This window comes from Mytilus galloprovincialis, chromosome 9 (genome assembly GCF_965363235.1).
Source record: "Mytilus galloprovincialis chromosome 9, xbMytGall1.hap1.1, whole genome shotgun sequence".
Lineage (NCBI taxonomy): Eukaryota > Metazoa > Mollusca > Bivalvia > Mytilida > Mytilidae > Mytilus > Mytilus galloprovincialis.
Window position 1 is genome coordinate 85466947 of NC_134846.1, and position 69272 is coordinate 85536218.

A 69272-nucleotide genomic window follows, 5' to 3' on the forward strand; every position below is an offset into this window, starting at 1 on the left:
TCCAAAACTAACTCAAAGTTTAACTTAAACAGTAACCCGAACTTTAATTTGAACACTAATTAGATGGATGACCAAACGCTTCAAAGGCACATACAACATGGAAATCTATCTAAAAATAGAACAGGTTTTCCGAAATTGGTCACGTGGTTTTACCTCATCAAGTAATGGGATAAGGGACGGTGCAATATTTGTCAAGCAGGAGGGACCGGTGCAAATCGCAAAACCTGTTTGGAAAAAAGTATTGTCCCATGCTGATGTGATAGGAAAAAAAGTTATGTCCCATGACCTCCATTCATTAAAAAAGTATGTGTCCCATGAATATCATGAATATATTGAGTGAATAAAAACACAATCTGTACCTTAAATAATGTAAAGCAACAATATTTATTGTGATATAAATGTTTTTGACAATCATTTTAAAATTCTCGACTAGTCTTGACCTTCAAATTTAGTTTTGACTGGTGTAAATCAGCCCATCTAACTAAATTAAATATTGATCTTACAAAATTCAAGCTTATAAGTTAGTTTGATTTATTGCTTTGTAATGAAAGATTTTAATTTTACAATAGGTAAAAATAAAAATTATTATAATAAATTCAGATAGGCATCTTTAATTTTTTTATAACTTTTTCAAATCAACTTGGATTTTCATCAAACTATGCAGCTATCTTAGAGATATATTAAGCTTACTGAATCTTAGGTCATTTTGTTTTTTGTTGTATTGCTGTCGAATTTAAGAATTAGATAAATCTAGGTCAAAAAAGCTAGAATTTGCAGTTCGAACAAAATAGAGATAGTACACTTTACAATTTAATTGTTAAATTTGACAGCAATACAACAAAAAACAAAAATGACCTGGGATTCCGTAAGCTTAATATATATATATATATCAAAGATAGCTGCATAGTTTGATGAAAATCCAAGTTGATTTGAAAAAGTTATTAAAATAATTAAAGTGTACTATCTCTATTTTGTTTGAAATGCAAATTTTTTTACCTAGATTTATTTAATTCTTGAATTTGACAGCAATACAACAAAAAACAAAATGACCTGGGATTCAGTAAGCTTAATATATATCTAAGATAGCTGCTTAGTTTGATGATAATCCAAGTTGATTTGAAAAAGTTATTAAAAAAATTAAAGTGCATTCTCTATTTTGTTCGAACTGCAAATTCTACCTTTTTTTACCTAGATTAATTTAATTGTTAAATTTGACAGCAATACAACAAACAACAAAATGGCCTGGGATTCAGTAAGCTTAATATATATCTAAGATAGCTGCATAGTTTGATGAAAATCCAAGTTGTTTTGAAAAAGTTATTAAAAAAATTAAAGTATACTATCTCTATTTTGTCTGAATTGCAAATCCTAGCTTTTTTTACCAAGATTACTGTAATTCTTAAATTTTACAGCAATACAACAAAAAACTAAATGACATTGGATTCAGTAAGCTTAGTATATATCTAAGATAGCTGCATAGTTTGATGAAAATCCAAGTTGATTTGAAAAAGTTATTAAAAAAATTAAAGTATACTATCTCTATTTTGTCTGAATTGCAAATCCTAGTTTTTTTTACCAAGATTACTGTAATTCTTAAATTTTACAGCAATACAACAAAAAACTAAATGACATTGGATTCAGTAAGCTTAGTATATATCTAAGATAGCTGCATAGTTTGATGAAAATCCAAGTTGATTTGAAAAAGTTATTAAAATAATTAAAGTGCAAATTCTAGCTTTTTTTACCTAGATTAATTTAATTCTTGAATTTGACAGCAATACAACAAAAAACAAAATGACCTGGGATTCAGTAAGCTTAATATATATCTAAGATAGTTGCATAGTTTGATGAAAATCCAAGTTGATTTGAAAAAGTTATAAAAAAAATTAAAGATGCCTATCTGAATTTATATAATAATTTTTATTTTTACCTATTGTAAAATTAAATTCTTTCATTTCACAGCAATAAATCAAACTACCTAATAAGCTTGAATTTTGTAAGATCAATATTTAATTTAGTTAGATGGGCTGATTTACACCAGTCAAAACTAAAATTGTTTATCATATTCTGTTTCTGTTTGAATGTTTCTTGTGTGTATTTTTGGGCTAATTAAAATAAAATGTTTACTACTTAAGCATTTGAAAAAAGTGAATGTCCCATGCATTAAGATAATGAAAAATCATCAGGTCCCACTACTTTGCACGTTGAAAAAAGTACATGTCCCCTTACCATTTGCACCGGTCCCCCCTGCTTGATAAATAATGCACCGTCCCTAACCACATCAAAGAATGACAGGACCACATCAAAGAATGACAGGACCACATCAAAGAATGACAAGACCACATCAAATAATGAAACAAACACATCAAGTAGTGTAAAATTGTCAAATTTTGAAACATAATTACGTAATGTTAAAACCATATAAAGAATGGCAAATCATCATTACGAAATAACAAAATCACATCATGTAATGGAACAATTACATTACGTTAAGTCACATACACATCAAGTAATGTTAAAACCACATTGACTAATGACACAACCATATTAAATAATGGTGAAACCACATCGAGTATTGACAAAACCATATTGAGTAATAACAAAACTATATCAAGTCAATACGAAACCATATCGTGTAATATCGAAATATCATAAAGTAATGACTATTCCATATTGAGTTATATTAAAACATCATTACGTAATGTCAAAACCATATCAAATAAAGACAAACTATTATTAAGTAATGATAAAACAACATAAAGTAATATCAGAGTTCCACATAAGACAGCTGTGGCGTTCCATACAAATGCGACCATTTTTCATTTTCACTATTTCGGATTTTTTATATTTCCGTAAGCTTAAACACGAAATGATTTTTGTTTCCGTGTTCATGTTTTATCGTTCAGGATTTCTCAATTTAACGTTTTTGTTCTTTTTTTCTCTCGTTATGGTCTATGAATTACCACATCTACAAGAAACAGTTTATGAAACCGACCACGATAATACTGTGTTACGGTTATTTGTATATCCACTGTATACATTAAAAAAGCCACTGGTATAGATGGTATCTCACCTAAATAACTGCATTTGTTAAACCTGCTATTGTAAAACCTCTTACAGATATGGTTAATTTATCATTATCATCATCGAACTTCCCTGACCGTCTTAAGGAAGCTCAAGTTGCACCTATTCACAAAACGAATAGTGTATTAGAAAAGGGAAATTATATACCGGTGAAGGTATTACCGGCTATTTCTAAAAAATTTGAAAATGCCATAGAAGTACAATTAGTACAGCACTTTGATAAAATATTCAGTCCTTTTTTGGTAGCTTTTAGATCTGGTTTTGGATGTCAGTCAACTTTATTAAGAGTGATTGAAAATTGGATATTAGCCTTAGGCCACACCAATTTAATTTCTTGTTCTTCGGATTTTTGAACTCCAAAATTTGGGACGAGCGAGCGATTTGAAAATTTTAATAAAAAAATATTTAATTTGCAAATTTTTTAGGCGAAGCTTGAAAAGTAAAAGCGAGCGATTATAATTTTTTTTTGTAAACATAAAATAGTAGGTTTTGACAATATTAAAACTTGATTTATCACTTGTAATTTGACATTTCTTTAATCTCTGAAGTATTTTTTCCCTGTTCACCAAGAAATAATTAAATCTGGCCTATGTATGTGTGACTGACAATGAGACAATTCTCCATCCAAGTCATAATCAGTTTTGGGGCAACCCCTTAATGTTATAAATATCCCTTTTTCATGTTTTATGAGGGATCAATATAAGTTATAATATATTTGTTTGTTCAAAAGGGCTCATATTCTCTCAAAGAACTATATATCTATCTGGTATTAAATGGTCAAAACATGTTCAAGAATTTTGAAATATTTCTGGACTTTAACCAATGGCATGTTAAATTAACACATTTACTTTAAAAGTTTAATATTATTCAAAATAAGTGGACCCCTCTTTTAGAAAAAGTTGTTTAAAAGATGATGTAAATCTCCTCTTTTTGAGTACAAAATTCTAAGTTTTCAAAGGTTTTGTATAGAAGAACTATACAAATCCTTGATTTTCTATTTTTATTTCTACATCAGTAAAATGACCCCTTGTCTGAGGGAGGGTTGTTCTCAAACTGATAATGACTAACACAGCCTTTTACACAGGGCTTTGATACAGACCAAACAGCAAGCTATAAAGGACCCCAAAATTATTATCGTACACAATTCGAACAGGAAAACCAACGATCTAATTTATATATCCAAACGGGAAAATACCAATGAACAACATCAACAAACGATAACTGCTGAACGACAGACCCCTGAATCAATCAGGACAGGTGCATAAACATGCAGCGGCTATGGATAATTTTATTTCGCCAGCATACAATATAATTGCAGTTGAAGGCAAATCCTCCAGACGTTCTTTGTACTTTATTCTAACAACGAACATTTTTTGATAGGGAATATACGTAAGGGGGAAAGAAACCATTTTTTTGTTCTTTACAGGTATTTCCGCTGTTATAAATTTATATCACTTTGGATAAATAGGTTTCATGCTGAAACAGATATTCTCACAGATATTTACACAGTGTGGTGGGGTGCTTTTATGTTTAAAATCGTTATATACAGGTTAGACTATGATCTTCAAGTGATTTGCTGATTCTCTCGTTTCAATGCACATAGAGGCGCTTGCCACATGAACTTTGACTCCGGAGGCTCACAAATCAAATACATTTGCTTTCATTATATTGCATGATTTTTCATTTTTATTTGGTAGTATCTGTATGATGCTGCATGATATTTTTATGTGATAGTCGATTAAAGAGCTCACCAGACCTCATGTTTTGTCTGTTATTATGTATATATATGCCGACTCTAAATAAAATTTACTTACTTACTTACTATACATCTAATCCCTTACATATTATTCGTTGAAAGTACAGTTTTATTTCAAATGTTTATAAGGGTGTCATTAACCAAGTTGATTTGTACTTCATTTATCAAATTAATGTTTGAAGAAGGAAAATCGTTTGAAATTAAGATATGTATCTCCCTGGTGTATAGCTTTGGTTTAAAATGTGCATCTGTTGCAGCAAAATTGATGCAATCTAATTATAACTCATTTCAAAAAATGAGATTCTAAAACGATACAAAACATTTGCTCAAAGGTATTCCTATCATACTAGTCAATTATTTTTAAATTATGCATTTGGTAAAAGTGCTCTGTACGTAAATTTGTTGAAACTTTAATGTTAATCAGACATTATTGGGATTTTAACACCTTGTTGGTTTCGATAACTTGCTCATTAAAGTTTAACCACATTATTGAAATACTTGTTTGTTTTATCTCCAATAGGTAATTCATATCGGGGGTCGCTTTCTATTGATAAATCTACACAACTACTTAAATTAACGTGTTCAAGGCATCTGTGAGGAGAATCCCTTTTATCGGAATATCGACTACATAAGACCTGAATGATCTCAGGTGGTTCGGTGTGAAAACTATGGTTGTAGCCTTTAGTGAGCTATGGATGGCAAATGTACATCTTTGCAGATGTTGAACATTGTTTGATCATTGTATCTGCTACTAGGCACTGTTTCTTAAATACTTTTCATTCTGTTCATTTTTTACAGGTTTTTTTTAAATCCTGTTTCATTTTTGAAGAGGATAGAAGACACTAATAGTGACAATAAGATATCATAAGTCAAGTCGAAGATAAAAAAAAAAACATATAATGAACAAAACAATGATCGCAATCATCAACAAAACACAATACACTAACCAAAGACTGACTAAAAAGAACCCATATGTGAACATTTAAGAAATAACATTAGATTCTGGTTCAAAATATATTCATGAAAAAAGGACAAGACATTAACTAAATAATCAAACTGTCTTGACATTATTTCTAAGGTTTTCGGTTTCAAATATTTATGTCGGTTGAAAACAAAACTCTACGACAAAAGAGATAATTTCAGCTTTCCAATTGTGAACTTTCCATTTCTAAGTAGCAACATTCCAGCAGCACCTGCATACGGGGTATACATGTATATCTCCCAATTGATACAATATTCCCGTGCTTGTATTTCCTATCATGATTTTCTTGATAGAGGATTGCTGCTCACAAGGAAGCTTTTTAACCAAGAGTTCCAAATGGTGAAGTTGAAATCATCCCTTCGTAAATTTTACGGACGCCATCACGAGTTAGCTGCCCGTTATGGAATAACCGTTTCACAAATGATATCGGATATGTTCCTTACGTCGTAACTACAATCCCCTTCCTTTCATGAATGTGACCTATCGTATTAGACTACTTACCGGATTTGTTATAACATGAGCAACACGACGGGTGCAACATGTGAAGCAGGATCTGCTTATCCTTTCGGAGCACCTGATATCACCCCCAGTTTTTGGTGGTGTTCTTGTTGCTTATTCTTTAGTTTTATATGTTTTGTCATGTGTACTACTGTTTGTCTGTTTGTCTTTTTCATTTTTAGCCATTCGTTGTCAGTTTATTTTCTATTTATGAGTTTGACTGTCCCTCTGGTATCTTTCACCATCTTTTAATTATATGAAAAAAGTTAATTATATCATTCATGTATTGTCGATAGTATTATAGCAAGACCAATTTTAAAATAATATAATGTTCGGTACCTGAAAAGTTTAGGTTATTTTATTGTTGGTGCTCAACACTATTTTCAACTCCTTTTGCTATCATTGCGGCCATTTTGTGTTGTTGGAGGAAACCGAAGTACAAAGAGAGAACCACTGACCCTCGATAAACCGAACTAAAACATGTAGATGCACTACATAAACCACTCGGCCACGTATACTTTACTTCAGTAATACATGATACCTTTAAATGTGAACAGGGTTTTTTTTCTCAATGTTATTATAATTGCTATCCTTGACCTGTAAAATTGTGCCATGTGTCTAAAATGATCATCATTTTCTTTGATTCATTGAAAAATTACTATATTAAGTGGATATGATACGCACCTGCATTTTAATTGTTAATTTTCATCAGATATATATAGATTCTACCACTGCATCGAGTGTAATACGATATTTATCCACTCGAGACAGTTAAATTTTCAAATTTAAAACGCGAGGCTTGCCCGAGCGTTTTAAATATTTAAAATTTAACTGTCGAGATTGAATTAATATCGTATTACACGAGATTTGGTGGTGGAATCTGTTTCTCTAATGATTTTCTAACAGTATGCAGGCAAACATATTCCTTCTTTACGAATGATCTGCAAAAAGATGTGTTTTTTCTATGTGACGTCATCGGGCATGGTCGCCTTTTTTCATGCCGTCACAATAGGAAATTCAGAGGAAAGCAAGAAAATTTGACGTCATAATCGGATTTTAACCAATGAAGTACTGATATCAAACGAACCACACGTTGATTAAATTTTTTTTATAATGGGTGCAGAAAGGGATAAATTGACGAAGAATTAGAGAAAGTAAAATATAAAGTTGGAGAAGCAAAAAAAAACTTCTATTAAATGTACATCCAATAAAGGCATCTCGTTTTATTCCAATATTGTAGCTTCAGACCATTAATATTAAAACAAAATTTTAGGCCATATTAAAAATTGAGTTTGTTGGAGTAATCGTAATTACATTTGGAGGTCAACAACATATATAACTGTCGTCCTTGTACCCGCTTTTCATCATAAAACCCTGGTAATAAAACACTAGGGGATCATTTATATTAGCGTGTTAATAACAACTATTACAGGTTAATAAAGAAATACTAGTGACGGTAGGGATCTATACTCCTAATCAGTTTATCTTGACCATTTCAGAGGGTTCATAACATAAAGTATTGCCTTCTTATCTCAAACAGATAACATCGATTTACCATAAATATTACCATTAAGAATCTAATGACATCCTGTTTTTTTTTAAATCTATGTTGGACAACTTAATAAAACCAACTTTTCAGAAGGATTTACTATATCCTAGTTTTGCTGACTGTTATGAGTTACATATAAAGGACATTATTTTCTACAATATAGGTCTATTTAATTTACTGATACGTGACTCCAAATCACTGTGGAAGAGGACAAACGATTAACATCGCATAGAAGTATGAATACAGATAACACAATAAACAAGAGATAAGCTTTAGGAACGCGTAGTAGAGGTCGAGATGAAACAATATTTTACGTTTTTTTTTTATTAGTTTAGACAAGGAAGTTAATTCATAGCAGGCACCTTCACATGATCAGAAAAGATCTAACGTTGTGATTAGACTATGGTATAGTATTATACTCATAGACTTTCTATGGAGTGCACGAACCTGAGTGTAGAATTATTTATATATAAAAAGAGAAGATGTGGTATGATTGCCAATGAGACAACTTTTCACAAGAGCCGACAATGACACAGAAATTAACAACTATAGGTCACCGTACGGCCTTCAACAATGAGAAAAGCCCATACCGCATAGTCAGCTATAAAAGACCCCGAAATGACAATGTGAAACAATTCAAACGAGAAAACTAACAGCCTTATTTATGAACAAAATATTAACGAAAAACAAATATGTAACGCATAAACAAACGTCAAATACTGAATTACAGGCTCCTGACTCGGGACATGCACATACAAACAGAATGTGGCGGGTTTAACATGTTAGCGGGAGTCCAACCCTCCCCCTCACCTGGTATAGTGGTGTAACAGTTCAACATAAGAACGAACTATAAAAATCAGTTCATTCTTAAGAGTTACAATGTAGTATTAAAATGATAGCACCGTCCCTTTGTTTACTGCTTCGTCAACATATCCAAACACAAACCGTTTTTGCGGATACATGTATTTATTTCTTATTCTCTATCTAGCATCTAGGGAACCATTTCATTAATATGAATGGTATATAAGAATGTTAAAATACACAATAGTTAATCCATAAGAATCAAGAAATGTGTGTCTGATTTCTCCCATGAACATACATATGCACAATAGGCCGAATAATTTGGTTCGCTAGACACAGAGAATACGATATGTCCATGATGCCTAAACATGATGTGTTCAAGGAACAACAATTTGTAACTGCGTAGTTGATAAAAATGATTAACATATTTATGGCACGCCTGAACCATTTTTATAGATAATCCTAGATCCTAGATCTCAGATAAACTAGGATTTTCTTAGATAAACTAGGATTACCTCACTATTTTACATTAAGCTCAGATAAACCGGGATTATCTCGATTTTTTTCAGATAATCCCGGTTCATTTGAGAATATACAGAAAAAAACGGGATTTTCTTCAGATGATGTATTTTCTATATTTTCTAAGATAAACAAGAATTTTCTCACATTTGAATTAAGCTGAGATAACCCTAGTTTATCTGAGATAAACCGGGATTATCTGAAAATTCTGAGAAAATTGATTCAAGATTCAAGATTCAGGATATAAAGTTTTATTTAGAGTCGATATTCAATAAACTACATAAAACACAAGCTCTAGTGAGCTTTTCAAATCGACTTAACAACAAAATACAATACACACATACAAAAGTCATAAAAACAACACAATTTTAAACATATAATGCATAGTAAGATACCATAAATGACACATATAAGTTAAAAGCATTTAGTACACTTAAAACATAGCACAAGTTGATAATAAGATTGCAGAAATCATAAAGTCACACAAAAAAAATAAAAGAAAAATAAAACAGGCATACAAACTATATGCATGCACTGCACTGGCATGAGCTGTTACTTGGATCCCATGTTTGTATCATTTTTTTTAATTGGTTAAAAGATGTTTCCATTCGACAATGATTCGGTAGCTCATTCCACATTTGTGCAGCATTATAGCGAAACGATTTTAAGCCACACTTAGTAGTTCGAACTCTTGGGAGTACTGCTGTTTCCTGTGATCTTAAATCATACTTGTTAATTTTTATATCAATCAAATCATGAAGGTAGCTCGGACTTTTTTGCGAATGATCTTAAATGTTTCTATTGCAATTGTTTTTGTTCTTCTTATTTTTAAAGATGGTAATTTAGATTTTTCTAGCAGTTTTTCGTAAGGACTATCATAATCTTCATAAATGAATCTTCGATCTCTTTCTTGAATTTTTTCCATTTTAAAAGAATTTTTTCGCTACAGTAGTGCCAAATTACTTGACAATAGTTAAAATTCGAAAGAATGAATGAGTAGTATGCCGTTAACCTACCTAGCCTGTTTGGGAGAGATCCGTTTGCGCCAATAATACGTCCTTTTGCGCCACAACTTTTTTCTCCAATGCTACGTTTGCTTAATAAAATTACTTGGTATTATTTGCGCCAAAAATAAAACATACGATTGCGCCAATTAGAAGAAATATGACTTCCCTACTCCTTTATTCGGACTTGGAACCGGCAGTTTAAACGGCAAATGTTTCCTTTTCTGAAACATATCTTCTTCTTACTTCTGCTGCATGGTAACTCCCCAATTTAATGTATGACGTAGCATATGATACTTTATAAGCCATAAATAAGATAACATATATATTAATGATAATCATAAAGATTTAGGATAGACCATTTTTCATCTATGAAATGAAATTAAATAAACCTAGAATAATCCAACAGCACGAGTTTGCTTTATCTATTTATATCTATATTTATGTTTACATCGCTTAAGCCAGGCGATGGGCAAAGCGCTAGAAGGAAGACGTAGACACTCTTTCCGAATGGACTAAGGCAGTGAGGTCGTTGATACAAATCAGAATTAAAAAACTAAATGAGTCAATCAATGCCCATGCTAAGTCAATCTTTAAAAACCAAAATGTTGCAAAACACTTATCATACCTAAATGACAAATATGTTGTTGTCCCCGCAGATAAAGCCCCAAACAACATCGTTTTTGTGTGTAAAACTCATTGCGTTGACTGCTTGATAAACGAATTAGGTATTGACAATTCACTTGGAAACTCAACATATATCCTCACGACAAATGAAATCCTGGATAATCATAGGTCTGTTCTATGTTCCTTTGGAATTTCATAATATATATAACTCTTTTATTGACCTGAATTATCATTGATATGGTCGAATAAAAAAAGTTATCAAGGCCTATCAAAGACCCATAATTCCGAAAGGTTTAGCCAAAAACAGAGGTTAGAAAAAATCAAATTTAATTTAAGATCATGACTACATGTATATCAATGATAATTCAGGTCAATAAAAATGTGCTGACCACTGGACTAAATTTTTATTGTAAAGAAAAACAAAATACGGAAAAAGGAAAAAGGAAACTTCAGATAGGAAATCCGAAAACCAGCTAATACATATAAAAAATATATATAAGTATCTTGCGAAATTTGTAATTTCAAATTAGGTACATAACGTCAAAATGCATAACATGAACACCAAAATTTTACTAGCTACTTTGTTGGTTATCCAAATTGCACATATGGTTGCCCTACCTGACCATTTAAATGCAACGATGATTGGTAGTGTTGATTCAGCACAACTGAACAGGGAGCTAAGACAATACATCAACGAACAGATAAAACAACCGCATAATTTCAACAAACGACAACCACTCAATTACAGGCTTCCGACTTGGGACAGGCTCATAGATACAGGATGTGACATGGTTAAACATGATAGCGGGATCCAAACCCTCCCCTAACCTGAGACAGTGGTGTAACGGGACAACATGCATGCATTCAGTCCAGGTAGATGACCATAGTCATGATTAATTTTAATATTTAATCGCCATTTCTGTCACAGTATATTCCCTGTCATAGACCTCATTAATATATAATATATATTGCAATGTTAAAAAAATATATTGTTAAGAAACTCATCATATACCCCAGGATTCAAGATTTGTATACCAGACGTACTTTCCGTTTACAATGGCATGATCAGCAACGCTCGACTAAAAAAAGTTATAAAGGCCTATCAAAGATTCCGAAAGGTTTAGCCAAAAACAGATGTTAGAAAAATTCAAATTTAATTTAAGATCATGACTACATGTATATCAATGATAATTCAGGTCAATAAAAATGTGCTGACCACTGGACTAAATTGTTATTGTAAAGAAAAACAAAAAACGGAAAAAGGAAAAAGGAAACTTCAGATAGGAAATCCGAAAACCAGCAAATACATATAAAAAAAAATATATATAAGTATCTTGCGAAATTTGTAATTTCAAATTAGGTACATAACGTCAAAATGCATAACATGAACACCAAAATTTTACTAGCTACTTTGTTGGTTATCCAAATTGCACATATGGTTGCCCTACCTGACCATTTAAATGCAACGATGATTGGTAGTGTTGATGCAGCACAACTGAACAGGGAGCTAAGACAATACATCAACGAACAGATAAAACAACAGCCTAATTTCAACAAACGACAACCACTCAATTACAGGCTTCCGACTTGGGACAGGCTCATACATACAGAATGTGACATGGTTAAACATCTATGATAGCGGGATCCAAACCCTCCCCTAACCTGAGACAGTGGTGTAACGGGACAACATGCATGCATTCAGTCCAGGTAGATGACCATAGTCATGATTATTTTTAATATTTAATCGCCATTTCTGTCACAGTATATTCCATGTCTGAGACCTCATTAATATATAATATATATTGCAATGTTAAAAAAATATATTGTTAAGAAACTCATCATATACCCCAGGATTCAAGATTTGTATACCAGACGTACTTTCCGTTTACAATGGCCTGATCAGCAACGCTCGACTAAAAAAAGTTATAAAGGCCTATTAAAGATTCCGAAAGGTTTAGCCAAAAACAGATGTTAGAAAAATTCAAATTTAATTTAAGATCATGACCATATCAATGATAATTCAGGTCAATAAAAATGTGCTGTCTACTGTAATAAATTGTTATTGTAAAGAAAAACAAAAAAAAAAAGGAAAAAGGGAACTTCAGATTGGAAATCCGAAAACCAGCTAATACATATAAAAAAAATATATAAGTATCTTGCGAAATTTTGTAATTTCAATTTAGGTACATAACGTCAAAATGTATAAAATGTACACCAAAATTTTACTAGCTACTTTGTTGGTTATCCAAATTGCACATATGGTTGCCCTACGTGACCATTTAAATGCAACGATGATTGGTAGTGTTGATGCAACACAACTGAACAGGGAGCTAAGACAATATATCAACGAACAAATAAACCAGAGCATAATTTCAACAAACGACAACCACTCAATTACAGGCTTCCGACTTGGGACAGGCTCATACATACAGTACGTGACATGGTTAAACATGATAGCGGGATCCAAACCCTTCCCTAACCTGGGACAGTGGTGTAACGGGACAACATGCATGCATTCAGTCCAGGTAGTTGACCATAGTCATGATTATTTTTAATATTTAATCGCCATTTCTGCTCGAATGTTATCAAAACAAATACCTGCACTGAAAAAAAAAACATTAAGACAGTTGTGAACCGTAATATATGCCCTCCGGTCAGTAAATATAAACTCGAACCCGGAAATTTCACAGTATATTCCCTGTCTGAGACCTGATTAATATATAATATATATTGCCATGTTAAAAAAATATATTGTTAAGAAACTCATCATATACCCCAGGATTCAAGACTTGTATACCAGACGAACTTTCCGTTTACAATGGCCTGATCAGCAACGCTCGACTAAAAAAAAATATAAAGGCCTATCAAAGACCCATGATTCCGAAAGGTTTAGCCAAAAACAGATGTTAGAAAAATTCAAATTTAATTTAAGATCATGACCATATCAATGATAATTCAGGTCAATTAAAACAGTGCTGACTACTGGACTACGTCAAAATGTACAAAATGTACACCAAAATTGTACTAGCTACTTTGTTGGTTATCCAAATAGCAGATATGGATGTCCTACCTGACCATTTAAATGCAACGATGATTGGTAGTGTTGATGCATCGCAACTGAACAGGGAGCTAAAACAATACATCAACGAACTGATAAAACAGGGTGAGTAAAATACTATTTATTAATAGATTCTTTTAAGATGTCTTTTGGAAGTCGTAAGAAATTATAATGCTTTAATGTTTAAGTTGTTAGTTGTTGACATACTCGTTGATATATGCTTTATATTTTAAAGGTTAATTGTAATATGCATAATTTAAACTAGATATTTTGCGTCATTATATAACTGTAAACTTTTAAACACTGTCATGAATATTTAAAAAATAAAAAAAAATGATTTTATTTCTCAAGCTGATCAAGGAAAATCATCAGCAAGTTTTAAAGCGTGATTCAATCGAATTATCGGACAATGTTATTCTGAAATGATAATAGAATGTATGACTTTTTCTCATTGTTGAAGGCTGTATGATGACCTATAGTTGTTAATTTCGTTGTCATGTTGTCTTTTGTGGAGAGTTGTTTAATTTACAATTATATTTTTAGGACATCTTATCTATATTTCTTGTTTAGCCTTTTCAATTGCTTTTTAACATTAAGGCGTTATTCAAATGAGAGTGCTCTCAACTCAAAAGCTCTATCACAAAGGTTATAAGGAAGGACAAAAGAAACATAAAATAACAAAAATACTAAAAACCGAGAAAAATTCAAAAAGGAAAGTCCCAAATGAAATGGCAAAATCAAAAGCTGTGTACTATGGGACTTTGAGGTTCCGAATGTTTCATCAGTTCAGAATTCAGTGATTATGATTTATAATAATCCTTTTGAAAATTGGCCGTCTATAAATTTTTATTTTGAAATTATAAAGAAACTAAATGTTCAACTACCCCTGACAAAGTTGACCTTGGCTACCTTTAAAGTTTTGGGTTTTTACGGACATTTTTCTTAATTGAATACTGTCAAAACTTCTAACTTACTTATTGAATAGCAATCAAAGATTTGATTGTCATATGGTCATGAGAAAAATAAAAATGTTTACATAAAACAGAGGCATACAATAGAAAACAAACAAATTGGTTTCAGAAACACGTAAAAATGCCCTGTAAATGTAAAAAAAATCTCTTCAAACTAATGTTAATTTGAGGGGGAAAAAATAGTCTTATTTAACATTCTACTTGGATATATCTATTGTAACCGAATCACTTCAATATTTTATTATCAGATTCCATGCCATTCTTATGAAAATCTATGGCTTTTGTCGTCCACTATGATTTTTTTATTTTTCCACTTTGTGTATCCTTGCTTTTTTCAAATTGTTGCTAACCAATATTGGAAATATGTATCACAATAGCGTAGTGTAAGGAAATTTTGCAACCCCAACGGCATTCTTAAAGGATGTGATTTATACTTGATATTGATACATGTAAGTAGATATGAATATTCAGTAGATATGAATATTCAGTAGATATGAATATTCATTTACATTAACAGGAAGCATCTGTAGTTTGTTATAATCTTCAAGCCTATAAAAAGAATAAGTGTGCCCATTCGTATCAATCGTTTCGAGTGGAAGTTAAAACAATGCAGTCCCAATGTCTATTATTATGTTTTCTTGCACTAGTAATATGCCAGGGAACAGAAACTGTTTTAGATTTGTTTCCAGAGTACAAAGTAGTTCAAAGGAGAATGGATGCATTGGAAAATGACAATAAAGCACTGAAGGTAGAAATAGCTCAAATTAAAGGTAAGACATGTAATGCAATAACAGCAGAATATTTGACATAATACTAGTAACATATCTTTACTACATACTAGAAATTCCGTTTTACTATTTCCAAAATAATCCGCCTATCATAATATAAAGATTTATCAGTAATATTTTTTTTAAAAAGCACACCAAATCATTCTGAATGATTGAAACTGTCCCAAACAACGGAAATTCAATCAACAAAGAGATGTTATATTCATCTTGTATTACCAACAATGATATCCCAAAATTCCTTTATATTCTGCAACAACGAAATTAATGGGTTTTTTGTCCATTTACTGGAACATTAAAGCGATACTAACATTGTTTGTACGTTCAACGATTTTACAAAATTTATCAACTGGTCGTTATAATAAAAATCGGTTAAAATGGATACATAATTAGAGAAATTGTTACTCTATTTCTTTTTCCAGATTTATCTTTTTCCCCGACCGGTTGATTTTGTTTTTTTAATAACCGTGTGGTTCGTTTGTTCTCCATACTTCACTGATCAAAATTTAATTATGAGGTCACATTTGTTTTGCTGTATACCGATTGCATTACACAATACAATGTAATATATTGCCAGATCTTTAAATCTACAAATTACAACACATATAAGCAACATGATTGAATGAACCAACAAAACACTGTTTGTAAATGGTGATAGCGAAATAAACATTGTATTGGTTGAGACAATTCTATGTGACGTTGAACAAAGCTTGATATCACCACCCTCTGATGATCGGGGCTATCTCGTGTGATGTGAATCGTTTTGGGCGATAGTGTAGTCATTATTGTGTCAAAAAAATCAGACGTGAAATCAATCAAGAGAAAAACGTATCATGATTTAGTTACATTTCTTAAGTCCTTTGACTGCGGAATAGAAATAGGTGATGAAAAACTACATGTATTTTATTATATGCTGATGACGTTGTAATTATAGCAAACGATGAACAAGAGCTACAACTTTTGTTAAATGCTTTATCTACATGGTGTGAGGACAATTGTATGACAATTAATGCAAACAAGAGTAACGTTGTACATTTTAGACCGCCATCTTTACCTAGATCTGATGTAATTTTTAATTGTAATGGCCATACTATTAAGTTTTCTAGTAATTATACTTATCTTGGTCTCGTTTTAAACGAACATTTAGACTATAATGTTACTGCAAAAGCAGTTGAATCTTCAGCAAATAGAGCTTTAGGGTTGGTAATAGCCAAGTGTAAACTGTTAGGTGGTGTTTGTTTCGATGTATTTGTAAATTTATATGAAAGTTTGGTTTGTCCTATAATAGAATATGGAGCAGGTATATGGGGTGTAAAAACATATTCTTGTATAAACTCCATACATAATAGGGCTTGTAGATTTTTTCTCGGAGTAGGAAAATATGCACCAAATGCTGCAGTTACTGGAGACTTAGGTATAACACCTATTTTTGATAAGCAGTGGAAAAGTATTATACGTCTGTGGTGTAGATTAAATAACATGAGCTCAAATCGGTTAAATGCAAAAATTCACAAGTGGGCTGATAGTATGAGTATTAAGCATAAGTGTGTTAAAAACTGGAATTTTTTAGTAAAGAAAAACTTCTGTGAACTAAATTTAAGTAATTTATCGTGTCCCGAAAATATGGACACTAACTATGTTATAAAAAAATGTATGTCAAAATTACACGAAAAACATGTCGATGATTGGCATGCTATTTTACATTCTGATAAATCTATATCGGGCAGAGGTGGCAATAAGCTACGAACTTACAGACTGTTTAAGGAAAATTTTGAACCGGAGGAATACTGCAAAATAGCTTTACCCTTCAATCACAGAAGTGCTTTCGCCAAATTTAGATGTGGTGTTGCTCCCCTAAGAATTGAAACAGGGAGATATGAAAATATTGTTTTAGAAAATAGAGTGTGCCATATATGTGACGTTTTTATTGAAGATGAAGCGCATGTTTTATTAAGATGTCCTCTTTATGACGATTTTAGAAACCATTTATATTATGTTGCTGAAACTTTTAATGATAATTTTAATACTTTGGATGATAATCAAAAGTTAGTGTTTTTATTCTCAGATGTAAATATGATACGTGTGTGTGCCAAAACCTGTCATTTGATTTTAAAAAGACGTAGAAATTTTATATATTGTAAATAGTATTGTATTTCATATTGTGTATTATATCTATGCATTTTAATAGTCTCTTATAATTCTGTATAGAATGGCTCTCATTTTATCTAGTGTTTTTTTACAATGTATAAAGATTGATTGTACTTGTTGAGAGATGAGACTTTAATAAAACATTGAATTGAATTGAATTGCTAAAATAAATAATAACATTTTGATTGGTACTGTTAATCAATATTTATGTCGTTTTTATTTAATTGAGAAGAAAACAAATCTATACAAAACAAACAAAAATTAAATCAAACGTAAAAACTACGAAAAGTCACTGGTCTGACAAGTCTTTCAAACTGGTCCGAGTTGTATTTTCACCTCTAGATTCCACCTCAAGCTGCAAAGAAGCCATTTTTACCGTTCGTTGAAATCCCGTTGTTCAACTATAGAAAAACATCATAGGAGTTAGTCTTTGTTTTGAACCGACGGTTTATATTTACACTTTGAAACGACCCAAGATTTAAATGCTACCTGTAAGTGTAATTGCAATCCTAATCGTAGGTGTATAACAGTTTTCGCAAATGTCTATTCCTCCACCATATTTCACTGTATTAATAGAGAAAATTATGCAAGAAAAACTGCGGGTGATATTTTGTTTTATAAAATTATAACTTTCTAAAACGAAACTCTTTAAAACTTCGAAACGGTGTATGCCAACCTTTGCTTAACTGATTTCAACATTTTAGTTATTTGTCCGGCCTTGTTAAATCTTCGGATGCCAGATTTTGTTTAACATATTTCATTATCTCCAAAAAAAAAATACGGATATAACATTCAAATTTCTTAAAAGAAACTCTCAAGACAATTATCTAAATTGTTCATTCCCTCGGATTTTTGTTAATATCGATATACTTTTCATACATGTACATCCTGAATATATCAATTGTTATTTTTTTATCAAATTAGGAAAATTAAACGTTCTAAAACTTTACCCGTAAGAGCCTTATCTTTCATTCCTCTCTATATGTATAGATGCACCATTGTCTCTATAATTATCTTATCCCTTATCACCATTTTCCTCCAATGTGTCGTGACTTTCTATTGGCTCCTTTTTTTTAGTTAATCAATTTTCTCAGAATTTTCAGATAATCCCGGATTTTCTCAGATAATCCCGGTTTATCTCAGATAAACTAGGATTATCTCAGCTTAATTCAAATTCGAGAAAATTCTAATTTATCTTAGAAAATATAGAAAATTCATTATCTTGAGAAAATCCCGGTTTATCTGAAAATTCTGAGATAAACCGGGATTATCTGAAAAAATCGAGATAATCCCGGTTTATCTTAGCTTAAAGTAAAATAGTGAGATAATCCTAGTTTATCTGAGAAAATCCTAGTTTATCTGAGAAAATCCTAGTTTATCTGAGAAAATTCTAGTCTATCTGAGATAATCTAGGATTATCTATAAAAGTGGTTCAGGCGTGCCATACATATAGATATATCTTTGCAACTGCTTCGGTTCTTATGTATACATCTTTGGGTTTCGACTTTAATCACGTGTCTCGAGGCCAATACAGCAAACCTTGAATCTATACCAGTGCCGATACAAAAACAGCCAGTTGAATGAATGAATCTTTATTGCATTAGCAACAACATTGCTTTCGCATAATACATATATACATATATGACAAATATGACAGAATACAGAGAACAATTAAATAAATCAAATAATGCAGAGATAATTTATAATAATATGAATAATATATTAACTGATAATTTGCAATCTTAGCTTCCATGCAGCTTTAAGATAATTACATAGATTTTTAGTTAAGCTTTTTGACCCAGCTTGTAACAGAAAAATTAGCTTTCGTGTATTTAATAACACTATAATATTTGTATATTCCCGGCAAAAATGACAAATACAAAATTCGGTTATTGTATTATATGAACATTACAACTGCATATGTCTACTTATGTTGATAACCTCATCAAAAAAATTCGACTGTCCATGTGATGTTCACAGCACGAATTGCCTGTATTAAATGTCCAATTAACTCGTATAATCGCTATTTTTGCATAGCAATATAATATTTCCCACAAAAAGTCACCAAAAGTTAGCGTACAATAATATCAGATTATTACATGGTATTTTTCATATCGCATGTATTATCAGCCCTAGGTTCAATATCAGCCCAAGAGCCGCATGGCTCGAGGGCTGATGTTGACCGAGGGCTGATAATACATGCGATATGAAAATTGACATGTTATGATCTTTTTATCATATGCTTCAACAGTAGAGAAAAATAACAGATTAATATATTGATCCTTCTACGTGGTTCCCGAAAAGAAGTTGAAAGAGTAAAAAGTTCACGGACGTCGGACCCAAAATTTGATACAAAATATGAAATCTTTCTATCATATGCCTCAACTGAGAAAAAAACCCACATTTTAATATTGACGAATCGACTAAAAATAATTCAACAATATGGCATAACAAACATTGTTCGGAAAAGTCAACTTTTTTAAAGTAACTTTCTAAATTATGTTTCAGAAAAACTTAAAAACTGCATTTATTTAATATTTTTTTTTTTTAATTTAATGTAATCATTTTACACAATATACTTTCCACTATTCAAATAATTGTTTTGTGCACTACTTTGTAATGTTTTTCACTGAAAACGTAGCATTGAGGTGTATTTTCCGGAATTTGCCGAGTATCACCGGAATGCCATGTGATAACGTTACGGAAAGGCATGTGATAACAATCGAAGCATGTGATAAACTTTTCATCTCAGCCCGCTGAACACCAATTCGAAAAATATGGAAAATACTTTAATTTAATGCTATTATCATACGGTAAAAATCACATGATATTTAGTCTAAGTATATGATAAATTCCAATATTGCACTAGTGCAATAAATCCTTTAAATTCATGACGTCATCAAAGACACAATCTTAGTTTAAACTAATTTTTACTTTCAAATATTATATTGCTATACAATAAAAAGGGTTATTGCATGAATATTGGGGAATATTGTCCCTCGTAGAACACCGTATGGCTTTCAACAATGAGCAAAGTCAATACTGCATAGTCAGCTATAAAAGTTCCCGAAATGACAATTGTAAAACTAACGGCCTAAGACAATAACAATCAAAACCAAGGAGTAAACAAAGACTCACAAAACCAAAGGACATTTACATCAACATGTACAGTTATAAATAATAATTAAGAAACAACACGAACTCCACTAAAAACCGGGAGTGAAATCAGGTGCTCCGGAAGGGTAAGCATTTCAACAAACGACAATCACTGAATTACAGTTTTCCGACTTGGGAAAGGCTCATACATACAGGATGTGACATGGTTAAACATGATAGCGGGATTCCAACCCTCCCCCTAACCTGGGACAGTGGTGTAACGGGACAACATGCATGCATTCAGTCCAGATAGATGACCATGGTCAAGATTATTTTTTTATATTTAATCGCCATTTCTGCTTCGCGTCATGGCTATATCATATATTATTCGATTTAAGAATGTTGTATTTTTTACATAAATTATTTTCTAGTCGTTATTGATTCATTTAGAGTAAGGTAATAGTTGTAATTCAAATTATCGAAAATGTATATGTTAAACCGTCAGATGTTCCTTCACAATGAATAAAGTCTATTCAATTAAAGATGTCATGGTGTTTCGTTTACTAATATTTAGATTATTTTTTTACAGCGTCAAGAAGAGGATGTAAGTATTATTTAACAATACAGAAAACAATGTTTTTGACGCATGCCTTCAATATATATACTGAAGTTGTATAGCTTGCTGTTCGGTGTGAGTCAACGCTTTGTGTTGAAGACCGTACTTTGTCCTATAATGGTTTACTTTTACAAATTATGACTTGGATGGAGAGTTGTTTCATTGGCACTCATACCACATCTTCTTATATCTATTTGAGATTAATGCTAAGAAGACTAGTAGTCCCATAACACAATAAAACGTTTTCTCTCGAAAAGTTAAAGGAAAACAACATTTGTATAATACTGATGTCATTAGCATATTAATAACAATTATAAGGCAAAACTGGTAAAAAGTTGAAGAGCATTGAGGACCCAAAATCAACCGAAACGTTGTCCAAAATCAATCAATTTTTTATAGATATATCAGTATACATGCAGCTCATATGTAATATGAATGATTGCAGGTCATGCATGTCCGGGTCTGTCAAAAGTTATCAAAAGTACCAGGATTATGATGTTTTTACTGCTCTGCGTCTTATTGTCAAATAATTTGTATATTTGCCCTCCGAAACGTTTTGAATGGCGTAAATATTTCAAGTAATGTGACATGCTCACTGAAAACAGAGTCTTTAGAGAGGTCAGTGAAAATAAACCATCATAGTGTCGGTGTATGTATACCACCTTAGTTGCAAATTAAGTAAACCCAATTAGTGCCAGTGTACGAAATACACTTAAGTAATTGTAAGTTTTAGTAAACCACACTAGTTTCAGTGTACATGAACGTCTTTGTAATCCATCTTAGTGTGGTACTTAATGAACTTTACCATTGTTTGTGTAAGTAAATCACCTTAGTGTACAGGTTGTAAATAAAGTTGGCATTGGTTAATTAAGCTTATTAAGTACACCTACTTAAACCTACTTAGTGATAGTGCAAGTAAACTACCTAAGTGTTATAAATATCAATGTAAAAAAATGTAAATTATCAAAAATACCGAAACCATAGGAAATCCAAAATGAAAAGTCCATAGCCTATCGACCTTAAGGAGGCTCGAGGGTACTAAAAATTCAGCAAATATTTAAAGTTTTGTTTTAATTACAAAGTTTATTTATTACACTTTATATTAGTTTATAATATGGTACTAAAATTAATCTAAAAAATCAATTCGTGTTGGCCCCAGTTGACTTTTAAAATGTTTATATCATTGAAAGAGCTTCAAATTATCTCCCTTTGATGAAGAATTCTTTTTTGCATTAAAATTGAAATATATTTTTTTAACTCATCGGTGACCTATACTTTTTATTATTTTTTTTTAAATAAGCTGTACTTAAACTAAACTGTTGTAAAATTTAAGCGATTTCTGTAATTTAGTTTTTTACACAAGACACTACATAGAAAACTAAATACTAAGCAACACGAACCCAACTTAAAACTGGAGGTGATCTCAGGTGTTCCGGAAGGGTAAGCCATCCTGCTCCTTAAGTTGTGTTTCACGTGTTTTATATAATATTTTATTTTTTAACACAGGTCAGTCTGGAGTCTTTGGCCAGCATGCCTATCCAGAGATAAAATTTCCAGTTTCAGGATACATTACTTTTAACCCACCATTTACTGCTGTTCCAGCCTTGGTGTACGGACTATATCTGTATGACACTTCTAAGGACTCCAATTCCAGACTGGTTACAGAAGTTACCAATCTCTCTAAATCTGGATTCAATATGAAGATAAAGACCTATGACGACACAAAAATGTGGGGAGCTCGTATTTCCTGGATGGCTTGTCCTTAAGCAACTGTAAATTTGTAACGCAAATATCAAAATAATTTGTGTTAAAGTAAAAGGAATCTCTTTAATCTATATTCTGTTTTGATTATAACTTGTCGATTGAGGCATGTCTTTGTAAAAGAATAATCAACTCTTCATTACAAAGATACTTTTGTTCGTGTTGTTTTTTTGTGTAGTTATTTTTTATTTCTTTGATTGTTTATTTGTTGTTTTTTTTTCATTTGGGAGAGGAAAGGGGAGAAAAATCCAACCCAAGTTACTTTTGAAGAGACATTCAAAATGAATCGGTTCTACATCTCAACTTTTTGAAGAGGGTCCGAAGATGGCCTGTGGCAAGGCAAAATTTCTGTCCCTATCCAATATACCCTCATTTTTCAGTGGATGTTTAAATATCCCCGATCATCATCCCGACCTACCTATTGTAGTCATTGTTAACTTGTTCTGGTCCTGAATATGCAAGCAATGTTTGCCACTGGACGTTAAGCAACCTACAATCAATCAGTCTATTTGAAGGCGAATTCAAAACGACAATGTATTGATTCCAACAAACAAATATGACCCTTTACCACTTATTATGCTAAACAGATGTAACTTCGAGTCTTATAGAATTATCTTTCTTTCCGAATCGTCATTTGTTTTATCATTAGCACATTTAAGTCGCGACGAACAAGTAGAAGGACACCAGATGTTTCAAAATACGAGAGAAAATACCGCTTTAACCTGTGTTAATGACCGTCTTTAAATTTCTATCATCTTTTGTTCCGAATTAAAAAGAGGTCAATTTAAAAATAAAAAAATAAGCAAGCCATAAAACACACCGGCATGCCATTGTAATACTATTCAAAAGAGAAAAGTGACAGCCTGATTTATGAACAAAACAATAAACGAAAAACAGTTATGATATGCAGTAACAAACGTCAACCACTAAATTAAAAGCTTCCGACTGTTGACAGGTTCATACAGAATGTGGTAGGTTTTACATGTGTGTGTGCGCTCTATCCTCCCCTTTATGTTGGACAGTGATATGTAACAAAACAACATAATAATTAGCTTTACAAATCAGTTTGAAAGGGCTTAACACAAAGAACAAAAACTTTTGACAAAATCTTTGTTCTCAATCTAACAGTACCCAATCTAAGAAATCCAGTATTTTACACTTGAGATCAAAGGTCAAATCGCACGAAAGTCGGGGTGGTATGCGTCACATCGTTTTAAGGTGGTACACGTCCATTTCATGCTTATTCTTATATTTTTGATGAGTTTGCTTTTAGTGTGTCCTGTATCCAAGAATATACTGGAGTAGGACATCCATGAATATAACGTATCTAGGCGAATTTTCCTTGAAAAGTTTTAGTACTTTGAAAATTTGTCACACCGTTTTATACACATTTCTGCCATATTGGTAGGATTTCGCACAACGAACAGTACAAGGCTTTACAATGATCGGTACAAAAGAAAGCAGCATAACAATACAAAGAGACTGAATCGTACAGAGTTTTCAAATAAAATAAAATAAACTGTTTCTCATTCGCATTATGTATTTTTAAACAACAATAAATCACAAAATACACGGTCGCAATATGTGTGAGAGTCAACCAACTGTGACCTATGTTTAATTTTATCAAGTTTGAGTTGCACAGCATGTTTGTTTCGCGATGTTTCCAAGTAATTAACAGAACTGTCTGTTTGAAATAGTTAGAGGCTGTTCATGTGATATAAATAATATACAAAGTTGTCTTTGTTTTCTTAAAAGAGGGACGAAAGATACCATAGGGACAGTCAATCTCATAAATCAAAAATAAACTGACAACGCCATGGCTAAAAATGAAAAGGACAGACAGACAAACAGTAGTACACATGACACAACATAGAAAACTAAAGAATAAACAACACGAACCCCACCAAAAACTAGGGGTGATCTCAAGTCCTCCGGAAGGGTAAGCAGATCCTGCTCCACATGTGGCACCCGTCGTGTTGCTCATGTTATGACAAATCTGGTAAATAGTCTTATTCGGTAGGTCACATTCATAAAAGGGAAGGGGATTGTAGTTACTACGTAAAGGCATATTCGATATCATTTGTGAAACGGTTATTCCATAACGGTCAACCAACTCGTGATGGCGTCCGTAAAATTTACGAAGGAATGATTTCATTTTCACCATTTGGAACTCTTGGTTTAATAGCTTCCTTGTGAGCAGCAACCATCTATCAAGAAAATCATTATAGGAAATGCAAGCACGGAAATATCGTATCAATTGGGAGATATATACCCCGTATGCATGGGCTGTTGGTATGTTGCTACTTAGAAATGGAAAGTTCACAATTGAAACGCTGAAATCATCTCTTTTATCGAAAAGTTTTGTTTTAAACTTCATTGTCAATTTCTAGATGTAAGTCAAGATATAAAGCCGACTTAACTGTATCTGTTGTATCCTTTATCTCTAGTTCGATGGGATAAATGCGATCAATTTAGTCACCCAATTTTGAATTTTGTAGTGAAAGAACATCATCTATATAGCGGAAAGTTGAGTTAAAGGATATTGCTAACTTCTTATCTTTCTTCCTAAGAAGTTCCTGTATGAAGTCAGCCTCATAATAATAAAGAAACAAGTCGGCAGGAAGAGGGGCACAATTGGTTTCAATTGGAATGCCGACAGTCTGTTGAAAAACACGTCCTCCGAACATAACAAATATGTTGTCAATCAAGAAATTAAGCATCTTGATAATGTCAGTTTCAGAGAATTTTTTTGTTTGAATCAGAGTGATCCTTTACAACGTAGGATTTATTCCTCCCTAAGACAAGATACTTGTATCTACGTTGGCCATTCTTTTTTATGAAACAAATTAAAGCAATGCCAACTCTTTCAATTTGTCTTTTAGTTTGGAATGCGGAATACTAGTGTAAAGTGTAGAAAAGTCAAATGTTTAAATACTATTGCAAGATGAAAGAGAGTTAGATTGTTTGTACTCTAAAAGATCTTTGAATTTTTTAAGTACCCACATCTGATTCACGCCATCTCTAGAATAGGCAGTGTCACAATTACTTTGAAGCCCGTCTTGGATTGCTGATAAAATAGATGTTAATAATTTAGAAAGAGATTTCGTGGAGCACTTGGAAGACCCAGCAATATACCGTTGTTTGTAAGGACACTTATGTAGTTTAGCTATCCAATACAGTGATAGAAGATCCAGCTCTTCATCTTTGGTTGAAATTCCAAAGGAACATAGAACAGACCTATGATTATCCAGGATTTCCTTTGTCGTGAGGGTATATGTTGAGTTTCCAAGTGAATTGTCAATACCTAATTCGTTTATCAAGCAGTGAACGCAATGAGTTTTACACACAAAAACGATGTTGTTTGGGGCTTTATCTGCGGGGACAACAACATATTTGTCATGGAGGTAGGATAAGTGTTTTGCAACATTTCGGTTTTTAAAGATTGACTTACCATGGGCATTGATGGACCCGTTCAGTTTCTTAATTCTGATTTGTATCAACGACCTCACTGCCTTAGTCCACTCGGAAAGAGTGTCTACGTCTTCCTCCTGGCGCTTTGCCCATTGCCTGGCTTAATCGATGTAAACATAATATAGATATAAATAGATTAAGCAAACTCGTGCTGTTGGATTATTCTAGGTTTATTTAATTTCATATCATAGATGAAAAATAAATGTTAATCATCGTTTTTACCAGTATCAGAATAATTTTTTTTTGTGGATCGAATTAGTCAATCAAATGATCTACCTGTGTTTCACTTTCAGTGTTGACTTTCTTTTCCTTTAAATAGCCTTACACATAGAATTCACATGTTATCCATCTCAAGCTAAGGGGTGAAATTGAGTGCACCCTAGTGCCAACAGGTATGGTAAATGACTCTTGGTAAAAAATCCCGATAAAATGTAAATAACACAACTTCAAACACATTTTACCACAGCAGTGTATTTGTTAAACTCTAGGAAAACACTTTAGTGCATGAACTATGAATTTTGTGTCTAAATGAACCTACTTATGGATAATTTTTCTACGAGACCACACCAAAACAACGACAGCCATTAGTACGTGGATGAACTTTTATCTAACATTTTGAATTTGGCTTTGATGACTTTGGTGATGCAAATACGCCTCACAACTGGTCTCTAACTTACCAACTACAAACTGAAAACCAAAATATTTATATTGTACATTTATATATATTTATATATATAGTGATTGTTTCATAACTGAGTAGATGAAGGGAGGCGACTCCGACGAAACTTACTCAACAACCCCATTAAACATTAAAAAACGTCGACGCCGAAAATCTTCTAAACCATCACCGTCGTCGCAAGTTGAGGACAAGAGACAACGTACAAATAGTGAAATAAGCTCCGAGTCGGACACAGACAGCGAGTCAGAACAATCAGATTGTTATTCTAGAGGAAGAGACGAAATGAGTAATCCATCAGACTTGCTTCCTAAAGTATCTTTGACTGAAATTGATATAGTTAGGATAGCTGAAACTGTTAAGCAGCTACTGAAAGACGATATTGACAAGACCGTCGAGAGGGTTGTAAACGAAAAACAAAAACACTTAATTGACAGGATAAACGACATAGTAGAAAAACAATGTAAACTGGAAACAACCCTTCAAATAAAAACAAACCAACTAAATGAGCTGCATGTAAAAAACACTAAACTACAAGAAAAAGTTGACGATCTCGAACAGCACAGTAGGAAAGGTCTTCTCCGTCTAAGTGGTGTGCCTTTTTCAAGAGGTGAAAATACTACTGAAAAGGTGATTGACATAGTAAAAAGGATAGGAGTGAACATAAAAGATGATGACATTAGCGTAAGCCATCGCACAGGAAAATTCAGGGAAAATAAAACTCGCCAAATCATCGCAAGGTTCCCAAAGCATGATTTAAAAGTCGAAATTTTAAAATCGGCCAAGAAACTTAGAGAAATACCAGGTCTTCAAGATATCTGTATAAACCAAGACCTAACAAAGACGCGAGATGAAATAGCATTCAAAGCTAGAGCGTACGTGCGCAACCATAGACTCAAGGCAACCTGGGTGGTTGATGGAAAGGTCATGATTATTGGGAAGGACAACAAAAAACACGCCGTCACACGTATGTATGATCTGAATGACTATGTTTTCCAATCCGATAACTTTACTGAAATAAACGAGATTGAAGACAACCAAGAAACAGAAATGCAGTACGCGTCAAATGGTCATGACAGGGTCAGCGAACAACCAGCTAGTGACGTTCCTGTTTAACTTTATACGAGTGCTCTTTGTTACTTATAAATGATCAACCAATTAAAATCGATGAACAAATATCACATTTACAATTTTCCTCTACAGTGAAAATTTTAGATTAATCAAGCGTACACCTGTACTCATTTGACTATTAGTACTTATGAAAATGTATACATATTGTTACTTTGATACATGTAAAAAAAAATGCTAAAAATAGTTATGTTCTATACTACATGTAATTCAAAGTGTCATTGTATTCTACCCCTTAGGTCGAAATAAGTTGTATTCCCGTTTCCCGTTGGCTTTTTACTTACTTTTTTTTTTGTTCTCTCCCCCCTTTTTTTCCCTTTTTTTCTCTGGTTATGTTGTTGGGTTTTCAGTTGGTTTTTTTTCCTGTGTTTTTTTGTGTGTTTGTTTTATTTTCTTGCATTGTTTAAGCTTTTTTTGCACCCTTTACTCAAAATACCGGAACTCCTACAATACTATTTTCTGATGAATATCAGTCACGATGAATAATTAAGAAAATTCACTTTTGCATAAGTTATATTACAAAGAAATCAAAGACGATTCTTTTTAGACTTAGCCTACAATACTCCAACTGTTTTTAGTAAATCAGGGTGATACATACATACTCACCTCTAAGCAAAGTTGAATTAGTTAAAAAGATCAAACTCACTCAAAAAGCCTTTGTTCATTGCTTATTTGTAATCAATTAAAGCACCAAAAAAAAAAAAAAAAAAAAAAAAAAACATATAAAAAAGTATATGAAAAACTTATTCTCATATATTTTCTCGATAAACGATAAGTCTCTTGATGTCCAAACAGAGTTAATACTATTTATTTTCTTTAAACAATACAACTATGTTTGGCACTGTTGTGGTAAAATCCTGTTTTTCCTGTTACATGTTCCACCCCCTTTTCATTTTGTATATATTTTACTTTTTCCTACTTACTTTTTTTTATCAGTCATCCACGTCCTACTTTTTTATCAGCTGTTGACAGTCACTGTTAGGGAGCTACCATTTGATTTTTATGGGGGGGCTAGGATGAAATTTGAAAAAAATAGGCAGGACAGGAGTTTTGAGTAAAAAAAAAGGCAGGATGAGACACTTGCAAAAAAAAAAAGTCAGGACGACAATTTAGGTAAAAAAAAGTCAGGATAAACTAAAAAAAAAAGGCAGGACCGAACAGAGTGAAAAATAAAAAGGCAGGACAGAGATTACAGCTAAAAAAAAAATGCAGGACAAAATTTTTCATCCTAGCCCCCCATAAAAATCAAATGGTATCTCCCTTACCTCCAACACACGATCCGATTATAACCATTTTTATATTATGAGTACACAAAGCCCCCACGTGTGTCCTATATTACACAAAGTATCTACTATAATAATACCGTTATGCCAAACGTTGACCTAATTACATATAGGGCACGCGTTGGGTCACGCGTAGACTCGCGGTCTACTCGATTGCCTAAGCATCTACGCCTAACTATAGATCAACTTGTGTTATTACTGATCATATCAAGGTACAAATCTTTTGGTGTACATTTATTATGTTCTATGTCGAATAATATGTAACATTGAAATAACAAAGTTATTTTATGCTTTACTGAATGTTAAATTGAACTATTACTGAAAACAAAAACATAAACTTGACGATTTTCAGAAAATGAACTTGAGTGTATTGTCGTCGTTGGTGATTTTACTGATCATCTTAATTATTGCCACGTGTTTATGGTTGTTTTATCTCATGTATAGAGCTGGTGATATAGAAAAAAATCCCGGTCCAATCTTTAATTCTACAAGTAGTTCAAGTAGCTGTTCAACACATTCCGACTCTTTGCTCACTGGTAGTCAGTTCCTAACCTTTACATGTTTAAATACACAAAGTTTCCTAGCGAAACGAGACTTAATTGAAGCTGAGCTTAGCGACAGAGATATTTTGTTATTTACCGAAACCTGGTTTAATAAACACACTGATGACAGCAATATCAAATTGGAATCTTTTAAAAAACCATACAGAAATGATATATAGAAATCATAAAGCAGGAGGGGGTGTGGCTATTTATGTGAAAGAAAATATTTTTAGTGAAGAAAAACCTGAATTTAAAATAAACGGATTGGAATGTGTTTGGGTCAAAATACATGTTAAAGGAACAAATATATTATTTGGGAATTTTTATAGACCGCCAGATTCAGATAACCAAACCTGGGAAAAAATAAACTATTCAATAGATCTTGCCATTAATTCGAATGCAGATAAAATTATAATTTGCGGTGATTTTAATGATGACCAACTTAATCATAGCAAACAAAATCTTAGAGAAATTTGCAACCAAAATAGCTTATATCAAATAATTACTGATGCTACATATTTTTGCGAAAAGTCAGTGTCGCTACTTGATCTTATTATGGTAAATGATCCGGAGGTAATACTTTACTCAGAAGTTGGTGAAAACATCCTCGAAAATTCTGTACGTTATCATTAAAATTGCCCTATAAGTGCAGTAATAAATATCGAAAAACAATTAACAAAATCCTTTAAAAGACACATTTGGCAATACCACTTAGGCGATTATGAATTGTTTAAAAACGAACTCCTTAAAATTAACTGGGATTCTCTAATTGATAATCACAACATTAATACCGCGGCAGTAAATGTTACGGAAAAAATTCTCGAAGCGGCAGCAAAATCAATCCCGAATAAAATGGTTCAGGTCAGGAAAAATGATCCACCTTGGATGAATTCAAATATAAGAAAAATGATTCGGAAGCGTAAGAGATTAAATAAAAAAGCAAAATTAACAAACGATGAAATTGATTGGTCAAATTTTCGACGCATAAGAAATAAATGCATAAACTATGTTCGATCAAGTAAAAAAAAAATTCTTAGAAAAGCAAATAAATAAAGTTGATAGTATTCACACAATAAGCACTAAACAATGGTGGAAAACCATTAAAAATTTGATCGGACTACCAAACAAAAAATCAGCATATCCCACTTTAATTTTCAATAACCAATATATAGAAAGTGATTACGACAAAGCTACATATTTTAATGATTATTTCTGCGCTCAGTCTTTGAATATTTCAAAAGCTACTGGGCCTGATTTAATCAGTCCAAGACTACTGAGGGCGGCAGCAACTGTCTTGAAGTATCCATTTACAAAACTTTTTAATCTATCCCTCTTAACAGGGAGGTTTCCAGATGTGTGGAAACTAGCAAATGTTATACCTGTTTATAAGAACAAAGGTGGCCCAGAATTTTTACTTAATTATAGACCTATATCTTTGCTGTCTAACATTGGTAAGACAATGGAGAGATGCATTTTTAAATACCTTTTTAACTTTATTATTACAAATTCTTTATTAACAAAATTCCAGTCTGGTTTCATCCCTGGTGATTCGACAGTAAACCAACTACTATGTATTATTAACGATTTTGGTAAAGCATTAGATGAAGGGAAAGAGGTCAGGGTAATCTTCTGCGACATTAGTCGAGCTTTCGACCGAGTTTGGCATAAAGGCTTACTATATAAGCTTAGAAAAATAGGAATTAATGGTAACTTGTTACTTTGGTTTGAAAGCTATTTAAACTCAAGAAGGCAACAGGTTGTCATTGGTGGAGAAACGTCCAATAACGAACATGTCTCAGCTGGGGTACCCCAAGGGTCTATCTTGGGTCCTATTTTATTTCTCATTTATATAAATGACATAGTTAATGACATCGAATGTGATATAAAACTTTTTGCTGATGACACCTCAATTTATATAGTGGTTGATAACGAATATGAAGCGGCAGAAAAGTTAAATAAAGATATTGAGAAAATACATAATTGGTCTAAGCAATGGCTTGTCAATTTCAATCCAAACAAAACAGAAATAATGACCATTTCAAAAAGGCATCAAAAACCCCACCACCCGCCAGTGTATATGGATACTAATATCATAAAAGAAGTTGAGTCGCATAAGCATTTAGGGGTTATTATAAATGAAGATGGAAGCTGGAATAATCATGTAAAAATGATTATTGATAAGGCTATTCCTAGATTAGCATTATTCCGGAAGTTAAAGTTTAAACTTAAAAGGAAACATTTAGAAACTATTTATTTATCTTTCATTCGCCCAGTCTTAGAATATGGGGACATTGTCTGGGATAATATACCTAATTATTTGAAAACATCTCTGGAAAACTTACAACTAGAAGCAGCAAGAATCGTTACAGGTGGTACTAAGATAACATCGAGACAGTTGCTGTACGATGAAACCGGTTGGGAAACTCTCCAGTCTCGGCGTGACAAACATAAGTTATTAAAATTTCATCAAATGTTTCACGGAGATTGTCCTGATTATCTTTCTGTGTTAGTCCCAAATCAGAGACTAGATCTACACGACCACAGGACCAGGGGGTCTTCAAATTTACAAACTGTATTATGCAGAACAAGCTATTATCAAAAGTCATTTCTACCAGCCGTAGTAAACCTTTGGAACAATATTCCTGACGACATCCGTCTAAATCAACCAAAATCGGGTTTTAAGACTTATCTCTCTCAAAATATTAATAAAATACCATTGTATTTTCATTTCGGCTGTAGAAGAGAACAGATATGCTTAGCAAGAATAAGGCTCCAGAGTAGTGTTCTAAGGGACCATCTATTTAAAAAAAAATCTAATCGAGAACGCACTGTGTTCCTGTGGTCGAGTAGAAACTACTTCTCATTATTTCTTCAAATGTCCAAAATATAATGAAATTCGAAGGGATACTATCGGGACGATCTCTTGTTTTAATCTTAAGATTATCTTATATGGGGATGGTCTAAAAGCTGACGAGGACAATATGCAAATACTTCATAAAGTTTCTGAATACATAAATAAAACAAAACGTTTTGAAAGTTAATCTAGTATATGTATATATATTATATATTTATACTTTTTTTTTTAAATATGATGTAAAATCGAGTGGATTGTCCGTTGTAATTGATTGTGGTCGAACGTTTGTGTTGGTTCCAGTGACTGTCTAGAAAAGTAAATAAGAGTTGACTGTTTTTGTCGTTTGTTTTTTTTTTTTTTTTTTTTTTTTTTTTTCCCCTCACTTTTTATTGTTTTCCTTTATTTTATTTGTTTGTATTTTTTGTATTTTTTTTTTTATTATTTTTTTTTTTTGCGTGTGTGTGTGTGTTTATTTATTCAATGTATCATATGCTACCATAAAATGAATATACTGTTGGCACGTAATATTGTATGTTAAATAGATTTTTTTTTGGTTTTTTTTAGGGAGACGGATTTATAAAAGTTTTTCCAAACTTGTTTCCGAATCCCATATTTGAACTTTATGTAACATTGTAATATTTGTCTTGACATTTTTCATTAATAAATACTGTTTAAACTAAATTGAAGTTCACTGGAATACGGATTCAATGAGGCCGAATTATTCATTTGCAAGTAAATAATTCATAATCAATGTTTTTTTAGCTTATTTTGACAAAATTGAACCATACTAGCTGATAAAAGCGAATTGTTATTTCACTATTTGCATTTTATTAATGCTTGAGCAAAAAAATGTATATATTACGTTTTTCATAAATCTCTAGCTAGTGCCCCTTGAAACTTAACTGAACTGTGTATCAATTTATCTTTGGTGAAAATACTAGGACGGTATATCTTCCAACCTCGCTTCGTGATACAGCGATTGACGTCCATAATAAACTGTACGGCGGTTATAAAAACCCCGTTGCTCAGAACAATTTAAATATGTAACAATAAAATGTATTTGATATGGCCTTGTATTCAGTCACCAAAGCGTCAAATGTATGGCAATTATTTGTGCGATATAAAACGTTACCACTCACTTGTATAACTTGGGCATGAAATCAATTGTCAGGTTGTAACTATTTATTCCTATCGTTTCAACCTTCAAACAAACAAATTAAAAACAAATTTTCAGTCACATAATAAACACAATAATTCAAATCAAATTAACCCCATAAATGTTCCATAAATTCGCTTTCAACTTAATCATTGATTCCAATTGTCCTTTGTATTTATATGTAAATGTTATTCAAGCGTTCCATAGTTTTTCCCACACGTAGATCTTTGTATTGATATGTAAATGTTATTCACGCGTTCCATAGTTTTTCCCAAACGTTGATCATTGTAACATAATAACATCTTCGAATCATGTTCATATATAAAACAAACGTAATTATCAGTTCATATTCATTGTTCTGTACACGAACAGGCGCGTAGCTCCCTATACACTAACACGCAGTTGCGTGCACATCGATTCGGCATGCAAAAACAAAATAATGGCAAAATAAAAATTTATAAATTGAATGTTAAAGGAAACACGTATATTGTCACTTTTTTAATTGATAAAATATCATTAAATAACGGCATTTGGTTTCAAAATAAAAGTTTTATTGGAGATGATGGCAAAATCGGACAGTAACTTGTATCTTTTACAAGATTTGAATTTGTAATACTCAGTCTAAGACATGTAGTTTTGGAGCACATTTTACAGTGTACGGTTCATCAGTTTGGAATGAGACGTACCAATCGGCATTAGAATTATCAGGTCCCTTCGATATAATTGAAAATATGCCGAGGCGATGTGGTCGGCAGACTAAAGCCAATCACCCTACAAACACGCCAAAACAGTATTGGAAAGTCTCATTATTTTTTGCGTTCATAGACCATATGATAAGGGAACTGGAGAGTGGAGTCGCGTCTAGTATTATCAGAAAATCGCTTCTTTGTGCTGTATCTGCTTCATCGTGTTGTAGGAAATATAACAGACGAACAAATCTCAACATTGTCTGAGACATACGAAACTGACCTGGTAATTTTGACGAAGTTAATTGGGAGGTCGCTCGATGCCGAACATGTACGCTGGTTTATAACATCTTGCGAGTGCTACCATGGAGATCTATCAGTGTACTACGTATGTTGAAAACAAATGTACGATCAACAATGAACAACGACATACAGTTACTGCATATTCATCGGTATTTCAGTGTGAATATTGACAAAGTAATAGAGAAGTTTGTTTCTGCCTAGACCCGAAGAGCAGATTTTTGACGATTTTGAGTAAATTCTGTATCACAAATACATGAATGTTTTGTTTATGTATTACTCTATTCAGAAGATTTATTAATAGTTTTACAATCATATTTTTTTTATAAGTCCTGACTACATATAACGCCTCTTTTAACCGTCCTATGACCGAAAACCGAAAAAAAACATTTTTCTGCATAAAAGGGACCCAAACTCGGCGGGAGTTGCTTGCACATTGTTTCTTTCTAGCTACGCCCCTGACGAAACTGTTAAATAACTGTTCTTAATCTGTAATTCAACTTACGCATTGACATAAAACACCCAAGTTATGTGTTTCGCCTTGTCATTCATTTACGGGATTGTTAATAATGGGGATAGAAACGACAGTCATGATATTGGAATATGCTAAATTAAATTCTACAAAAACAAGATAATAGTATATATCGTTCAAACGATACATCACTCAATCTAAGATGCACACTTTAGAGCTATTTTCCAAATGCTTGTAGTTTAAAGTTTTGTTTGATAACTTGCTTTGATTATATAACTGATTGCTCAAACTTGATTGACATGAACATGACATGAGATTTCTAGAAACGTGCAATAAAACTTTGATTAATTAAAAACAAAATATTCGAAACTAACAAAAATTTCCCCCGAGCACCCCGTGATAGCTTTTAGGCAACCCAATAGTGTGCGAAACATGTTTGGGCGGGCTGAAATGTCTGATCATGACATAGAAGTACTTCTTGAGAATATCGTTCGTGTGATGAAAACAGCAGCAAATCCTGCCTACAGCTGAATCACTCATCAACTTTTCACAGAAAGGCAACCGAAAATAACTATAGAACATTTTGCATTGTAACCTGCAAAAGTATGAATGTAATTTGCATTCTAGAATGTTCGTTTTGTAGCCTCCATTTCAAAGAGGCCACTTCTCCCAGTGTCTCATCATTTCAGACAGTCGAGTCATAAACTTGATGACTCTATCCGCATGAAAACCCTAGTACTTGAACAGAGCATTCACTGGAGTGATGCACAGCGACAGGTTCGGAAAAGCTTTTGGATAAATGAACTATAAAATTGAGAATGGAAATGGGGAATGTGTCAAAGAGACAACAACCCGACCATAGAACAGACAACAGCAGATTAGAAGGTCACCAACAGGTCTTCAATGCAGCTAGAAATTCCCGCACCCGGAGGCGTTTTCAGCTGGCCCCTAAACAAATATATATACTAGTTCAGTGACAATGAACGGTATACTCAACTCCAGATTGTACACAAGAAACTAAAATATTAAATAATACAAGACTAACAAAGGTCAGAGGCCCCTGACTTGGGACAGGCGCAAAAATGCGGCGGGGTTAAACATGTTTATGAGATCTCAACCCTTTCCCTATACCTCTAGCCAATGTAGAAAAGTAAACGCATAACAATACGCACATTAAAATTCATTTTAAGAGAAGCCCGAGTCTGATGTCAGAAGATGTAACCAAAGACAAAATGACTATAAGACATAAATAACAACAGACTACTAGCAATTAACTGACATGCCAGCTACATCATCAATAAGAAATAATTACAGTTTTATTTTACACTCATGTACACTGGGGTAAAGCTGGTGACCGTAACTGCATTCACGGTCATCCCAAGATGTCGGATGCAAAATTAGGTCAGTATCTGTATTGTCTGTTAAAGTGTTTCTATATCATTTTCTTTACAAATCATACATTTCAACGATGTAAATTTATAAAAGATTCACACGGAAATCACTAATTACTACCGAGAAATGTGCATGAAACAGGAATTTCGATTTGAAAAAAATCGCTCAGATGACCGTAAATCACAATCGAGATGACCGTAACAGAATCAGCGATTCATAACAAGGGTGACCGTAATTGGTTTTAAGATGACCGTAATTTGTAAATGATGACCGTAATTTTTAAAAAATGAATGTCATTTTTAAGAAATATCCGTATTTCTTTACTACCTTTTTGTGTCCAATGAAGTTAATCGGTTTGGTATGAACGTTTTTATATGAGAGTATTATCCTATAAGTTGAAGAAACTAAGACGTGCTTCAAATGCATAGTTCACCATATGTATCTTTTTTTACAGTAGAGGGTTGATTTTTTTAAATGAATTTGCAACAAGACATGCACATGAACAAGTGGGGAAACCATGCTACAAAAAGCGCGATAAAATGACACCTTACAATTATAATGGGAAAAAATGCGGTGCACTGCCTCCAACTACAAGACAAACGATTTTTTTTTATTTCTGGGATTCAGGCTTTTAATGACGTATAATAAATACACATTTTTAAAAATGCCAATGCATGTACACCCATTGATATTAAATCGTCTTCCATTTTGTCGTGCAAATAAAATAACAGAAAATATTTTGAAAATATCATACGACTTAACTAGTGATGGTGAGCTCCAGCAAAGTAGATCCTTAAAATAGTCTTAAATAGTACGAATAGCGTATTACAAAGGGGGACGTTGTCAATTTGTATATATACAGAAATGTTATTCATACAGTCAGAATTCTACTTCCTCAAAATTATCACCCCATTACGCCAGGCAGTTCATTTTCACATTCGAAGAAATGGAAGCCATTGTAGGGATGACGCGCTGCAACTTAAAGACACTATAACCAGCATAGAAAAATATGACTCGTCATCATCCTCACTTACCTCATCAATAACTGATATCAGAAAACGTATCAACACAGTTGAACGAAATGCAAAAACGAATGAGACCAACATACAAAAATCATATGCCAAAATTGTATCTGAAATGCAATCTGACGAATTTCTACGCTCGAACATAGGCAAATCAAAAACACACGAATCAGGCTCAGATGTATTACAAAAATCACCGGAAATAAAGGAACCCGAAGTTGAAGTGTCATTTGTTAAAAGGACAACACTTGCACCAAAGAACCCTGAAAACGAAATCGACTCTACACAAAAGATTGATGTACACTTTCCAAGATCCGTATGTAATCCCCCAACTTCTGAATTTAAAGGTGTATCAAGAAACAAGAAGAGAATATCCCGATTTTATGTTGGCGGAATCGATAAACGAACTTCATCCGAAAATGCAATGCGTTCATTTTTAGACAGTCGGAACATTAAGGTGACTTTCCTACGATATTTTGACAAACAGTACAGACGGAGTGCATCTGCTCATCTGAATGTCGCAGCTGAAGATGAAGCTCTGATAAAGAACCCTGAATTCTGGCCAAAGGGCATTTTTGTTAAACCATGGTTGCCATGGGAGCAATTTGCAGCAGAACATTCAATTCCGGTACCTGACAACAAAAATCATGGATACGACTAGTTTAAATTTCATGTGTTGGAATTGTAGAGGAATCTTTTCTAGCATTCCGTATCTCTCAGAAGTCTTACGTAATAATGATGTTGACATTTTTGCTCTGTCTGAGCATTGGCTTCGATCATATCAATTGCATATACTTGACTCAATAGATAGTAACTTTGTGTCTATCTCGAAAGGCGTGGACGAATCAAATATTGAATCCTTACGAGTAAATGATAGATCGGGAGTAGCATTCTTAGTCTCGAAAGTCATTTATCCATATACGTCGGTGATAGACTGTAACAACTCTAGATTCCTTGGTATTGAAGTTAATATTCCAAATTGTGAAACATTTTTTGCGTTTTGTGCGTACTTACCTGCATCTTCTCACTCAATTGATTTCTTTCGTGAACATGTCGAATATATGTTTGAACTATATACTACTTATCAGGAAATTGGGACAGTAGTTTTATTGGGTGACTTTAATACGAAAATCAATGGACCAAGATACATGTTTTCATCAGACCAAAGAAGTGATTTTTTCCGTTCACTTATGATTGAACATAACCTAGTGTCTGTAAATATGGAGGCGATTTGCACAGGACCCGTTTGTACGTTTCAGTCGCATCATGGAGGTCCGGCTACCGGAATAGATCATATTATAATTAACGTTGACAACATTGAAAACATTCGGAAAGCGAGTGTCTTAGACAATCATACTTTTTGTATCTCTGATCACCATCCAGTACTATGTACGTTCGAATTTCGTGGAAAGGGAGCTAACTTACAACCTCCAGTGTTTGTAAATCGTCCAAAAGTGGCATGGGACCGTGCGCGAAATAAAGGCGCAGTAACAGACTATTCTTATGCAGTATCTCAAAAACTGTGGACTTTAGAGTATCCTAGTGGTCAAATTAACGAAACAACGATTGAAAGTTATTACGATGAAATTATCAATTCTATAAAAACTGCTGAGATTGAAACTTTACCACACATCAGTTATAAAGGTTACATGAAACCATACTGGAATAACAACCTGACTTTTTTACGTAACAAGATGAGATCCGCTCGGAAAGAATGGATAAATCAATGTCATTGCCATGACAGCAATTGTAATGCATTTGTGACATATAAAAATTCAAAAAGACTTTTTCGTGCTGCACTTCGAAAAGCATTTGATGAGTTTGAAAGTTCAACTGCACGCAGGTTAGAAAAAGAAATCGATATAGATCAAAAACATGCATGGACCATTTTAAACAGACGAAAGAAGAAGTCTTCCGGATGCATGTCGCTTAAGAAAGATGGCATTCTCTAGACTGATTCTGACGATATATGCGATATTTGGTATGAACATTTTTGCACTGTTTTTTCGCCTACAAACTACAAAGATTGTAATCGTCAAAATGAAATTTCTGAGAAGGTGAAGGCTATCAGAAATAGTGCTACTAAAGACACTTCAGCCAATTAGATTACTTTTGAATTTTCGGAAGTACATGACATATGTAATAAGCTAAAATGTAACAAAGCATGTGGTCATGATGACATTGCTTACGAACACCTGCGTTTCGGTGGCAAACTGTTAATGAAACACTTATGTTATTTATTCAATCTGATTCTGCAATATGCCTACGTACCAAAAGAATGGCACAAAAGTATGATTATCCTCCTATATAAAGGTGATAACAAAAGCCGAACTGATACAAATTCATATCGGGGAATTTCGTTAGTACCAAGTATTACAAAAGTATTCGAAAAACTAACCGACATCAAGCTCTCCAGCATACGAACAGATTTTCCAAACGGACAGCAAGTAGCGTATCAAAAGCTTTTAAGCAGCCTCAATGCGTCTTTTAATCTTCAAGAAGTAACTCTTCATCATATTGAAAAGAATGGGACTATTTATATTGTTTTACTTGACAGCACGAAAGCTTTTGATACTGTTCCGCATGATGGACTTCGTTTAAAACTGCACGAGTATGGAGCTCATGGTAAACTTTGGCTTTTGCTTGATAGTATGTACACTAATCTGTATGGTGCCGTGTCTTCAAATGGTAAATTGTCTAAATGGTTTGAACTAAAGCGTGGTATTCGCCAGGGAAGTTTTGTTACTATAGTAAACATTACAGTAAACATTTATCGCCTTCTCTAACAAAGAGCTACGATTCTTTTGTTCTATTTCAACTGGCTTTCCGCCTGCATATATCAAGACAAATTAAGATTTTAATCTGCTTCCTCTGGAACCATACACATGGGCTCGATTACCGAATATTCATATGTATTATTAATGTTTTTTATGCTCTATTTATGAACATTATGTTTTTTTCTGGTCTGTGCGTGCGTTCGTCCGTTCGTCTGTTCGTTTGTCCGTTTGTCCAGCTTCGGGTTAAATCAACTTGAAACTTAGTACACATTTTCCCTATGGTATGATCTTTTTAATTCTAATGCCAAATTACAGTTTTATCCCATTTTCACGGTCCACTAAACATAGAAAATGATAGTATAGATGAGGAATCCGTGTAATAGGGACACATTCATGTTTCTTCAAATTTTCGTCGTATCGCTGTCAATTTGTATTAAAATTTTAACATCGTTATCAATAAATATTTCATTGTTTACGAGAAATATGCAATTTACTATCATTGTCAGAAACCCAAAATACGGCCAATAGTTTAAAAAAAGAAATTTATGAAACATATTTATATCCGCTAACCGAACCCCTATTGAGATCGACAAACTCAACAAAAAGCTTTGAATACAAGTACGGATATTTCTTAAAATTGACGGTCGTCCTTTAAAAATTACAGTCAGCCTTTACAAATTACGGTCATTATTTACAAGTTACGGTCATCTTTTTTACCAATCACGGTCATCCTTGTTGTATGTTACGGTCATCTTGAAAATATTTTGATTATGATTTACGGTCATATAAACTATTTTTTCAAATCGAATTTCCCATTTTATGCACATTTCTCGGTAGTAATTTGTAATTTCCGAGTGATTCTTTTATAAATTTACGTCGTTTCAATGCATGATTTGTAAAGAAAATGATATAGAAACACTTAAACAGACAATACAGAAACTGACCTAATTTTTCATCAGACATCTAGATCTTGGGATGAACGTGAATGCAGTTACGGTCATCAGTTTTACCCCAGTGATGTAGGGATGTAAATATAGTATACTAGGGATGTCAAAAGATGTAAAATTTAATACTCGGATACTCGGTCGTGATACTAGAGTACTCGCGAGTACTCGGATAAATCTTAAACGTCTATTTAAAAGTTTAGATTTTAGGTGTGATGCAGTGTTTTTGTTATTACCATTCATAAACATATTAACGAAAGACAAATGTACCACAAAAAAGCTTGATCCTCTGGTTTTTGTATTAATTAAACAATGAATTACCGACCATTGTTTTTACTAGTAGTCTATCATAATAGCAATTATTTTTTGTGTACGTGTTCATGAACCAAATTCCAATAAAATCATAATATTTGTATATAAAGTCCGACATAGCAGACAATATATGCTGTCGGTTTATTTTCGACTTTTGGGTTTGAATTTCGCTGTCGTACTTTCGCCTATCTTTAAATTGTAAATTTAACAATTATAGTTAATTTTCAAAAACAGAGTTATTAAATTAATATAAATGTACATCTCATACCAATCACGTATATGGAAGTCTTGATTAACAAACAAAGGTAAGTTTTTACAGCTTATGATGAGTTAATAATGACAATAATTAATCCATGAAAGTGTTGATCCGTGTACAAACACCGTTGAAACTGTCTCTAATCAGTTGCGTAGGGTTCATCGCAGGTCAATTTGAATTTCTTCTTGTTTAGAAATATGATCTGGTCAACAATTTCAGACGAAAGACTGTCTGACTTTCTATTTTTTGTTACAAGAAGGGCATATGAAAACATTCCCTCGGAAGGAAAGGAAGTTGCTAGTACTACTATAACAAATAGTCATGATCATCAGGATAAACATGTTTATGTTGTTAATAGTTTGTTTTTTTAGTATTACGAAGGGGACATTTCAACGGAAAAGGGAGTGGAAATGTGAAGAGAAATATCTCAAGATGTATAACAGGCAAACGAGTATCCGAGTACTAAAACTGTACTCGGGTACTCGGCCTTCCGAGCGAGTACCCGAGTACTCGAGTACTCGTTGCCATCCCTAAAATATACACAGTAACGTATATTTGAGTATCGAGTATTATTTTATATTGTGATGTTCATTATTTGAAATTAAATCAATAGATCGAAACTTACCTGTATTGTTGAGCTATTTTACACATACAATTGTTATTGTTAAAATTATTGACACTGACGAAGGCTATAAGTCGAAATATTTGTCAACACGATTTTTTAACATCATCTTCGTATATTACCATCTTACATTTGTACCGTTGTGCAAATATGTAGACTATGAATGTTATCCTTATCTCCAAAAATATCGCCTATTCTAGGCGATCCGGTACACTGTAAATTATGTCTCGTCCGTTGGATTTCTTACGATTAAGAAATACCAAGAAAATGTATAAAGTGCTTAGAAAATCAACCTCACAATGTTAGAGAAGATCGGATTTTTTACATCCTACCCGAACGGCGCTGGAACTTGTGCTATTCACGTCATACATCAACGACAACACCGCTTGCATTGCGCTGACGCCTTACCCCCTCCTCTAACTATAGCATAAAAACCAGCTTTCATATTTATTCATATATTACGGATTATCAATGTGTCGAGTTTAATGCATATGATTGGATAACAATATAGAGATGTCAGTATTAAATTTATGAACCTGCCGGGGTATATACGACATATTTATCCTCAATTGGAACCTCAATAATCCTGTTACAGTGTGACGTAGTCAATATCTATACATAACACCAAAGCATGTGAAAGGCTCACAGAAGGAAAATAATGACGTGCATCCGTCAATATTACATTATTAATACAAAATTACGCAATTTATACTTCAAATACTTAAATTAAATGTTTTAAGTGTTATTATGAATTATTACACACACGATAAAATTATTTTCACAGCTAATTACAAAATCCTTCATGTAACTATGTGGAACATATAAGGGTGGGTTTTCAATGTTTGTGTTGTAAAATAACAAAGTCACACACATATACAAAAACATAAAATGTAACCAAAAAACCTTGAAACTATTGAGAATATTTTCTTAAAGGGGCACAATCTGTCAAATTCATGTTCACCGATTTGACTCAATTTCTAATATTTGATTTATAACAATGTAAAACATTTATCCAAATTATAAAACGATTAAAATAAACAATTAACAGAACATCAGATCGAGAATATTTAGCTTAGTTTCGTGTATTTTAGTCTAGACGCCATTTAATTACCTCTTGAGTTGGCCTCCAAATACTTTCGATTACCATATGTAAGTGATATAAACATAAATAAATAGATAAATAGATAAAGTGAACTCTTGCTTTTGGATTTTCTAGGTCTGTTTAATTTCATATTATAGATCCAAAATATATGTTTATTATCGTTTTTACCTATATACGAATGACACGAATGATGTTTTGTGGATCGAATTAGTCAATTAATGTTTTTCATTTGTTTCTCTTTCGGTGTTGACATTCTTTTCCCTTGAATAATTATACACACGCAATTCATGTGCAATCCATCTCTAGCTAGCAGGTTAAATTAAAGTTCACATGAATACGTATTTAATGAGGTCGAATTATTCATTTGCAAGTGAAAAATTCATTACAAATGTTTCTTCGCTTATTTTGGCGAAATTGAACCATATTGGCTAGTGCCCCTTTCATGGACAAAACAATTTTCAAGATACAAAAGGTGCAATTAAATGGATTACTTAAAAAATTAAGAAACAGATAAACCTGTAATTGATCGGGTGCATTTCTTTCTTAAGATAGGTTCACACTGCTGATCAGATCAACTCGATGATCCCGATTGTCCCCACGACCAAGCGTGATCGAATTCTTGATCGGGCCTGTTTATAACTTCTACCCTACTGCTATCCGACTGTACACAAACTTAATCCGACCATTCACGACTCCTTAACGACTCCATCACGACTCAAACCCGACCACTAATTAAATACTTATTCGATAAATCCGACCAATTCATGATCTCTACACGATCTTTACTCGACTAGGAAGACCAAATCAACTATACTCGATATCAGCTCGATCTTGGCCAGACCAGATCGAATTGATCGTTAAGAGGTCGTACTGATAGTTTGGCATTGGTCGGGTATGTACAATTTCAATATAAAAACATCTGATTTTTTTTTATATCACCCGCTGCAGCGGAGGATGCTTTAAGTGTTACCCTTATACGTCCGTAAGTACGCATACGTACCCATACGTACTTCCCAACAATTAGTCTCCGTTCTCTAACTTTATTTTGCCTCAACCAAATTAAACGAAACGCAATAACATAAAACACAGATCAAGTGCGAATTTTGGAGTTGTCACTGTTACCGTTCTTGAGTAATGACTCTTTATAACGTTATATGCAAGCTGGGGCATTATCTGTATCCAATGGACACGTTCTCCGTTTATTTGGTTAGATTCAGTAGTTCACAGAAGGTCTGAGTAAAATTATACATATACAATATCTACATGGAAATAAAGCAGTTGGATTGTTTGGCAAGGTGTTTAGAGCTCAGATAGACAGGTTATTAGCTGTGACGGAGCTTGAAGAGAGCGCAGAAAACAAAAGGGGATGAACAGCAAAGGGTGCCGAAAAATCTAGATGTTAATATCTATGTCATTTTGCATCCTGTGGAGAGTTGTCTCATTGACAATTATACCACATCTTCTTATTTTTATACTACAAAAATGTCTGGACATACGCAAAATACGGACAGTCAAACAAAAATAGCCCAATAAACAGCAAAAATATAATATTGATGTTCTTAAAAACTAATGTTGAAGGCTAAATTAGTCATCAGCTGTCTAATAATGAATTTTAATGCACAATTACTTTCATATTTAAACAAATCCTCTGGGGCCAAAATGCAGAATCTACTTCCCTTCCGAAACACCTGAGATCATCCCAAGTTTTATTGGGTTTCATGTTGCTAAGTTTTTAGTTTTTATTATGTTGTTTTATGTAGACTTCTGTTTGTCTTCTCGTCGGCTTTCGTTTTTCGCTATGGCTGTGTCGGTTTGACATTTGAGTTTGATTGTGCCTTTGGTATCTATGTTCTCTCTTTTTACACCTAATTGCAAAAGTACAGACGCGTACTGTACATTGAGGAATTTGTGTAGTTTAAAATAAATATTGACAATATATTTTTGCAGAAGCAAAGTTACAAAGTTATGAGAGTTAATCAGAACAGCACACATTTTTAGAGAATCGTGTAGCAGTTGTGTATACTCGTGTATGGCCGAGTAGAGATCGAAGAGTGATCGAATATGGTCGCGTAGAGATCGGGTATTGGTCGAGTTGGTCTGGGATGAAAACAAAATATAGAAGTAGGAGTGATCAAGAAGCGGTCGGGCATTGGTCGAATTAATCTTGACCACATATCGTACAGGTTGTCGATGACCGGGAAATGATCGGATATTAGTCAAGAAAAGATCGAGTACTGATCGGTAAACTATTTGTATTCCGACCAAACTCGATCTCTACACGATCCTTTCCCGATCAATTCGATCGCTACTCGACGAATCTTCTCTTTTTGAGTGACTGGCTTCTCGATCCTTACTCGAATGTTTTTGACATGTCAAAAACTCTCGCGTAGAAAATCAGATCGATGACGACCAAGGTAGACCACCCCGAACATTCTTGTCGATTTAGACAGACCAGTTTCCCGATCGCTTAATTTATCTTGATCGGGATTGATCGAGTTGGTCTTATCGGCAGTGTGAACCTAGCTTTACACAAACGATACAAACGGCTAAACGCACATATGTTTTGATCATTTGTTTCTAACATACGTCTGCAAAGTTTACATAAACTTTGACAAACTATGCACTCGCTAAAGATGCGTATACAGTTTGTCGTTCGTCGTTTGTTAGTACAAGCGCTACATTTGTTTCTAACTTAAACCTGATTTAACGATGTATTTTTTTCTACGTTTGTAAAAGTATGTTTACCGACAACATGAGCATTCATTATTGAAAGTTCAAACAGGGTCAGTAAAGACTAATTAAACGATGTATTTGTTTCTACTTTTATAACGTTTAAAAAAAAAAAGCCACACAACGTTTGCAAAATTTTAGTTGGAAAGAAATGCAGCCGATATAAACATGCTGCATTGTAAATGTTTTTAAAACAAATACCTGCACTGAAAAAAACGATTAAGACATTTGTGAACCGTAATATATGCCTTCTGGTCAGTAGATATAAACTCGAAACCGGAAATGTCACAGTATATTCCCTGTCTGAGACCCGATTAATATATGATATATATTGCAATGTTCAAAAAATATATTGTTAAGAAACTCATCATATAGCCCAAGATTCAAGATTTGTATACCAGACGTACTTTTCGTTTACAATGGCCTGAACAGCAACGCTCGACTAAAAAAAAGTTATAAAGGCCTATCAAAGACCCATGGTTCCGACAGGTTAAGCCAAAAACAGAGGTTAGAAAAATTCAAATTTGATTTAAGATCATGACCATATTAATGATAATTCAGGTCAATAAAAATGTGCTGACTACTGGACTTAACTGTTATTGTAAAGAAAAACAAAAACAGGAAAAAGGAAACTTCCGATAGGAAATCCGAAAACCAGCTAATACATATAAACAAAAATATATAAGTATCTTGCGAAATTTGTAATTTCAAATTAGGTCCAAAACGTCAAAATGTATAAAATGTACACTAAAATTTTACCAGGATGTGACATGGTTAAACATGATAGCGGGATCCAAATCCTCCCCTAACCTGGGACAGTGGTGTAACGGGATAACATGCATGCATTCAGTCCATATAGATGACCATGGTCAAGATTATTTTTGATATTTAATCGCCATTTCTGCTTGAATGTTTTTAAAACAAATACCTGCACTGAAAAAATATAAAGACAGTTGTGAACCGTAATATATGCCTGCTGGTCAGTAGATATAAACTCGAAACCGGAAATGTCACAGTATATTCCCTGTCTGAGACCTGATTAATATATAATATATACTGCAATGTTCAAAAATTATATTGTTAAGAAACTCATCATATACCCCAGGATTCAAGATTTGTATACCAGACGTACTTTTCGTTTACAATGGCCTGAACAGCAACGCTCGACTAAAAAAAAGTTATAAAGGCCTATCAAAGACCCATGGTTCCGACAGGTTAAGCCAAAAACAGAGGTTAGAAAAATTCAAATTTGATTTCAGATCATGACCATATTAATGATAATTCAGGTCAATAAAACTGTCCTGACTACTGGACTTAACTGTTATTGTAAAGAAAAACAAAAACAGCAAAAAGGAAACTTCCGATAGGAAATCCGAAAACCAGCTAATACATATAAACAAAAATATATAAGTATCTTGCGAAATTTGTAATTTCAAATTAGGTCCAAAACGTCAAAATGTATAAAATGTACACCAAAATTTTAATAGCTACTTTGTTGCTTATCCAAATTGCACATATGGTTGCCCTACCTGACCATTTAAATGCAACGATGATTGGTAGTGTTGATGCAACACAACTGAACAGGGAGCTTAGACAATATATCAACGAACAGATAAAACAACAGCCTAATTACAACAAACGACAACCACTCAATTACAGGCTTCCGACTTGGGACATGCTCATACATACAGGATGTGACATGGTTAAACATGATAGCGGGATCCAAATCCTCCCCTAACCTGGGACAGTGGTGTAACGGGATAACATGCATGCATTCAGTCCATATAGATGACCATGGTCAAGATTATTTTTGATATTTAATCGCCATTTCTGCTTGAATGTTTTTAAAACAAATACCTGCATTGAAAAAATATAAAGACAGTTGTGAACCGTAATATATGCCTGCTGGTCAGTAGATATAAACTCGAAACCGGAAATGTCACAGTATATTCCCTGTCTGAGACCTGATTAATATATAATATATACTGCAATGTTCAAAAATTATATTGTTAAGAAACTCATCATATACCCCAGGATTCAAGATTTGTATACTAGACGTACTTTCCGTTTACAATGGCCTGAACAGCAACGCTCGACTAAAAAACGTTATAAAGGCCTATCAAAAACCCATAGTTCCGAAAGGTTTAGCTAAACACAGAGGTTAGAAAAATGAAAATTTTATTTAAGATCATGACCATACCAATGATAATTCAGGTCAATAAAAATGTGCTGACTACTGGACTAAATTGTTATTGTAAAGAAAAACAAAAACAGGAAAAAGGAAACTTCAGATAGGAAATCCGAAAATCAGTTAATACATATAAACAAAAATATATAAGTATCTTGCGAAATTTGTAATTTCAAATTAGGTATATTACGTCAAAATGTATAAAATGTACACCAAATTTTACTAGCTACTTTGCTGCTTATCCAAATTGCACATATGGTTGCCCTACCTGACCATTTAAATGCAACGATGATTGGTAGTGTTGATGCAACACAACTGAACAGGGAGCTGAGACAATATATCAACGAACAGATAAAACAACGGCCTAATTTCAACAAACGACAACCACTCAATTACAGGCTTCCGACTTGGGACAGGTTCATACATACAGGATGTGACATGGTTAAACATGATAGCGGGATCCAAATCCTCCCCTAACCTGTGACAGTGGTGTAACGGGACAACATGCATGCATTCAGTCCAGATAGATGACCATGGTCAAGATTATTTTTAACATTTAATCGCCATTTCTGCTTGAATGTTTTTAAAACAAATACCTGCACTGAAAAAATATAAAGACAGTTGTGAACCGTAATATATGCCTGCTGATCAGTAGATATAAACTCGAAACCGGAAATGTCACAGTATATTCCCTGTCTGAGACTCGATAAATATATAATATATATTGCAATGTTCAAAAAATATATTGTTAAGAAACTCATCATATACCCCAGGATTCAAGATTTGTATACCAGACGTACTTTCCGTCTACATGCCTGATCAGCAACGCTCGACTAAAATAATTTAAAAAGGCCTATCAAAGACCCATGATTTCGAAAGGTTGAGCTAAACACAGATGTTAGAAAAATTAAAATTTAATTTAAGATCATGACCATATCAATGATAATTCAGGTCAACTAAAAATGTGCTGACTACTGGACTAAATTGTTATTGTAAAAAACAACAAAAAACGGGAAAAGGGAAAAGGAAACTTCAGATAGGAAATCCGAAAACCAGCTAAAACATATAAACAAAACTATATAAGTATCTTGCAAAATTTGTAATTTCAAAATAGGTACATCACGTCAAAATGTATAAAATGTACACCAAAACTTTACTAGCTACTTTGTTGGTTATCCAAATTGCAGATATGGTTGCCCTACCTGACCATTTAAATGCAACGATGATTGGTAGTGTTGATGCATCACAACTAAACAGGGAGCTAAAACACTATATCAAAGAACAGATAAAACAGGGTGAGTAAAATACTATTTATTAATAGATTCTTTCACGATGTCTTTTGGAAGTTTTAAGAAATTATAATGCTTTAATGTTTAAGTTGTTAGTTTTTGACATATTCGTTGATATATGATATATATTTTAAAGGTTAATTTTAATTTTCATAATTTTATCTAGATATTTCGCGTCATGATATAACTGTAAATTTTTAAACAAAATATCATGAATATTTAAAAAAAAAATGATTTTATTTCTCAAGCTGATCAAGGAAAATCATCTTGCGATTTTAAAGCGTGATTCATTCGAATTCTCGGACATTGTTATTCTAAAATGGTAATAGAATGTATGTTTTGTGTTTTTCTCATTGTTGAAGGCCGTCCGATCACCTATAGCCTAAATTTCTTTGACATTTTGTCTTTTGTGGAGAGTTGTTTAATTTACAATTATATTTTTAGGATATCTTATCTATATGTCTTGTTAAGCCTTTTCGGTTGCTTTCTAACCTTAAGGCGTTATTCAAATGAGAGTGCTCTCAACTCAAAACCTCTTTCAAAAAGGCTGTAAGGAAGGACAAATGAAACGTAAAATAACAAAAATACTGAACTCCGAGGAAAATTCAAAAAGGAAAGTCCCAAATCAAATGACAAAATCAAAAGCTGTGGACGAATGTTTCATCAGTTCAGAATTCAGTAACTATGATATATAATAATCCATTAGAAAATTGGCTGTCTATACATTTTTATTTTGAAATTATAAAGAAACTAAATTTTCAACTACCCCTGACAAAGTTGACCTTAAATAGATTTGGCTACCTTTAAAGGTTTGGGTTTTTACGGTCATATAGATATATCTTTGCAACTGCTTCGGTTCTTATACATCTTTGGGTTTCGACCATGGCAAGGTTAAACATAATAGCGGGATTCTAACCCTCCACTAACTTGGGACATGTTGTAACAGTACAACATGCATGCATTCAGTACAGATAGATGACAATGGTCAAGATTATTTTTATATGAAATCGCCATTTCTGCTTGTCGTCATGGCTATATCCTGTATTATATGATTTAAGAATGTTGCATTTTGAACATAAATTACTTTTTTGTTGATTCATCTAGAGTAAGGTAATAGTTGTAATTGCAATGATCGAAATATACTTGTGAAACAGTCAGATGTGCCTTTATAAATATTAATGTTTATTCAATTAAAGATGAGTTAAGTTTGCTAAGATTTAGATTATTTTTTTACAGCGTCAAGAACCAGACAAGGATGTAAGTATTAATGATAAAAACTGAAAACAAGGTTTTTGAGACCTGCCTCAATATACTGTCATACAAGTGAGAGGTTTAGCTAGCTATAAAACCGGGTTTAATCTTCCAATTTCTACATTTCAAATGCCTGTACCAAGTCAGGAAGATGACAGTTCAATTTATACACTGAACACTTTATAGCTTACTGTTTGGTGTGATCCAATGCTTTGTGTTGAAGACCGTACTTTCACCTATAAGGTTTTCTTTACAAATTATGACTTGGATAGAGGGTTGTTTCATAAGCACTCATATGACATCTTTTTATTTTTCTTTAAGATTTATATTTAGAAAACTAGTAGTCAAATAACACAATCAAATGTAAAGACTGTGTTAATTTATCTCTCGAAAAGTTAAAGGAAAAAACAGAGATATATTTCTGATGTCATTAGCATATTCATAACAGTTATCAAGAATCTTCTCTCTGTTTTTATTTCAAATTGAAATTGATTTACTTGTTTTCGTATGATGTTTTGGATGCGTCGGAAATCGGCCTCATGCAATCGATACATCTACAGTGTTGTTAAAACCTATTTTGGCTTGAAAACAACCAAGGACAAACCTATTGCTGTTTGAAAATTGAACTGTTATACTAGTTATCAAAGGTACAAAAATTTTAATTTAATACGCCAGACGTGCGTTTCGTCTACATAAGACTCATCAGTGACGCTCTGATCAAATTAGTTATGAAGCCATAAAACACCTACAAAATGCATCTTTTGTTTTGTTTTTGATTGTTCCAAAATTAACCAAAACGTCCAAAAGCAATCAAATTCTTATTGATATATACCAGTACACATATGTAATATAAACGGTTGCAGGTCATGCATGACAGGGTGTGTAAAGTAAGGTTTTCACCGCTCTGTGTCTTATTGTCATATAGTTTGTATATTTGCCCTCCGAAACGTTTTGAATGGCGTAAATATTTCAGGTAATGTGTGACATGCTCACTGAAAACAGAGTCTTTTTTAGCTCTTTAATACCGAATAAGTTTGGAAATATATATCCCAAATGCAGGGGAAGTTGGGATATTGCTACTAAGGTTGGGAAAATTTATTATTTTTAATCGTCTCGTTTGTCATATATTCTGGTACTGAAATGACCCGGAACAGTAAAATAGTAAATTCGAGGTATAAGTCTAAACATTGAGGCGGCAGAAGCCAAGCCTGTTGTTTCTTTAATATCGTGTTCATGGGAATATAATAATGGATTTCGAACAGATTCGTTTGGATTGATAATCGAAAGAATGTCTTGAGTATACTTTTATGTGAAATTGAAAATCTAGTTTCTTTAATTTTCTTGCCTTTGAAGTGTTTGAAGGAACTCTGACTCATATGAACATAAGAAGAGGTCGGAAAGGAAAGGCCCACAGTTCTTTCCCATAGGAACGCAAACAATTTTTGCGAAAAGTTTACTTCTAAAATCATTTTTAGTTGTCAATGAGAAACTTCAGCATACTGTGTAGCATGTTTTACCTTTTTGTCAACTATTAACAAAATATGCCCTATGGTATCCCAAAGTAGGAAGTGTATATGGTTTGCTGCCATTTTTATGTTGACAAGCATTTTGGATTATTTATACCTTAACTTTAAAGCAAGTAAACAATTTAATTACGAGTTCAAGTAAACCAATATTTGTACCGGATTTGTTTCCTCCCAATCGATGTACGACTTTTAAACAGCGGTATACTACTGTTGACTTTACTTACATGTAGTAACATGCTAAGTGTGAGCAAACACCCAATAAGTGTGAGTCTTCATAAACTATCTTATTATCAGTGTGAGCAAACACCCAATAAGTGTGAGTCTTCATAAACTATCTTATTATCAGTGTGAGCAAACACCCAATAAGTGTGAGTCTTCATAAACTATCTTATTATCAGTGTGAGCAAACACCCAATAAGTGTGAGTCTTCATAGACTATCTTATTATCAGTGTGAGCAAACACCCAATAAGTGTGAGTCTTCATAAACTATCTTATTATCAGTGTGAGCAAACACCCAATAAGTGTGAGTCTTCATAAACTATCTTATTATCAGTGTGAGCAAACACCCAATAAGTGTAAGTCTTCATAAACTATCTTATTATCAGTGTGAACAAATCTCCTTTGTAACAGTCAAAGTAACATAACTAAGTACCAGTCTAAATAACATGACTTAGTACCAGTTAAATTAACACAGTTGATAACCTGTGTAAGTAACACAATAAAGTTCCAGTCAAGGTAACACCAATCATTGACATTTTCACCTGTTTAGAAATTCCTGCTGCACTGGTGATACACTTACAGTAGCTTGAAATCTGGAGATGCTATGAGTTCACGTGTTTTATATAAAATTTTATTTTTAACACAGGTCAGTCTGGAGTCTTTGGAGAGCATGCCTATCCAGAGATCAAATTTCCAGCTTCAGGATACATTACTTTTAACCCGCCATTTACTGCAACTCCAGCCTTAGTGTACGGATTATATCTGTATGACTCATCGAAGAACACCAATTCTCGACTGGTTACTAGCGTTAGCAACCTCTCTAAATCTGGATTTAATCTAAAGATAAGCACATTTGCAGGAACAAAAATGTGGGGAGCTCGTATTTCCTGGATGGCTTGCCCTAAATCATTTGAAAATTAATGCAAATATTCAATGTTTGTGTTAAAATAAAAGAGATTTTTATCAGTCTCTATTTTGTTTTTTATAGCCTCAATCAGTTGAAGGATGTATGATTTCTAGACAAAAAAAAACACCGATTCTTCATTACAAGATATTTTGTTCGATTGGGTTTTTTTTTAGTTTTTTTTTATTTGCTTTTTTTCATTGTTGGAGTTGGTGAGGGTTGAAAATCACACCCTAGTATAATTTTTGAAGATACATGAAATCTAACTGAGTATTCCATTCTATAACAAATAATAATAAAGTGTTGTTGCGTCTAATTTGATTGTCTATTTTTTGAAAATTCCAGTTATCTTGAAATCTAGATACAGTTCATGTTATCTATTTAATAAATAATACAACATTGTCTCGATGGTGAATGTGTTTGCAGCCAATAACATTTGATAATCTGTGATAATGCCTTCGACAAGACTTAAAAGTGCACATTAGAAAGTTTTGTTGAAGAGTTGATACAACAAGGTGGATTATCTAATACAAATTAATCAGATTTATTTGTATTATTGTAACGAAGGTTGGAGTATTATGATTCTGTCATTGATTGAATGGTTCTCAATATGGGTTACGTGTGCAAAAATTGAATTATAACATCTCGTTGTTACCGTTTTATTTCAGGTTCAAAAAGCTGTATGTGATACAATTAAACTAAGGTTTAAAAGCAGATGGGGATAATTACATTATATTAACCATATTATAGTTATTAAAATTACCCAATACTTTACATGTCGTTCATTTTTGACGTAACTATTAACTATTTTCTCTATGATATGAAATCAGGCCATACTTGTTACTATAGGAATGTTTTGTAAGATCATTTAAAAAGAACATTGAATGAGTTGCGATGTATTAACTATTTACGTGCAACAATATTAATTTTACCAATACTACAAATGAATTCCTATTACCATTTCTATACAATATTCTAATAAAACTGCTTAGCTTATCCAAGTTGCTAGTCTAGTTTAAGTCGTTTGCAAACATTCATTAACATAACACAAATCTGACAATTGATCATAAAACTAGGCCAGTTGTTTCTCATGTTGTTTTAGAAAAGTGGTACATCACAGCGATGGAAATCATGGATTACACAAGTGATTTATATATTTGATTAAAATGAATTTGGTAATAATTGTTTAAGTAAAACATGTAATCTTAACTTTTTCAAGGACAGCCGTTAACGATTTAGTTAGTCATTTATTATTGTTGGAGTTTTTTCTATTTTACACTGTTTTAGTTGGGGTCTTCTTTGTGAGGAGAGATCTTTTGTGATGATTTATTTTTTTTTGCCTTTTACATCAATTTTTTTTAAATTATTTTGAGTCGTTCTTGCTGTCAGAGTTTTGACGTACATATTGATATATACTCACATGATAACGAATAAGAGAGGAAGATGTCTATGCGTTCAATACGATACTTTGTTTTGTTCACACATCGTTGTTTATATAATGGTATTTGAAGTGACTGTCATACAAGTGATAGGTTTAGCTAGCAATAAAACCAGGTTCAGTCCACTATTTTCTACACAAGGAAATGTCCGTACAAAGGATTGTCTTATCCTAGGAAAAGATAACTTTAACAGTATTTGGCACAACTTTTCGGAATTTTGGGTCTTCAATGCTCTTCAAATTATAACTTGTTTGTCTTTCTGGCTGTTTTGATCTGAGCGTCACTGATAAGTCTTATGTAGACGAAACACGCGTCTGGTGCACTAAATTACAAGCCTGGTACTTTTGATAGCATTTAAACCACCGGGTCAATGCCACTGGTGGACGTTTCTTCCTCGAGGATATCACCAGCCTAGTAGTCAGCACTTCGGTGTTGAAATGCATATTAATTATATGGTCATTTTTGTAAATTTACTGTTTGCAAAAGTATGAATTATTCGAAATACGAAGGATTTTCTTATCCCAGGCATAGATAATATTAGCCGTATTTGGCATAACGTTATGAAATTTTGGGTCATCAATGCTCTTCAACTTTGTTCTTGTTTGGCTTTCTAACTGTTTTGATTGGAGCGTTACTGATGAGGCTTATGTGGACGAAAATCGCGTCTGGCGTATTAATTATAAGCGTGAGTACCTTTGATAACTATTTACGCATAACATAAAAATGTTAGTGATAAGTAGCATTTTGTAATCAAGAAACGTTGGCCTTGGTTTGTGATTTCGACACATTAGTAGTCAAATGGGATATAGAAATATCAAAAGAATTAATTTAAAATTTGTCTTTTGTTTTGTAGACAACACGCCTGATTATCGTATCTTTTATTATCATTCAGAGAAAAGGGGGGATAGGATTGTAATTGAAACGATTTGTACATATCTGCTATCTTCTATGAAACGGATATTTCATAACGGTCAAGCAACTCGTGATGGTGTCCGTAAAATTTACAAGTAGATCATTTCCCCGGAATATCGTATCATCTGGGATATATAGACTCCGTATTCCGTCGTTGCTAGAATGTTGCTACAGAGAAAAGGAAACTTTACAATTGGAAAGCATTTAAGTTTTATCATTCTTTGTAAACGCACCGAATGTCATTATGTAGACGATAAAATATTAACTTTGCTTGGACAATTTTTATCGCTATTTTTATTTCCTCTATTTGACGACACTTCATCGGTGATGGCAAAATTTAGAATATACATTTTCCCCTAGTATATGAAATAATGTTATTTTGTATACACAAGTTGAATTTTCAGCTTTTGATAACTAATAATAACCTTACAAAAAGCTTGATACTAAATTTCAGAGGCTGTAAATCTTACTTCCTGAGAAAAATGCCAAAAATATTTCAAATTTATATGTTTCCGAATTATTCATTTTTTATTTGACTTTCTTTTAGTTTAAATTATTATCATGACTGAAATATCTATAACTGCCAAGGAATTTTACAACTTACATTGATTTGAAATGTCAAAAGAAAGAAATCTACAAATTGTAACACTTTTTTTAGATAAAAAATCAAATAATTAGCAATTTGCTTGAATTAAGAGATAGAAGTATCTTTTGGATGAAATGGGATGATAACCTCTTGCTATTGAGCACTGCCATCATGTGAGTTCAAGTATTTAAGTGTTTGTGTTAAATTATTGACGCAACTGTATTAAATCTAATTGGAGGTTTCAAATTATTTCAAACAAAGTATTGTTTTACATCATTTGAATAATAAGTAAAGCAGTTAATTTATCCGTAGTGCAGCTTCTAACGTTCTCCAACATTATACTTCAATTGTGATTAATACTTACTAGAACCATTTGTTGTTGTTGTCTAAGAACCATAAATAATTGCTAAAAGAGGGACGAAAGATACCAGAGGGACAGTCAAACTCATAAATCGAAAATAAACTGACAACGCCATGGCTAAAAATGAAAAAGAACAAACAATAGTACACATGACAGTTGCTAACAATGTTAATCGTAAAGTAAGAATATTGTGTCTTATTTAGTTTGTAACCCGGATTTTTTTTTCTCTCAATCGATTTATGACTTTTGAACACTGGTATTCTACTGTTGCTTTTATTTTGCATCGGAAATGAACACATTTATTCTAAGAACAGTTGGTGGCATAATACGGTTTATGCGCTTCTCGTTTTTTTATTATGATTTGATACTTAACCCCTAACAAGATGGGTCGTGATTGATTTGATATGAAGACATAATCTTTGAAAAGGTTTAATTGAGGTTTGGAGCTGGCATATCACTGACTGCTCATATTCCTTTGTTGATTTATGTATCGTTGCCATTTGCTTATTTTCTTAAGTTACCTTTTCTAACGTCGGACTCGGACTTTTTTAAACTGAGTTTTACTGTGTGTTTGTTTGCTCTACATTTGCAAAAGGCATAAAGAGATAGATAAGATCGCACAAAACATGTTTAATCCCGCCGCATTTTTGCGCGGGTCCAGAAACAGGAACCTCTGGTTTTTGTTAGACTTGTATGCTGTTTTAATTTTAGTCCATTATTATGTTTCGGAGTTTAGTGTCATTTCGAACCCCCTTACTTCTTTGTGAGTTTCATATATATACTTATATCAAGCACAACGACGAAATTTCTCGGCTATCAATTTGTTGATATTAAAATATATCTTGTATGTTTATCAATTTGATAATTTCGTACCACTTTTTTGACATTTTTACCTATCATTTCTGATTTTTTTCTTCACACACTGTTGTCAAGATAATATAATTTTATGTTTCTGTCACATAAGGGAGATGTTTAGCTAGCTTTATAAACAGTTATGTTCCACCATTTTGTGCATAAGAAAATGCCTGTACCAAGTCAGTAATATGACAGTTGTTAACCGTTCTTTTATTATGTTTATTGTTTTGATTTTGCCATTTGATAAGGACTTACTATTTTGAATTTTCCTTTGAGTTTGGTATCTTGTTATTTTACTTTTTCTGCAAAGTACTACATATAAGTATTAAACAATCGCTGTTTTTTTCCAAAAAGAAATCTTGTGCATTTTCGATCTTTTGTGAAGTTTTCAAGGTTCGGAAAAGAAACGAAGTTAATGGTTAGTTAATAGATAACTTATTTTTGTACTGAAATTGGCCAATTTATTTGTCTATTGAAAACAAAGATAATAACAGTTCTTTGCTAGAATATATATTTCAACTTTTCATGCCGACAGGCCTGAAAGTAATGATTTTGGGAACTGAGCAACAAATTTCGTGTTTAAGATATAAAAAAAACACATTGATTCCAAAAACTATTATTCAAAAACGATATTATCAGCTTTCGTGTTTAAGATATAAAAAAAACACATTGATTCCAAAAACTATTATTCAAAAACGATATTATCAGCGTACCGACCGTATGATCGAAAATATATTTATTGATTTGGTAGTAGAGTTAGAGGGGTTCCTAATTCAGCAGATTTTTGGTATTCCATTAGGTACTAATTGTACATCACAGCCAGCCTGTTTAAAAATTATTGATATTTTCGGAGAGTATGTTGTGCTAGCTATAAAACCAGGTTAACCAGTAATTTTCTCCGGATATTGCCCTTACCAATTCAGAGGTATGACAGTCTTTTTTTCCACTCGTTGCTTTGTTTTGTCAGTTTGTCTTCCCCTGTGAATTTGCTTTGTAGTATGGTATTTTTAGTTTCAATGGTTCTATTTCAATGGTTGTATTTAGTCATCGGTTAAATATAATTGTTGGGATGCACCTATAATGTCTCTTGTCCAAAACGATGATATACTAGTAGCAAATCAATTATACGTAAATACAAATGTGTGTGAATAAGGGTTTAAGAGTACCACCATTTAGCCTACTAAAATCAATGCCACCACCCAATAACCCGCATTTCAATGAGTTCGAACGTATGCATATATCCCAGTTAATTTGAGGTTGGAGATACTTCTGAAAGTGCAAGTTCTGCTTAAAATTATTCTTCGATTATAACACAAATTGACAACCTTTAACTAGAATATACAACAAACATAATGATTTCAATTTTCAAACTGTTAGATTCCTATATATCAGCAGTCAAATACCCTCTCATCTTTGACTAGGTGTACATTAGGATGGAGGGTTTGTAAGGCATAACAAGAGATCTAGACTTTTATCATGTTGATACAGTCTGTCTAGCACCTTTTGGAATTCATGGGATTCTTTTTGTTTTTACTTTTACATTGGTCTGTTTCTTAATCTATTTACGAGATTTGAACATCGCTTAACTTAATGGACGATATCAAAGGTCAATGTAGGATAAAAAACGTAATTCACATAGTTTTCTCACTGCCCCCCTTCCCTTAACTTAATATAGGCAAAATTGATTTGCCAATATGGAAATATAAAAAATCGATTTTGGATAAACATAACTTGCAGCAATTTTACCAAAAATATACGTTAAAGGCAAGCTATAACTGAGTCTAAATAATTTAGGTGTTTAGAATACAAATCTTGGAGTCAAACGGTTTAAATGTTTGTAAAAATAATAGCAATCACTTTCATTCGCATGACATAGAAGTAAATCATAATGATATCATTATTGCAACAAAATAGAGTTTTGATAGTGAAAAAAACACTTTATTTTGTATCTCTATTTTGTTTCAATATTTTCATTGAAAAGATAAATTTTTTATTTCTGTCCACATATCGGCTTTGCCCGCATTTAGACGATTTTCCCCAAATGTAGAATGAAATTCAAAACAGTGTGGCTGTGGCCATTAATTGACACATTAAATTTATCCATTGACTGGGACAATTTAGGTGAACGTTTGTATGTAACGACCATTGCTCACTGTGTACTATTTAAAGACACTTAAACTATGGGGTCACCAAAGGTTCTCAACACCTTAATAAAGTAATTCGAAAAAATTAATCAGAAATAACACGATGTTCTGATTTATATCAATTATATAAATCAAAACATAAAACATCGTGTATGTAACAATGTCTTAGATTTTAACGAGAGAAATTTATGTATTACTGAAAAATTATTACACCAGGGTTTTAGATATCACAAACTTGTCAAAACATTTACTAAATTTTATCATCGGTATAAAGACATCATTCGTAAATATAGCTCAACATGCAGACTTCTAATACGTTCAGGTATTTCACATCCAATATTTTATGGTAATATTCTTTATAAAGCACAAAGGTGTCAGTATTCACCTCAGAAACTTACAAAACCTTTGAATAGACTTATTAAGAAGGGATATAATTACGATACTGTTGTCAAGTCATTAACGATTGCATATTTTGGCGTTAATATTGAGTCACTGATAAGGTCTTTGCATCGGAACTAAACACATTTATTCTAAAAACAGTTGTTGGCATGACACGGGTTATGTTCTTCTCATATATGTTATGATGGTATGATACTAAACCCCTAACGGGAAGGATTGTGCCTGATGTTCATATGATGAAATCATAATCTTTCAGTCAGTTTAATTGAAGTCTGGAGCTGGCATGTCAGTTAACTGCTAGTAGTCTGTAGTTATTTATGTATTATTGTCATTTTGTTTATTTTCTTTGGTTACATCTTTTGACATCAGACTCGGATTTCTCTTGAACTGAATTTTAATGTGCATATTGTTATGCGTTTACTTTACTACATTGGTTAGAGGTATAGGGGGAGGGTTGAGATCTCACAAACATGTTTAACCCCGCCGCATTTTTGCGCCTGTCCCAAGTCAGGAGCCTCTGGCCTTTGTTAGTCTTGTATTATTTTAATTTTAGTTTCTTGTGTACAATTTGGAAATTAGTATGGCGTTCATTATCACTGAACTGGTATATATTTGTTTAGGGGCCAGCTGAAGGACGCCTCCGGGTGCGGGAATTTCTCGCTACATTGAAGACCTGTTGGTGACCCTCTGCTGTTGTTTTTTATTTGGTCGGGTTGTTGTCTCTTTGACACATTCCCCATTTCCATTCTCAATTTTATAAAGGTTATTTCTGATTAATTTTTCGAATTATTTTATAACAAAAGGCGTTAAGAAACCTTGGTGACTCCACAGTTTAAATGTCTATCGTAGGTACGTCGTGAACAGTGGTCGTTACAGACAAACGTTCACGTAAATTGTCCCAGTCAATGGATGAATTTAATGTGTCAATCAATGGCCACAGCCACACTGTTTTGAATTTCATTCTATTTATCCTTGAAATACTGTCTATTTTTCGTCCTTACTTTTGGTAATATCTATTACGCTAAATCTCATGTCAAAGAACTCTAACAACCGAAACTGTTGTTTGTCTTATAACATTTCATTTGTTTCAAACAAATCAAAAAATTAGTTGCACTTCAACGTCATCATGGACGCAATTTGTCACATGCAAAAGATGTCTTGTCTTTTAGATGTGTTATGTAATTTTGAGCTATTAGATACTGGAAAGAAACTACACAAATGAAGTTTAGGAAGCCATGTCTGCTCAGAATGTGACGTCAAATGTAGAAAATACTCAAATGAATACATGTTGTTCTTATAAAATTTATACTCACTGATTCACATATAATTGCATTTATAAGTGTAACAGGATTTCAACAATGAGTTGACAAATATATATGCTTTTGTCGCTTGGATTTTTTAAAAGTTGTTTAGTTTGCTTCATATCCATGATATCGGTATTGAACATAATGAAAATTACAAAAAAATATTAAGCGCCCCATATAAAGAAAAGACTTTGTACATACATCATTGTTAATAAAACATATCAATGAGATTATAAAAAACACAGCACAAAACATACAAGAAATACTGACATAAACATAATTGAAAATTATATAGAATTTGAAAAGGTCTGCAATGGAAAAAAAATCTTAGAGCACCTGCTTTAAGATTTTAAGTTCATGATTTTTAAAACTTCAGCAGTGTGCTACAGAACTCTGTAATCTAGGAGATTTCGGTTTATTTGCTAATTGAAATTGGGCTTTGGATAAGCTTTCAGAAACGGCAAATACTCTAAGAGTGGTACATTTAAACGGGTTAACCCCTTTCTTTTTGTACCAGTCCCATGTCATTTTTTCATTTGGTTTAAATGTTTTATTGTCTGAATAGCGCACCCTCTTATTTTCACAAAGTAGTTTCCATAAAATGTGAAATTATGTATAATTTTTCATCGATCATAATAGTTCTTTCCGTACGAATGACATAAAAATAAAGAAAAAATAAAAAAAAAATGAAATGAAAAAAAAAGTTCTAAATTACCAACCGATTTTGTTATGACACACACAATACGACGAAACAACGGCATTATAGATAAACTGGTACAAATTTTCATTTCGCAAATTTTGTCAGACAGATTTATTGTTCGTGTTTTCGAATCAAAATTGATTTTTTTTTTCTTTCAAAAAACTTTGCAATTACAGATCCATAAAGAAACTCTCAGACATAATAACTTTATATGTTTTTTTTTTTTCAATAGAAAACAGTAAATCGTTCACAGGGCAGATAAAAGTTAATGTATTCTTTTCTTAATATTGTTAAATGAAAGGATTGATTGAACAAAATGAAGAATCCGGCAATTCACTGTGACATAAAGTAAATGAAATGATTTATTATTCTTCAAATCTGAGAGTTTTTTTATTGTATCTGTTTTCATGAAATAAAGTGCTTCCTTTGAAATTAATTTGTATTGTCGTCAGTTTATTTGATAACTTGTAATTTTCTTAAGAAGGCACACATTTTGATTGTTTTATTGCAGAAAACGGGATTATATCATTCATTTTGATTTTTGCAAACAGTCACCAAATTATTTTTCTTAAATGAAAAATCTATAAATTAGAAATTCTAAAGCCTTGAGCATTGATAAAAATAAATCGTGCAAACATGAAAGGATGGCAAATTTATTTAATAGTTCCATGTTAGTCTATAAAAACCTATTGATATGTAAAACAAAAAATGACATGGATTTTAAAGTATGCCCGGATTTCATAATTCGTTTAATGCGTATTGCAAATATTCTGCTGCTTTATAATTGAAAATTTCATCATCATTCGACATTTTAAGAATAAATAAGACACATCCTTGGATTGCATAATATAACAAAAAAAGAACAAAGTTATATCAAATTGACAGCGAAAAATCATTTAAAAAAAGAGAAAGCTGATATCAAAATGGAGAAATCAAAACACGACAATTTTTTTATAAAGACAAATGAAAAAGACAGAGAGACAAAACACAATACACAAAACACAAAACACAACACAGAAAACTAAACATCAAACTCCCATAAACTGATTATTTTCTAAATAACGAAATTTTACAAATGACTCAAGACGGTTTTAGAAATTTGAATGAGGTGGAAGGTAACAAAGACATTCATGACTCATTAGTCAAAAGCAAACTGACAATGCCATCATGGTATATTTTATTCAAAGACGTTTTTTCCACGTGTCACACTCGTCATGTTTACATGTAAAAATAAAGAATTATATAACAATGGATAAGGTTGCGTTTACGATATGCTACTACAGACACACCATTACAAAAAAAACAGGAAATTCACAGATTGACAAAAAAAATAATTATATATATACTTATTTCTGTGAGAGCCATTTGATTTCAACAACTCATATGTATTTTATAATACACACCATTACAAAGATATCAGAAAATTCAGAGATTGCCAAAATTACGAATTATATATACTTATTTCTGAGAGGGCGATTTAATCTCAAGAACTCATTTGTATGTTTTTATAATATGTTTTTTTTATATCCAAATATTGATTTATGATTTTCATAATGTTAATATCTTAGTGTCGCTGGGGCCGATCTCATGTGCTCTAGAAGGGTACACAGATCATGTTCCACATGTGACAACCGCCGTGTTCCTCATGTTAGTACAAATAAGTCTAATTCGGTAGATCCTATTTTGGGAAAGGGGGACGGGATTGTGGTTACAACATTTGGAACATATCCGCTATCACCTGTGAAACAGATATTCAATAAGGGTCAACCAACTCTTGATGTCGTCCCTAAAAATAAAAGGGGTGAATTTAAATTCACCACTTAGACCTCTCTTTTTCAATAGCTTCCCTGAGAAAAGCATAATAATATGATGTTAGGAAATACAATCCCTCGAACACAAATATGGTCTAAAAGGACAAGAGGTTTTGTAGTACAAGTTCAATATATTGGCAATGCATTAAAGAGGAACATAAAATTGATGACACATGTTTTTACTTAATACATGTGGTCTTTTAAGCAGATTTGGCAGTATATAACAAAGCGCAATGATAAAATGTATGAAATTTTAAAACAAAAACAATTGATGAAATAAATGTTCCCTGTATGTACTCTCTATTAACTAATGTGAACGTGTGAGGTATGAACTCGTAGTCATGGCGCTATCTACTTTTAAAAATGAAAATTTTGGTTTGTTTTTGTTTGTAAATTATTTGCTTTTCATGATGAACTAATTTGAGATCTTTATTTAGAAATGCAACAATCAGAAGTATTGTTTAGTAATGGTTAACTGTGTATTGCATCTTTTTTCTGAGAGATATCTTTTTGTATTTTTTCTAAAATACGTAATTTTTATTTGGGAGAAGCCACCATGCATAAAATTCATTTCACAATTATTAACTCTTTAAACGGACGACTGCAAAAAGAAATGAAAATCGATGCCTAGTTTTGGGTCTGTATTTTACTGAACAATATCAAAATTAAACTGTGCATGCTAAAACAGCTTAGTTCGTCAACAGTAACGACTTTTATACCATTTAACAATTTGAAAGTTTATGTATGAACCAATTTTGTCAAATAGAAGATTATGTACTTGCTCAGTCTGAGACAGAGTTTAAATGCAGTAGATAACTTGTAAATCTTATGAAGCACGAATTAAAGTCGTTATTTCTCATTATGCCCTATGACAGGTTACGAGTAAAAGAGTGTAACTCATCCTTATCGAAACATTCTATGGCATATACCGTATCTATGTAAACAAATAAAGCTGCAATATGTAGTACCTTGTAATTCAATAGTGTGGCGTAAATTCGAAAAAAATGAATGTTGCAAAAGCCTCTTTTGCCCCTTTGCAATTGGTGTGTTTTACCAAAAGAACATTAATTATAGACCAGAATCATGTTTTTAAAAAGCTGCAGCATCGTTTATTTGAGGTTCGCTTCACAATATGAGATATAATAGATCCCTAAAAATGGAATATTGCGGTAAATTACATCATCATTGATAAACAATTTTGAAAAAGAAATAAATACTTATGAACAAAAGTGTTATGCTGTCTGCGTAGGTGAAAATTATTTCATTCCCATGATGTAGATCGAATGATTGATTGATTGATTGATTTGTGTTTAATACCATAATTGCATATTTCGTTGCGGCCAGTTTGTTTTGTTTTGTTTTATTTTGCGATGGGAAGTGACAGTGTGAAGAGAGAACCATCGACGTTTAGCAAGAACACTGACAAACCATGACAATTATTATGACAGCCGTGCACAACTGCTACATGCATTGTACGAACTCAAAACCGCAGTGTCGGCATGCGAATGATACAGTAGTTAAATTAATAATCGTCCACCCACTCCCTCTTCCTTTATAACGAAGGTCATATGAAAACGTATTTTTCGATAGTTTGATCCAAATGATAAACAATGTCACTATGAATTGAATGATTGGAAGCATTTGATTTCGTCAGTTTTTAAACTTTTCCTTTTGACATATGAAGTTTTTATGTTTTACTTTTTTACGATTAAAAAGTGCTTTAAAAGGGTTCCATTCCATGATAAAGAATAAGGCTTCGCACATTATTACAAGGCTTCGAATTAAGAAAAAAACGTGTTCAAATATAACTCAAAACCTCCTTAACATAAGTATGTCTTTACAAATAAGTGTTATAAATGATTTGATACATATATCACAAAGAAAGAGTTTTTAAAAAGTGTACACGCATGACGTAATCCCTATTCCGGAGAATAAATAGCATTGATCCCTTGGGAAAAAATATCATAATATCACAATGAATACTGGAGTGCAAATAAAACTAATTTCGTTCCTTTTGTGAAGAATAACACACTACAAACATAATTTTAATGTTTTTAATTCATGATATATATTATAAAAAATCCGTTATCATTGGCAATATATCTAATGAAACTGGAAATCAACCCTAAAAATTGATAAAGTAAAAGAACAACTTCGTAAAATAATCACATAAAGAATAATACGATTTGGGATAAAATATATTATTCCAAAACCAGCTATAAAATTGTATGTTGTTCATTGCGTAATAACAGTAACAATGTAAGCTTAGAAAGGAAATTCAAATTGAACGAGGATTGTTATCATTTTTCTAATAAAATTAACGGTACAAATACTTACTGTATTAGAAGCTCATTTTGACAGTTCACGTCTATGTAGTTGAATAATTCTAATACGTTTTGAGCCAAATGACGTACTTAACTATACGTCTGGGAAATTTGAAGACTTTTTTGTACACATTTGTTTAGAATTATGTTGTTATTCAATCTCAATAATAATAATAATAATAAATAAACTCATCATAGATACCAGGATTAAATTTTGTATTTACGTCAGACGCGCGTTTCGTCTACAAAAGACTCATCAGTGACGCTCGAATTCCAATAAAATAAAAAGGCCAAATAAAGTATTAAGTTGAAGAGCATTGATGACCAAAATTCCTTTAAGTTTTGCCAAATACAGCTAGGGTTATCTATTTTTGAGGTAGATAAGGCATTATTAAGAAAGATTGATAGGTTGTCGATTTCCGAACGTCTAGTGGTGAATATGTCTTGCGTATTCAAGAAGAGACAATATGATCAATACACATAATAAGTAGTCCTGCACTATGGATTGTTCGGGATGTAGGCTGGAACATTCAGAATGACACAGTAAAATAAGGGTTTAATGAAAAGGGGCAGTTATTTTGCCTTACAACAGAACACTTCGTCCATTCGTTTGGTGTGTTTTGACATTTGGTTTTACCATGTGATTAGGGACTATCCAATTGAGTTTTCCTCGGAGTTCAGTTTTTTTGTTATTTTATTTTTTTAAGGGAACCTTAAAGAGTAGTTGCAATGGTTTTTTAAAGTCTGGTGAGTGTGGCACTTAATTAAAAATATCTATCATGAAATGTTATCATGTGCTAAAACGTGTCTTATTTCGAGTTTAAAAAAAAAAATCTTTGTTTTGTTCACATATCATTGTCAATATAAAGGAATTTCATGCGACGTTCTTACAAGTAAGAGGTTTCACTAGCTCTACAACCAGGTTTAATACACTATTTTCTACACACAAAAACGCTTGTACAAGTCAGGAACATGACAGATGTTATCCATTCGTTTGATATGTTTGAGCTTTTGATTTTGCCGTTTGTAAATAAAGTGATATATGTACCAATTTTGTCAGATAGAAGATAATGCACTTGCTCAGTCTAAGACGGAGCTTAACTTTGTAAAATATTGAGAAACTAAATAACTTGTATTTCTTATGAAGTGCTAATTGAGGTAGTTATTTCTCAGTATGTCCTATTAAAAAGGCTTGAGTTAAAAAGTGTAACTCATCCTTATCGAAACATTCTATGGCATATACCGTATCTATGTAAACAAATAAAGCAAGAATATATATTACTTTGCAATTCAATAGTAAGGCGTAAAAACCGAAAACCTTAATGTTGCGAAAGCCTCTTTTTCCCCTTTGCAATTGGTGTGTTTGACCGAAAGAACATTAATTAAGGACAAGAATCAGGTTTTTAAGAAGCTGCAGTATCGTTTATTTGGTGTTCGCTATACGATTTGAGATGTAATTGATCCCTGAAAATGGAATATTGCAGTAAATTACATCATCAATGATAAACAATTTTGAAAAAGAAGTAAATACTTATGAACAAAAGTTTTATGCTGTCTGCGTAGATGAAAATTATTTCATTCCCATGATGTAGATCGAATGATTGATTGATTGATTTGTGTTTAATACCATAATTGCATATTTCGTGGCGGCCAGTTTGTTTTGTTTTGTTTTATTTTGCGGAGGAAGTGACAGTGCAAAGAGTGAACCATCAACGTTTAGCAAGAACATTGACAATCCATGACAATTATTATGACAGCCGTGCACAACTGCTACATGCATTGTACGAACTCAAAACCGCAGTGTCGGCATGCGAATGATACAGTAGTTAAACTTATAATCGTCCACCCACTCCCTCTTCCTTTATGACGAAGGTCATATGAAAACGTATTTTTCGATAATTTGATCCAAATGATAAACAATGTCACTATGAATTGAATGATTGGAAGCATTTGATTTCGTCAGTTTCTAAACTTTTCCTTTTTACATATGCTATGAAGTTTTTATGTTTTACTTTTTCACGATTAAAAAGTGCTTTAAAAGTGTTCCATCCCATGATATAGAATAAGGCTTCGTACATT

General features: G+C 32.7%; 1 protein-coding gene and 1 long non-coding RNA gene across 3 annotated transcripts; both read left to right on the top strand.

Annotated features, from left to right (window-relative positions):
• Positions 1 to 13856: 13856 nt before the first annotated feature.
• Positions 13857 to 54421, top strand: LOC143046219 (uncharacterized). 2 transcript variants are annotated; one of them, XM_076219260.1, is made up of 3 exons: positions 13857 to 13983; positions 51694 to 51714; positions 54101 to 54421. In XM_076219260.1, the coding sequence occupies exons 1-3, from the start codon at positions 13878 to 13880 to the stop codon at positions 54373 to 54375; spliced, it is 402 nt and encodes a 133-aa protein (XP_076075375.1). In that variant the 5' UTR covers positions 13857 to 13877; the 3' UTR covers positions 54376 to 54421. The 2 variants fall into 2 exon arrangements, 1 of the variants encoding a protein (XP_076075375.1); XR_012969098.1 differs by lacking the exon at positions 13857 to 13983 and adding an exon at positions 50280 to 50463.
• Positions 15479 to 23122, top strand: LOC143046220 (uncharacterized). Its single transcript, XR_012969099.1, has 3 exons — positions 15479 to 15619; positions 21468 to 21482; positions 23001 to 23122. It is a non-coding gene; the product is annotated as an uncharacterized LOC143046220 (long non-coding RNA).
• Positions 54422 to 69272: the final 14851 nt, after the last annotated feature.

What these genes read in the sequence shown, in the direction of transcription:
- LOC143046219 (XM_076219260.1), top strand. Translation starts at nt 13,878, where the DNA reads ATGGATGTCCTACCTGACCATTTAAATGCAACGATGATTGGTAGTGTT. An exon ending in CAACGAACTGATAAAACAGG is followed by an intron (nt 13,984 to 51,693) that starts GTGAGTAAAATA and finishes ATTTTTTTACAG; the next exon opens with CGTCAAGAACCAGACAAGGA. An exon ending in GTCAAGAACCAGACAAGGAT is followed by an intron (nt 51,715 to 54,100) that starts GTAAGTATTAAT and finishes TTTTTAACACAG; the next exon opens with GTCAGTCTGGAGTCTTTGGA.